This window comes from Salvelinus sp. IW2-2015, linkage group LG3 (assembly GCF_002910315.2).
Source record: "Salvelinus sp. IW2-2015 linkage group LG3, ASM291031v2, whole genome shotgun sequence".
NCBI classification, from domain to species: Eukaryota; Metazoa; Chordata; class Actinopteri; order Salmoniformes; family Salmonidae; genus Salvelinus; species Salvelinus sp. IW2-2015.
The window spans coordinates 24,870,199-24,932,065 of NC_036840.1; the positions used below are offsets into that span (position 1 = coordinate 24,870,199).

The window sequence follows — 61,867 nt, forward strand, 5'->3', positions numbered from 1 at the left end:
TGGCTCTCTCTCTCTCTCTCTCTCTCCTTCTCTCTCTCTCTCTCTCTCTCTCTCTCTCTCTCTCCTCTCCTCTCTCTCCATCTCTCTCTCTCTGTCTCTCTCCTCTCGCTCTCTCTCTCATCTCTTCTCCTCTCTCTCTCTGCAATACCTGTCGTGAGTGCTGTCAGTGTAGAAGTAGATGTATCGTACTCATCCAAGGTTAGGGTAATGTGTTCATATGTCATCTTTGATTAGTATCGTTGTTGGTTGTAATGGTTATTGAATTTCATTTATACCCCGTATGTGCACATACCATTATTCAACTTTCTAAAGTGCACTTTTAGACTCCTTAGTTTGTGTGCTGCATGCGTGGTAGGTGTGTGGGTGCCTACGTGCGTCGGTGTGCTACTTGCAATCCATTTGATGTGTTTTGTGCACGTGTGTTGTATGCCTGCCAGTGCCTGTGTGTGTAGGCAATATATGTCCCCCCCGCATAAACGTTACACCAAGAGAATACTTCCTTTTCATTACAGTCCACAGGTTCTTTTTCAAATTTGGCCCGTGCCAGCCAGACACAGACGGGAGGCAGGACAACAGAAAAGCAATGCTTACATCTTGTTTTCCCTGACAAGGCAGAGAAATGGACCTGTAAGTCACAGCACCAGTCTCCTGTAAGTTCCCCAAAAGCAAACATCCATCTTACTACAGAGAGCTTCTCCTCTCCCGTCTCCGGCCTTGTTCAGTTCAGTGCCAAATCACTTCAAGACAATTTCCCCCTGGTGTGTGTGTTGTGTGTGTGTGTGTGTGTGTGTGTGTGTGTGTGTGTGTGTGTGTTGTGTGTGTGTGTGACTGTTGTGTGTGTGTAGTGTGTGGTGTGTGTGTGTGTGTGTGTGTGTGTGTGTGGTGTGTGTGGTGTGTGTGTAGTGTGTGTGTGTGTGTGTGTACCCGTGGTTTGTGGTGTGATGGTTTAGCCAATCCCATTTCCAGGACCATTCAACGCTTGTGAAGCAATGAGCTGACAATTACAGAACATTGCTTACATAAAACTAACAGGAATGAGTGAACAGTGAAGCTCAACATGTGTGGCTAGCAAAAGGCACTGCTTTCCTGCTAACACTTTTAATAATGTTTTGTAGGGGGTAGACCTGTCTAAAATATTAATCATTTTTTCTCTCTCATAAGATGCCGATAGAGTTTTTTTATGTTTCCAGAGCAGGGATGGGCAGCATCAATTTCTTCACACAAAAAAGGACTCAGTTGGGATCTCAACTTTACTGTTGAGAGTTAGAATAGTAGACTACACAAGGTTGCAATTTAGACATGTGGTTGTGCATCAGCAAGTTTTCTCTTGTTATGCTCAGTCACTGACAGTCCTCATTAGCCCAAAGTCAAGCTAAGATTTTTTAGATTGGTAAGTAGTCTAGCCACTGGTCTAAAGCTGTAGTAAATCATGGTGCAAAATTACCGAACCAGGGTTTTTTGTTCAGTCACTCTCTGTCCCCGCCCTGACCTTAGAGATCCTTTTTTGTCTTCTTTTGGTTTGGGTCAGGGCGTGAGTTGGGGTGGGCATTCTATGTTTTTGTGTCTAATGTTTCTATTTCTGTGTGTTTGGCCGCGTGTGGTTCTCAATCAGAGGCAGCTGTCTATCGTTGTCTCTGATTGAGACACCATACTTAGGTAGCCTTTTCCCACCTGTGGTTTCGTGGGTAGTTGTTTCTGTTTTTTGTGTCTGCAACCAGACAGAACTGTTTCGGTCGTTCTCTTTGTTGTTTTTTTTGTATTTCAGTGGTTCAAGTTTTGATTAATAAATCATGAAACACTTACCACGCTGCGCTTTGGTCACCTTCTTTTCAGACGGCCGTGAAGACACCCACCACCAAAGGACCAAGCAGCGTGGTAGGAGGGAGCAACGCAATTGGTTGAGAAGTTGAATTGGGAGGAAATCTAGACGGCAAGGGACCGGGGCACAATGGGAGTAAATCGTCCGTTCAAAGAGGAGCTGGAAGGCAGCTACAGGTGGAGCGGCAACGCTACGAGGAGTTTGGCTTCGAGGAAGCGTGCACGAGAGGCAGCCCCATCATTTTTTGTGGGGGGTCACACAGGGAGATGGCGGAGTCAGGTCCATAGACCTTGAGCCCAACTCTTGGGTCGCTGTGGGGAGAAGAGTGAACCGGGCAGGCCACCGTGTTAGCTGTGACGCGCAAAGGTGTCGCCCAGTGCGCAACTCATAGCCCGTTGCGCTACATCGGGCAGCTCCTCGCATCGGCCGGGCTAGGTGGGGGCATCAAGCCAGGAAGGAGGTGCCGGCTCCAGCGCAATCTGGCCTCTAGTGCGTCTTCCTCGGCCCGGGTTATCCCTGCGCCAGCCCTACGACGGTGTCCCCGTTCGTCCAGCAACCAGCCCAGTGCGGCCCTGTTTCCAGCTCCCCGCACTTTGCCGGGAATACAAGGGGTTATCCAGCCAGGAAGAGTTTGTGCTAAGCTCTGCGCTCGAGATACCAGTGGCGCCCCACGGCCCAAGGTGTATCCGCTGCCTCCGGCCAAGGAAGAGGCCTCTGCATGTCTCCCCGCCTGGTGAGTCCTGTGCCTGTGCTCAGGCCCTAACCCTCCTGCATGTCTTCCCCAGCCTGGGTGAGTCTGTGGCCTTCTCCAGAGCCAGGCCTCCTGGTGTGTCTTCCCACTCCAGTAAATGGATCGCATGTCAGGAAGCCTCCAGTGGTTGAGCCATGGCCACGAAGCCTCGCCCAAGTGGATGATCCCATGGTAGAAGCCTCCAGTGATGATCCATGGCAAGAAGCCTCCAGTGATGATCCATGGCAAGAATGCCTCCAGTGATGATCCATGGCACGAAGCCTCCAGTGAAATGATCCCATGGCAAAGAAGCCTCCAGTGGTGATCCAGAGCACACGAAGCCTCAGTGGTGATCCATGGCACGAAGCCTCCAGTGATGAATCCATGCAAACGAAGCCTCCAGTGATGATCCATGGCCAGAAAGCCTCCAGTGATGGAATCCTGGCAAGAAGGCCTCCAGTGGGATGATCCATGCAAAGAAGCCTCCAGGGGTGAGACCATGGCCCCGAAGCCCTCCAGAGACGGCCTCCAGACCGGAGCCTCCAGAGTCTGCCTCCAGCCCGGAGGCCTCCAGAGTCTCTGCCCTCCTGTCCGGAGCTGCCAGAGTCCCTCTGTCCGAGCGGCCAGCAGTCTCCCCTCCGCTGTACGGAGCCGCCAGAGTCCTCCCTTCCTGTCCGGAGCCAGCCAGAGTCCTCCCTTCCTGTCCGGAGCCGCCCGAGTCGCCCTCCTGTCCGGGTGCCGCCAGAGTCGCCCCTCCTGTCGGAAGTCTGCCAGAGTCGCCCTCCTGTCCGGAGCTGCCAGAGTCGCCCTCCTGTCCGGAGCTGCCAGAGGTCGCCCTCCGTTCCGGGGCGCTGCGAGGGTTCCCGAGTCCGGTATCGGCGGCGAGGGTCGCCGCTCCCAGAGGTGCCATACCTAAGTGGGCCAAGCTTAAGGTGGAGCGGGTCCATGTCCCGTACGCAGAGCCGCCACCGCAGATAGATGCCCCCAGACCCTCCCCTATAGGTTTTAGGTTTTTGCTGGCCGGAGTCCGAACCTTTGGGGTGTGGGGGGGTGACAGAAACTGTTTGGTCCGTTCTCTTTGTTGTTTTTTTGTAATTTCAGTGTTCCAGTTTTGAGTAATAAAATCATGAAACACATTAACGACGCTGCGCTTGGTTCACCCTTCTTCTTCAGAAAGGCCGTGAAACTCTCACTCCAATATCATTTTAAAACGGCAAACATTTCTCTGCACCCTTTGGCAACGTGTAGAAGCAGGAAATTAACCTGTCAAACCGCTCATTTTTCTCTCCGGTCCCAAGGCAAAATGAGCAGAATTGCGGAAAACTTGCTTTAAAGCTTTTAAACCATTTTCTGTATACCCCATGGCAATATGTGTTTGAATTGCAGGAAATTAAACTCTAAAACTTAAATGTGGGGGGGCAAGGGCCCCAAAAGGCTAAGGGCCAGCTCTGAATGTAATGTGTAGGTAATGGATGTGGGACCAGCCAAGACGCGGTGAGCCAACTGTGTCCCCTCATGATAGTTCAGATTGTTTTGTGGCCCCCACCCATCAAAGTTGCTCCCTGTTTTAGAGGGTAGATGGCATCCCTATAATTGAGAAAGCACCCGCGTAACAATATGATGATCACAAAAAAATTAATTCTTCCAGGGGGGTTTAACATCTCACAGTTGTGCTCCTAGTATCTCAGTATAACCTGCCAACCACCACTGCTTGTTCTACACACTCACTCACTGCTCCACTAATACATCCACACACAAGCCCAATGCACAGTGGAGAAGAGTGGAGTTGTGTGTGTGTGTTCACAGTGGACAGTGGCGACAGGGCCGTCGGTTTGTGTTACTCTTCATGGAGCTGGAAGGAGACAAAAGGCCAGCCAATCCAGCCTCAGCATTAAGAGGCCGGGACACAAACCAGCACATCACGCACATCCTGGCCCAATGAGTGTCAGTGGAAATGCCATGGGGTATTAGTTGTGTGTGTCCATCTGCATAGTTTAATGGACTGGAAGCTTCTTGTTTGGTTTGATTTTGTGGTTTTCGTGGGATAAACAATATTGTTTTACAGTTTAGTCATGATAATTAAATTCCCATAGGTGATTTAGTTGCAGTATAGTTCTGGTACCTACTAGGGTGTTGGTGTGTTGTATGGGACGACATGCAATGTTTTGTACTCAGGGCCGGATTACGCGACAGGCACGCAGGGCACCTGCCCCCTTCAGGTGGCCCCCAACCAAATTTATTGAGGTCCGGGGGCCTGTCCATGCCAAATGAAATGTCCCCCGGCCAAAAAGTGGTCCCCTCTGTGTCACAATGGGTTTCGATAAACTATTAGCATCCGTTGCTATAATCAACAGTGTGATGACCAATGATTCCAATTACAGCCTAAATTACGTTATTTTCAATCATTGGCTATGCAAACAAGGCTGATTTCGTGACCATTTTTGTTTTAGCTAATAAAATAAAGAATTACTTCAACTACTTTTGGTACCTGTTAACATACAACATTAAATCCATGTACTTAAACGTTGCTGAATGGTTTTCAGAAATGGCAAAGAAAACGTGTCATCTGCTTTGACTCAATTAAAGTGGATTTACCTTAACAGATCACAGAAGTACTAATTTCCACTCCATTCATAGCAAATCCGTTGCATTCATACACTGGCTTGCGTCTGGCTTGTCAATGTTATAATTTTAACCCTGACCTTACCCTTGTCCTCAATTATGATTCAATTTAGTACGCCCTTGCGGTGGAATCATATATGTATCTTTTTGTAAGTCCTAGGATACAACAATCGAAAATCATGTGGAAAAATAAATACAATCAAAGGATACCTTACAACTACAATAATGAAGCACCTTGTGAAACAGATGTGAAAACCAACTGGCAATATTCAATATGTTTGAAACGGAGGGAGGGAGGGAGAGAGTAGGCCTATCTCACAGATGAGAGAGGACGGAAAGCCATAAGGCTTGCTTTTAATGAAACAGTAATTAAAAAGTCTTAATTACAAACATTGTATTAACATTCCGTACACTTGCTTCTCTGTCACCCACGGACTTGATAATACGGCTATATGCGGCTGACTGGGTTTGTTGGAGTTCTCCGTTGTGTGCTGTGACCCTCCCTGACATCAAATTGCTAATTGGCATTAATGTAAGCTTTCTGGGCACATCTACACAAAGTGGTAGAGACAGTAAAATAGCACCCCCAGCTGGTCAACACATTATGGAATTGGTCCACTTTTCAATGAGGAAGGATGACATATATCGCATTATGAAGAAAAGCAAACATTCTATTTTCAACATTTCCTGTTGACAAGTGAAAATAGGCTACGGTTTAAAAAAATATTGTAACCCAGGAAGGAAACTCAATGCTTGTGAAACAGAAGCGTTTTGAATTGTAATTATATGATCCATGAAGTGAACACTAATGCACACTCTCTTCATTATGGGTTACGTTTTAGTATATAGTCTGTAGACAATAATGGAGGTTGAGACACACTAAGCCTCCTCTAAAGCCGTGGAACTTATTAGAGTGAAAAGGAAAATGGGAGAGTAGGGCTATAAATAATTGATGTGAATCACATTGCTATAAATCAAGCAGTCTATTGAATTATGTATTTCAATTGTAGGTCTTAAACAGTCAAAGTAAAAAGCTTGTTTCATTTTTTTCCAGCTGTGAATTTGAGGTCAGAGGGTCATGGACAAGAGTGTAAGAGCTTTTAAAAGAATGTGGCCACTCTCTGCCTGGCAAAGTTATCATTCTAATTCATCCACATGCACAACTCTGATTTGCACTGATAAGCCTAACAGCACTTTTCTGTAATCTTCAGTGTTATAAAGTTATGCTATTTGTGATGCACACTGGAGAGTTCATGACATTTTACTAGGTCTACATTGCATTTCCTCTTTTGGCTACAATTGCAAAATATAATGTTTGCTAATATTGATTTATGTGGCTAGCAATTCCTACAAAATGTCCCATATTATTATAAAAGATCACATGCCAGAAGAAATTGTAACATTGTTTTTAAGAGTTTAATTAAAGTTACATTGTATCGCCAACGTGTAGGCGTGTTCACCACCGCTGACTTTTAGCGAACTGATGGAGATAGCGCAGTTCGCAAAAGATTTGTTATTTTTGAACAACTCTTTTTACTGACTCGAGAGTCATGATTCGTTTTTCTGAGTGACTCGTTCATAATAGTTCATTTGACCTGCTGGCCGCAATGAGTCCTACAGCACGATTGATACACGCTTCTCCGGCTCAGCGACTCAGAGACATGCTCCGGCCAACTTTCTGAACTTACAGTTAAAAGTTTGGACACACCTACTCTTTTCAACGGTTTTTCTTTATTTTTACTATTTTTACTAATTTCTATGAAATAACACATATGGAATCAAAAAAGTGTTAAACAAATCAAAATATATTTTATATTTGAGATTCTTCAAAGTAGCCTTGATGATAGCTTTGCACACTCTTGGCATTCTCTCAACCAGCTTCATGAGGTAGTCACCTGGAATGCATTTCAATTAACAGGTGTGCCTCGTTAAACGTTAATTTGTGGAACTGAGCCAATCAGTTGTATTCTGACAAGGTACAGTAGGTGTGGTATACAGAATATAGCCGCATTTGGTAACATATTATGTCAAGAACAACTCAAATAAGCAAAGAGAAACAACAGTCCAGCATTACTTGAAGACATTAATGTCAAGAACTTTGAAAGTTTCTTCAAGTGCAGTCGCAAAAACCATCAAGCGCTATGATGAAACTGGCTCTCATGAGGACCAACACAGGAAAGGAAGACCCAGAGTTACTTCTACTGCAGAGGATAAGTTCATTAGAGTTAATAGCCTCAGATATTGCAACCCAAATAAATGCTTCACAGAGTTCAAGTAACAGACAAATCTCAACATCAACTGTTCAGAGGAGACTGCGTGAATCAGGCCTTCATGGTCGAATTGCTGCGAAGAAAGCACAAATAAACGACACCAATAATAAGAAGAGACTTGCTTGGGCCAAGAAATACAAGCAATGGACATTAGACCGGTGAAAATCTGTCCTTTGGTCTGATGAGTCTTTGTGCGACGCAGAGTAGCTGAACTGATGATCTCCACATGTGTAGGTCCCACCATGACGCATGGAGGAGGTGTGATGTGTGGGGGTGCTTTCCTGGTGACACTGTCGGTGATTGATTTAGAATTCAAGGCACACTTAACCAGCATGGCTACTGCAGCATTCTGCAGCGATATGCCATCCCATCTGGTTTGCGCTTAGTGGGACTATCATTTGTTTTTCAACAGGACAATGACCCAACACACCTCCAGGCTGTGTAGGGGCTATTTGACCTAGAAGAAGAGTGATGGAGTGCTGCATCTGATGGCCTTGCCTCCACAATCACCAGACCTCAACCCAATTGAGATGGGATATGTGGGAACTCAGTGCTCAGCATATGTGGGAACTCCTTCAAGACTGTTGGAAAAGCATTCCAGGTGAAGCTGGTTGAGAGAATGCCAAGAGTATGCAATGCTGTCATCAAGGCAAGGGTGGCTACTTTGAAGAATCTCAAATATAAAATATATTATAAAATATATTTTGATTTCTTTAACACTTTTTTTGTTATTACATGATTCCATATGTGTTATTTCATAGTTTTGATGTCTTCACTATTATTCTACAATGTAGAAAATAGTAAAAATAAAGAAAAACCCTTGAATAAGTAGGTGTCTCAAAACTTTTGACTGGTACTGTATATTCGCGCAGTAAAAAACGATTATGGTGCAGGCAGCATAGAGAAGGAAAATATATGTTCAGAACTGATAATCGATCGCATGCTGCAATAATTAATTAAAATAATAGATGATTGAATGTTATGATGGACACAGCTTTATAGAACCAAAACATACACAGTCTCTTCTCAACAAACTCGAACTCTAGAACCAATCGTTTTGGGGGGCTGCCGTTCGCAAACGATATTGTGCTGATCAACCACATGGCAGTCCAGCAATGCATTCCACCATGAGCCGTTCACAATCTAGTCCCGTTGCGGCCACAACTTGACCTTGTTTCAATATATCAAGAAATAATCTTATGTGTATGCCTAGCAATCAACGAAATACATTGTCTAAAGCACACATTTTACAAGTCTCGGTCCAAATCTCCAATAAGCCTCTTATGGTGAACGAAAGGGCTTAAAGAAACACGACTCTTTGGAGTTTTCAGTTCGCCGGTAGGGGGTCCTGCGTGCTCTGGGCATTACTGACTCAAATGAACGAAATGACTCGAAGGATTCGTTCTTTTGACTGAACAAGTTGAAAAGATCAGAGTCAGTAACTTCATATCAGTGTACAAATCAGTAATTTGAAATGATTTATACTTTACTTTAACTTTTGATACTAATGTATTTTTGGAAAAAAAGAAGTATTTTACTCACATAGTATTTCACCGGGTGATTTGTCTATTTAAGCAATAAGGCCCGAGGGGTGTGGTATATGGCCTATATAACACAAACCCTCGATGTGCCTTATTGCTATTAAAAACTGTTTACCAACGGAATTAGAGCAGTACAAATAAGTGTTTTGTCATACCAGTGGAATACGGTCTGAAAAACTGGCGGTCAGCCAATCAGCATTCAGGGCTCAAACCACCCAGTTTATGATAAGGTATATTTACTTTTACTCAAGTATGGGTACTTTTTCCACCCCTGAAACCAGTGTTACAATTTCAGAAATGTAATTTCTTCTCGCGTGCGACCTTTTATATAATAATGTGGGACATGTTGAGCAGTATGAATGCGCATGAAATCAGCAGCCAAATAAATATCAACATTGGCAAACATTTGCAATCGATGTTTGGCCAACAAATCAGGTGGTGACCCAGTTTTGCATGACCCGGGATTTTGCACATTTTAGACCATTCCATTGGTCCTTAAGTGCATTTCCACCCACCCAGGCCATGCAAAAGGAACTCGCTCATTATGTCCGAAAAGTTTAGCACTTTTTACTGACTCTGATCTTTTCGACTCGTTCAGTCAAAATAACGAATCTTTCGACTCATTTCATAAATTTTAGTCGGTAATGCCCAGAGCATACAAGAGCCAAAACCAGCGAACGATTAACTGAAAACTCAAGAGTAATTTTTCTACAAGCCTCTCATTCAAATGATCTCGTTCACCATAGGGGATTTATTGGAGCTGTCATTTCCGACTAAGACTTTTAGTGTGCTTTAAACAATGTAGCATAGATTTGTTTATTGCTAGGCATACAAATAAGAGTATTTATTGATAATCTACATTTAGGGATGAAAGTAGATTGTCTTCCTACTACTAGACACCCAAACTCGCTCACACTTAATTTGTAAAAAAAAAAATGATAGCCTAGGCATAATCCAAGAAATACACAGGCTTCATTCATTTCAAATATGCTATCTGTGGCCCTAGTAGCCTAGTTCYAGTAAAGATTTGTCATATCACTTTTAACGTACAATACATTTGAACATAGGCGGCGTGTGGGTTTCACGTTTGGGATATAATCTACGTGATTTTCACCGTAAAAATACACCTTTATAATAAAGCATTCCATGCATCCTTTGCAGATTTATGTCAAATAACCTACTATTCCTAATGTGATAATTAAATTGGATAGTCATAATTTGGCCTGATAATATAACTAAATCACTGCTAGCAAAAAGACTGTTCAATGCAGCACGTAGTGGTGTAGAGTAGGCCTAGGCTATAGGCGATATCAAATACATTTCATCTCCTGCTGGCCTTTTATAAACACATTTCATGCAATTCTACTACGTGTAACGGATGTGAAATGGCTAGCTAGTTAGCGGGTACGCGCTAGTAGCGTTTCAATCAGTTACGTCACTTGCTCTGAGACTTAAGTAGGGTTTCCCCTTGCTCATGCAAGGGCCGCGGCTTTTGTGGAGCGATGAGTAACGACGCTTCGTGGGTGTCCACGTTGTTGATGTGTGCAGAGGGTCCCTGGTTCGCACCCGTGTCGGGGCGAAGGGACGGCGACTAAAGTTATACTGTTACATTGATGCTGTTGACCCGGATCACTGGTTGCTTGCGAAAAGGAGGAGGTTGAAAGGGGGGTGAGTTGTAACAGATGTGAATGGCTAGCTTCAGTTAGCGTGGACGCGCTAGTAGCGTTTCCAATCAGTTACGTCACTTGCTCTCGGACTTAAGTAGAGGTTCCCCTTGTCGCTGCAAGGGGCCGCGGCTTTTTGTGGAGCGATGGGTAACGACGCTTCGTGCTGGTCCCTGGTTCGCGCCCGTGTCTGGGGCAGAGGGGAACGCGTACTAAAGTGAGTTAATACCCTGTTACATACGCAGTAATAGTGACCTGAAAAGCTTTTTTCCTGCAGATTTATTCTTTACAATATTGCGAATTGGCCTGGACTGGGCTCTGCTACTGACAGAGGTCTCACCTGCTTTTTAATACTGACCTCGTCGCAACCTCAAACAAATGCTTCCTACTATGTGGATTTGCCTGCTCGCATCGACCCGCTTCCGGACTAACAGTCTTATTGTTAATTCGTAAATCAGAATCATTACCAGTCATTTTCTTTAGTTTTTAAAAGCTAATGAATCCTGTGGCCAAATCATGCTTTCTAGTGTAAGTATTTTGAATGTTTATTTATGTATGTATTAGGCAGGAGTAAACTATTTTAATTTGGCAATTTAATTCTATTTACACATTAGGAAAAGCTTCGCTTCTCCTAGCCCTCATGGGCACGCTGCCTATGCAGTTTAACGTGGCGTAAACACAACCAGTTATGATGATGTTTTCATCTGATTGTCAAACAATTACTTTAAAAAGGCCACCCGCCCACGGTTCCTGCACTCACCAAAAACAAAATGTTGGGATATATGTTTTGATTTTAATACATTGTAAGGCTGCATGATAAGACTAATGATGATGAGACTCGAATGATTTGAAAAAAGTCGCTTGAAAAAACATGAGCTCTGCTTTTGTTTTTTGCGCAGGCTGTACACACTCCAATAGTCTTCGCACTTGATAATGCCTTCGAATTTTCCCGCGGCATCCCGTTTGTGGCCGGTAATGCACCCTAAAAAAAAACATGCATTTTGCGGCCCAGAGTGCTGTGTTGTGCCCTTCTCCCTGATATGCGGCGCAATCCGACGCGTCTCCCACTCGCCTGCTCTCCTGTCACGTGATCCGGTCTTTCTACACAGGCCACAGTTAAGACAGCCACATCAAGGATGCAACTGCACGTGCCTTATCCAATTCCGAGGTGCATATTACTTTTTGTTAGCTAACAAGATGAGTAGCTCTAACAACAGCAAAAAACTAGCCTATGTCAATCTACTATCCCCAATAGTACAAAAAGTGACCTATTAGGTTCTGTGCGAGAAATAAATATTCCAAAGTCTAGGACAGTTGTTGGATGCAAATAGATCTCAATTAACACAACCACTAGCATCAAAACAACATTTTTTTATGCAATGTGGCTGACTTCAACAGATCAGAACATTTAGCTTAAAATGTTGATAAACTATTTGGCTATTCTCACAATAAGTGCAGCAATGCGCACACGGTAATAGGCTAAAACCCGAATGTTCCACATTAACGAAAACACACATTATCAAAAAGTGACTGCAAATGCATTATGCATGTAATGCTTTTAATTATTAAGGTGCATTTCTTATGGGCAGGCATAATGGATTCTTAATCGCCCAGACAACTTAGAAACTCCACTCCACTCTCTTACCATATGCCAATTAAGGCCTCTTACATCCCCTTTGTAATGGATTAATGTGCTTAATTTMAAGAAGTTATTTGGKCACTTTAATTTTGATACAAACCTTATCAAAACATATAGGCCTATGGGCTAGGCTACATGAGGTGTGCAACTATGATTTGAACAAGTCGCAAAAAAAGACATTATTTCTTAAGCTGGGCATCATTCACAAATGATAATATATAATTCACAAGTGATAGGCTAATATTGTCACCCATCAGACTATTCTTGATTTAATCTTGTCTTTACATATACTAKATTTGTTTTGATTCATGCACCTGTATTGAAACACTCTGTTTTCTCTCGCAATTGTTGTTGCGCAACATGAGCTCGTGGGCTCTCATGAAGTGTTTGATTAGATTTTCGAATACATTTGCATTGATGTCAGAGTGATTAGAGAGACAATAGAGTGCTGAGTACCAGGCAGTTAGCAAGTTTGGTAGGCTAATAATGACCAGCAGCAGCATCAGAGCTTGGAGAAGCCTAATTACCTGACTAAACGGTCATGTGGAATTTGACTGCCTTCACGACCCCGTGACCGCTTGTGTGGCGATAACACGGTCACAGCAACAGCCCTAGTGAGGACTCCTAATTTCTTCCCGAGACCAGCCGAGACCAGTGGAGTAAAAAATGAATAATTATCAGCTTCCATTCAGTCKGTGCATGAACCCGATTTGCCAGGCAAATATATACACTCCTTTCTTGAAACATGAATATCTTAACAGCCTTATCTATTATAGACATGTTTGCACAGTGGCAAAGCCCCACCTGTTTTGAGCCCCACCTGTTTAGCTAAAAAATAAATATATATATATGTATATTTTTGCATTAATATATGTCACATATCAGTTTGCAAACAATGTAAACAAACAAAAAAATTGTTAATAAAGCCACACACAAACAGTCTCTTTTTTGCTTTCTTGAGTAAGGCAATTCCAAAATGCAGGTGTTTCAGCCTAGCTCAGTGCTTTCTGTGGTGGTGGGGCAGCCAGTGGAAAATACAGAATGTAGGGCTTGCTAATGTTCTCTAGTCGCGCCGTGATTGGCTCAGTGTTCTGTCACTCATGGGGACACTACGTCACCGATAAATCGACAGGGAGAGCTCAAAAATTCAAGCCCCTTGGGTGCTGACATAGYGTTACATTAGAAGTGCCCATCCAAGAAGGCTCAAGGTCATTGGCCACAGATATAATGACATTAAATCACTTTATATCTACTGTAGCTTTGATTGGACTGATCATGTCACCATAATACTTTCACAATCTTAGCTAGCATGCTAGCAGTCAACATCATGAATCACGTCGATAATCTACTGGCAAAAGCTTTTCAATCCTTGTCATAAGAAGAGAAATTATGATGAAATTATGGATAAAACATATTGTTGTTCATCGGACATAAACATTACACAACAAGTTGGAAATTGCAAATTCAACAATGACTGGTTTGGAAGGAATCAATGGCTAACTGCAAGCTTTGCAAAGCAATCACTATTCAGTGGAGTGGGTGTGTGGTCCAAGTCTGGGTTTAAGGGTCTTAATATATATTTTTTACATTTAAATGTGACCTTTAATTAACTAGGCAAGTCAGTTAAGAACCAATTCTTATTTACAATGACGGCCTACACCAGCCAAACCCGGATGACGCTGGGCCAATTGTGTGCCGCCCTATGGGACTCCCAAACATGGTGGTTGTGATACAGCCTGGATTCGAACCATGGTGTCTGTGGTGACGCCTCTAGCACTGAGATTCAGTGCCTTAGACCGCTGTCAATCCAGCATGACTTCTGCCGCATTCAAAACAACTGGAAACTGTCGCTGTACATTTGCCTCTTGTCCGCTTGTCGTCCCCTTATGCCATAGTTTGTACATCTCAATTGTTAGTAGAAACCACATTTTTTTAAGGAGGTCAGCCATACCAGCTATGTTTTTTCAAAAGGCAGTAAATGAGGCTGAATGAACTGTTTCGCTGCCAGACAAGGCTCCGCTGATAGCCAGGTGTAGCAGTAGTAAGGATGCACTCCATGGTGCTGAAAAGAAGGCTTTGCTGTTATGTAGGCCCTAACAGTTTGTGGGCACCGTTTGTCACCATTACAGTGCAATTAATGAATTGTGTTGTGTAGTGGATTTGTTGCCATGCATCTAACATTTTGGGGGGGGAGTTTGCCCCAKCAACATTTACATGCTAAAATTGCCACTGATCCCTACTGATGCGTATCAAAGTAATGTAGTGGAGGTATACGACTTATCAATTATGTAGTACAATAGAGAAATCCTGCACAAAGTAGACTACACAATCCCAAAGCAGTAGGCTGTCATTGTAAATAAGGATTTGCTCTTATTAACCGACTTGCTTAGTTAAATAAAGGTTCAATTTAAAAATAAAAAAAATCTGCGGGCAGCAAGAGTGTGCAGCTCTCAACTGATTTTGGCATGGAGCAGCTAGGGCAGGAAAGACGTTTCAATTTATGATATCTACCAGGACATGCCAACTAAGGCAACAATGGGTATTCAAACCAGGTATTGAAAAAGTTTAGTCTGAAGTGTTGGTTAGTAGGCTATTTGTGATGTGCCATTGTCATCATNAACTAAGGCAACAATGGGTATTCAAACCAGGTATTGAAAAAGTTTAGTCTGAAGTGTTGGTTAGTAGGCTATTTGTGATGTGCCATTGTCATCATGTGGCTGTTTGCATCAGGGGCGTAGACATGTGTCCACCCAAGGCCTGGGTGGACACAGGCCCACCGACTGTGAAGCCTGGCCCTGACGGCCCACCCAATCAGATTGAAAAAAAGTTGTGATTTTGAGAGTAAAAATCTAAAAAATCTATAGGAAAAATCATAAAAAACCATAGGAAAACATGAGATTTTTTTACACGACTATTACTTCCCATTGGAAAAAACATTTCATGTTTAGCACACAAAGTAACCGGTGACCTAAAGTTTAAAGTGGAACTTACAGCGTTTTAACTACTTTGCAGATATGAAACAAACAGACAATCATAATATCAGTAAAACATATCAAATTCCCAGTTTATGCTACAAAACCTACTTTATATAAAAAAGTATAGGTTCTATTTGACTCAACGTTCAATCAGCGGTGGAAAAAGTACTCAATTTTCATACTTGAGTAAAAGAAAAGATGCCTTAATAGAAAGTTACTCAAGTAAAAGTGAAAGTCACCCAGTAAAATACTACTTGATTAAAAGTCTAAAAGTTTTTGGTATTAAATATACTTAAGTATCAAAGTAAATGGAATTGCTAAAATATACTTAAGTATTAAAAGTAAAAGTAAAAGTATAAATCCTTTCAAATTCCTTATATTAGGCAAACCAGAGAGCACAATTTTTTTATTTTATTATTATGGATGGATAGCAAGGAGCACACTCCAACACTCAGACATAATTTACAAACAAAGCATTTGTGTTTACTCCGTCAGATCAGAGGCAGTAGGGATGATCAGTAATGTTCTCTTGATAAGTGGACAATTTTCCTGTCAAAATTGAACAATTACTTTTGGGTGTCAGTCAATATGTATGGAGTAAAAAGTTAATTATTTTCTTTAGGAATGTAGTGAAGTAAAAGTAAAAGTTGGCAAAAATATAAATAGTAAAATAAAGTACAGATACCCCAAAAAACTACTTAAGTAGTACTTTAAAGTATTTTTACTGAAGGGCTTTCCATGACGTATACAAAGGCATGTTGGCAGAATGAATATAATAGAATTAACCAATACATTTCCTGATAGTACAAAAAATATTGCTATCAGGTTGTAATCACAGCTGGCCTGGTACATTGTTTGCTGCCTCCATTCAGGATGCACTGTTTCAGTTTCAATGACACAATATTTTGGACAAAAACGGACGAATGTAACTAAGGCTGGGAATGTCAATACCATCAAACTAGCAAGGGCAATGATCACAAGTCAGTCATAACGTGGCTAATAGGCTAGCATATGTATGTATATGTAGCAAGCTAAAAACACGGAGCCTAACGTTAGCTAGATAGCTAGCTAGCTGCTAGGAGGATGTCATGCCATGCCATTGGAGGAGTAGGTGAGTGACTAACATTTCCCCTCATCGTTTTTCAGTGCCTATACACAGCTAGAGATGCAGGTGTCATTTGGTTAGCTGGCTAGAACTTGAACAACTTTTCAAGTCAGCGTATCTCTTGCGTTTGCAAATTCAGAACAACTGATGAATTTATGAACGTGCAACACCCTTTAAATATGACCGGTGTCAGTAAAAGTAGACAAAAAAAGTAATAGTTAGTCAAAAACGCTCTAGTTAACATGTAAATAGCCTAACCAGCTCTGCTACGGCGAGCAAAATGGTCAGAGTGAGGTTTTCTCTTATTTGTGTCTGGAAATAGCTAGCTTGCAAGCTAGTCAACTTTAGTCAGTTAGCTTGGGTGCTTGGTTGGGACAAGCATGCATTGGCAGGCAAGCTGCAGAAGGGCGAGGAGGCTACAATTCCCAATCTCTCCCCGTAGATTTTTTTGGTGACGTAGTGTCCCCACAAGTGACAGAACACTAAGCCAATCACGGCGCAACTACAGAGATCATTAGCAAGCTCTACGCTACTGAAGTGCAACCAAATGTTAAAGGTTTTCCCTTTCATCTGTGTAGTGCAGTGGCAACCCGTCATTCAGGGCATTTTGATCCCCACCATGTTTTTGTTGGCTGTTTTGAATGTTATTTTGGCATTAATACATATCAGTTTGCAAACAATGTAAAAAATAAAATCATTCAGTTAATAAAGTCGTATTTTTTGCTTTCTTGAGTAAGGCAGTTCCAAAATGCAGAAAAACCTGCATTTTGGAACTGCCTTACTCAAGAAAGCAAAAAATACGACTTTATTAACTGAATGATTTTATTTTTTACATTGTTTGCAAACTGATATGTATTAATGCCAAAATAACATTCAAAACAGCCAACAAAAACATGGTGGGGATCAAAATGCCCTGAATGACGGGTTGCCACTGCACTACACAGATGAAAGGGAAAACCTTTAACATTTGGTTGCACTTCAGAGTTATGAAATCTATGCCAGACACTGAAACTGAAACACAGCGGGCGCCATTTTGGCTCAGGAAACAACTCTGCAGGAAGATGTGCTCTCACAAACGAGTCCCTAACGCACGCAGTTTCCTTCATCTTTCACCGTCATTCGTCGGCTTGTGATACACAGCAATGGCCACGTCTTTGGTTGTGCAGAGGTTAGCAGGAGTGTCGGGCGCGCTCGCTGTCGCAGCGGGGGCATACGGAGCGCATGGTAAGAATCCACATTTTATCATTGTGCGCTGCATGACAAACAGATTGCATGATTGTGTTGTTAACGTTAAAAGCAGTCTGCTGTTTTGTAAACGCTGCAGGATAGGCTATCGCTGCTTCATGTCACTCATTTGGCCATGGGGATGGGATAGTCCTGTCCAGACAGCATGGTGTAGAAATGCATAATAACAATGTATCTGTGCTTTCCGGCTGTAGTTTACTACTGTAAATGAAACCTAGCCTAATAAAAAATGCGCTCTGAAGGATATGTATGCTGTAGGCTAAACACTTTATGATCAAGTGACACACACACAGGATACAATACACTGTATTTTATGTGGCCCTACCCTTACTGTTCAGCTGCCATGACCCTTTACAATATCTCCTATTTGTTTTATTCAGGTTTCAAAAACAAAGATCCAGAAGATTACTCAAGAGTGGTAAGTGTTATTGTTTTCATATGGTATGACTAGAGTATTGGCCCAAAGTTGGAGAATGGGCTGGGATTTAATTTGTTAATAAGTGCATTATTTATATTATAAATTGCGACCACTACCAATATACTAATACACTGTTTTGATACCATTTAATTAATATATGGGAATGTTATACCACCTCCTTCCTCCTTGTCAARTTCAAAATAAAATAAAATTTTATTAGTCACATGTGCCGTATATAACAGGTGAAATGCTTACTTACGAGCCCCTAACCAACAATGCAGTTAAAAAAATATGAATAAGAAATAAAGAGTAACAAGTAATTAAAGAGCAGCAGTAAAATAACAATAGCGAGACTATATACAGGGGGGAACCGGTACAGAGTCAATGTGCGGGGGCACCGGTTAGTCGAGGTAATTGAGGTAATGTAACGACTGTCTTCGGGTGAAAGAGAGGAGGACCAAGATGCAGCGTGAATATCATCCATATTTAATGGGAAATACTTAAACACCGAACAAAACAACAAAAAGGAACGAAGACGATACAGTCCCGTAACGTGAACACTAAACACTGGTACACTGGAACAGGAACAATCACCCACAAACAAACAGTGAAAACAGGCTACCTTAATATGGTTCCCAATCAGAGACAATGACAAACACCTGCCTCTGATTGAGAACCATATTAGGCCAAACAACAAACCCAACATAGAAACACAAAACATAGAATGKCCACCRAGCTCACYTCCTGACCAACTAAACAAAGACTAAACAAAGGAAATAAGGTCAGGAACGTGACACTATGTTGTTATCTTAGGTATCTCTTTATGTAGTGTTGTGGTGTCTCTCTGGTCGTGATGTGTGTTRTGCCCTATATTTTTATTTCATTTTTTACTTTAATCCCAGCCCCCTGTCCCCGCAGGAGYCCTTTTGGTAGGCTGTCATTGTAAGTAAGAATTTGTTCTTAACTGACTTGCCTAGTTAAACTATCCTCCCCAGCTTTATGAGACGGCCAACAAGTACCACTTCTACCACAGCATAGCTCTGCTGGGTGCCTCTCGCTGTAGGAAACCTGCTGTGGTATGTACTGTATGCTACCCTCCCATCATTATAATAATATAATTCAATAGAACACTATATTTTTGTCATAGAAAACACATCTCTATGGTTTATTCTAATCCTCCGTCTGCATGTATTCTCTGTTTTGTTTTGTATTTGCGATTTGTGGACCAAGGACATGTCTTTTCAGATACTGTATGACACATTTTGAATGCTGTTTGTGCCAAAAACTGTACATATMGGTCTTGATAATAAGCAGAGAAGCACACACTCACTTTCCCTGTCTTCTCTCTGCAGGCCGGCACCCTCCTGGTATTGGGCACAGGGGCGTTCTGTGGGTCCTTGTACCACCAGGCCCTGACGGAGGACCCTGTGCTGAGGAAATTGGCTCCTTACGGGGGCATGTTCCTGATCGCTGGCTGGCTGGCTATAGCTATCTGAACTGACCTTTAACCTCTGGCCCTTGAACCTTTGACCCCTACTGGTGCAGGATGACCTTGGTATGGGACACAAACTGACTGTTAAGTTCAGAGGCCAGAGAAGTGGAAATGTCATGATAGGTGGATGGAGGGAAGGGGCGTTGGTAAAATGTCACTTATCTAAACCCTCCTCTTTTTCTGTGGGTGTTAAGGGAAGATAAGGTTGTGAGGGAACAGTTTTTATTCTTCCGTCATCACAGGCTGCGACGTACCCTGTGACTTAAATTTGTGTGTTTGTGTGTTTGAGTTCGAATTGATCCAAAATACAAATGTATATTTATCCTTTATCACAAATAAACATGTTGAAAAGAGTTGATGACCACCTTTTCATCCCTCCCTTCTGAAGCTTTCTGAAACCTCTCTCCGTTTCAACCATATTGCGCCCTCTCTCTCTCTCTCTCTCTCTCTCTAATTAATTAATGCTTTATTGGCATGAATGGGTGGTTGCCACTGTTACCAAAACAATGTATATGAAGTATTACATAAACGAAGATGTTTGAGCAACAATAATAATATATATTAACAAAAACAATTAATTTAAATCTACAAGGGCTCATGTGTTTGACATTTGCGGGAGCTATTTTGTCTCTTTTAGTATAACAGGCTAGGACATAATCTGCAGCAAGATCTACCGTCTCTACATTTTCTCCTAACAAAATGCAGATTTTCTTCTCAACAGGCAGTTCAAAAATTATTTCTTTAAATTTCAGGAGTTAAATACCTTTTGGGCAGTGGGGTAGGAAATGCTGCTCATTCTCTAGTTCACCGGACCCACAGTGCTTACATAGTCTTGGTCTGTAGTCACTGAGTCTGTACATTGTTAATGTCTTCCTTGGTTTGATTTCTTTGATTTTGACAAGGTGTGGTGCTACTTTGATATCTATTTATCATTTGGTAACATTGAAGTTACCAAATTGCAGTCCTCTCTTCTGAGGGACCTGAGTTCCTATCACGTTGGGCCTAGTATCAAGGTGTGTGGCAATAATAAACGATGTGGTCTGTAAGCAGCCGGCATGTGAAAATGTATTTGTGGGCCTATAGAAAAAAATGGAAAAATATGCACATTCACCATGTCAGGTGCAGGACAGAAGAACGTATCAAAGAGAAAGGGAATGTACACAACTCTGGTATGCTCCCATGGTGATTTAATCAGACGCACAATGAACACAACGTTTCGATCCGAGTTTGATCTTCATCAGGTCATACATACACCACTGTGAAACATACATACTTAAGTAACCTCTAGAGGCATATATATCTGGTCAGTTGAATACATACAGTACATTCGGGAAAGTATTCAGACCCCTTTACRTTTTCCACATTTTGTTACGCTATATTCTAAAATTGATTAAATTGCTCAATCTACACACAATACGCCATAATGACAGAGCAAAAACAGGTTTTTAGAATTTTTTGCAAATGTATAAAATAAAATAAACTGAAATCACATTTTAATTAAGTAATACATTTTTCTTCAATGAAGTAGCTATCAGCAAAGTCAGTGCTAGTAGGGGGGGGGGAAGTTGAGTGAGATGTCTGCCAAGCACGCAGAGAATTCAGTTCATTTTTCGCTGTTAGGGGGTTCTGCGTGCCCTGGGCATTACTGAATCAAATCTAGAATCAAATCTGAATCAAACTAGTCAAAAGATTTGTTCATTTTACTGAACGAGTTGAAAAGATCAGTCAGTAAAAAAAGCAGAACTGCCCATCACTAATATAAAATTCCCAGAACCGGGTATTCAGAACACATGCCCATTGATTTTGGTATAATGTTTGAGCAGAGGATCACAGAACTAGCCATGGCAAAATGCATAAAATTGCAGTAACTTTGCTTTAAAACGGCAAAATTGTCTTTCAGCTCAATGAAAGAATTTSTAGAATTGCAGAAAATGTGCTTTACAACAGCAACATTTTCTTTACACTGCCAATATGCCTTTAGCTACCGTCTAGCTAGCTAATAGACTATGTTAGAGTTTACACTTCCTCTTCCAATGAAGTAAGGGGAGGTCAAAACAATGTCTACCAAATCTCTTCATTTWAAAATGTTGATTACTTCATTCTTCTTGCCATTATCATTCKCCTGATAAGACAAGACATGACTTAGATGTTTTGCTAATATATGGTCGCCGGCTRGCCTGGACAGGGGTCCCTGGGCAATAAAGGTTTGAAAACCCCTGACCCAGAGCTCAAGCTCTCACAGCATCTCCAACGGTCGAGCCTCCGAGCGGGAGGAGAGGAAAAGGTCTGTGCTATCATTGGATSCTTCGGACATCCCTACCCRATTGAAGTTGAAATGTAAAATGGTTAAGGGTTTAGGTTTAGGCTAGGAACTTCCCAAGGATCCCAGATAGCACTGACGACAGAAAAGGCAGAGGTCTTATGCCAGTTGAACCCAGAAGCAAATCCAACACCGTCCTAACGGTGGTCGGGGATGCAACAATGTAACTAAATTAGTCTGTGGAAGAATGAGCTAAAAGTAACCTGGGGGTTACATACACTTCCCACAAAATAGACTTGGTGTTCCGACAAGTCCCAACATCTTTGACCTCAAATGCATGCAATACATTAATACATACACAGCATCGTCAATGTGTCATAGCTTGCTTTGACATCATAAAAATAAATACAAGTCTTTCTCCTCTCTCTCTTGCTCTCTCTCTCGCTTTAGCTGGGGCTATGTTCGTTCCAACCAACAAAGCATTCGGGAAAATATTCAGACCCCTTCCCTTTTTCAACATTTTGTTACGTTACAGCCTTATTCTAAAATGGACTAAATAAAATCATCAATCTACACACAATACCCCATAATGACAAAGTGAAAACAGGTTTTTAGAAAATTTTGCACAATTATTAGAAATAAAAAACAGAAATTCCTTATTTACATAAGCATTCAGACCTTTTGCTGTGAGACCCGAAATTGAGCACAGGTGCATCCTGTTTCCATTGATCATCCTTGAGATATTTCTACAACTTGATTGGAGTCCACCTGTGGTATATTCAATTGATTGGACATGACTTGGAAAGGCACACACCTTTCTATATAAGGTCCCACAGTTGACAGTTTATGTCAGAGCAAAAAACAAGCCATGAGGACGAAGGAATTGTCCATAGAGCGCCAAGTCAGGATTGTGTCGAGGCACAGATCTGGGGAAGGGAATCAAAACATTTTCTGCAGCATTGAAGGTCCCCAAGAACACAGTGGCCAGACYGAAGCCACTCCTCAGTAAAAGGCACATAACAGCCCGCTTAGAGTTTGCCAAAAGGCACCTAAAGGACTCTCAGACCATGAGAAACAAGATTATTTGGTGTGATGAAACCAAGATTGAACTCTTTGGCCTGAATGCCAAGCATCCCTACGGTGAATTATGGTGGTGGCAGCATCCTGCTGTTGGGATGTTTTTCAGCGGCAGGGCGTGGGAGACTAGCCAGGATTGAGGGAAAGATTAAAYGAGCAAAGCATAGAGAGATTCTTGATGAAAACCTGCTCCAGAGTGCTCAGGACCTCAGACTGGGGTGAAGGTTCACCTTCCAACAGGACAACAACTCTAAGCACACAGCCAAGACAACACAGGAGGGGCTTTGAGACAAGTCTCTGAATGTCCATGAATGGCCCAGTCAGAGCCCGATCAAACATCTCTGGAGAGACCTGAAAATAGCTGTGCAGCGACGCTCCCCATCCACCTGACAAAGCTTGAGAGGATCTGCAGAGAAGAATGGAAGAAACTCCCCAAATACAGCTGTGCCAAGCTTGTAGCGTCATACCCAAGAAGACTTAAGGCTGTAATCGCTGACAAAGGTGATTCAACAAAGTTCTGAGTAAAGGGTCTGAATACTTATGTAAATGTAATATWAAAATTTGCCCAAAAAATCTCAACTTGTTTTTGCTTTGTCATTATGGGTTATTTTGTGTAGATTGAGGAGTAAAAKATACAATTGAATCAATCTTAGAATAAGGCTGTAACGTAACAAAATGTGGAAAAATTCAAGAGGTCTGAATATTTTTTCCAAATGCACTCTATATGTATTCAAATTGAAAGTGAAAGTGCTAATGCCTTCCGGTGTCCTGACTGTAGGCTAGGCTTTGTGTGTGTTTGTGTGTCTAGGCCGTCTGCGCAGGGACCTTTGAAATTGCTTACAATCTCCAAGTCAATTTGCAGGGGCGGCTCGAGCCTGTAAGCCAGCCGACTGACTCWGACTGCATTGAAATCAGCAGAAATCTTATTGACTAAATCATGTCCCAATTAACTCTGATCACAACTCAAACGCTCATTAGAAGGCCTATTAATGGGCAATGGGCAAGTCGGGGTCAGGCTATCAGACTGTGATTTGTAATCTCTGGAATGGAAACTTGGCGGCTACATGAGTTGCTGAATTTGGGCTCCTGAGACTATATAAGGAGAGGAGTGAGGAAATATACGTGGTGTTTTGGTGTGGGAGACAGGCTTGAGGCACATAAAAGCACCGTCCTGCTGCAAATTMAAGTGAAATTGAAGTGAAATATGCTGACAGAAGAGAGAATTCTGCAGATTCATGATGTATTCAGTTGTTAGACACCCCACCCAACAGTGCTGGGACTCCCCTGCCCGACACACACACACAACKACACACGCTGGGACTCTCCTCCCAGACAGTCAGTCATTAGTGAAAGCAGCGCAGCATCCCCTCGTTTAGAATCCATAGACCTGATCACAACATTCTGCTCCACCAGGCTGTATTAAAAGTATCTCTCTCTCTTTCTCTCTCTGACTGTCCCTCTCTTTCTCTCTTAGGGGCTATTCTTCACTCTTGTTCTCTCATCTCTTTCTCTATCCCCCATCTTTGTTTTTGCAGGCCAAAAGAATAAATGGATAATGATGATTCACTATGTGAGCTTACAACCCCTCAGCATTGAGGTTGTCTGCCATTCTTTCTGTGTGTCCTTGCTTCGGGTTGTATTATCCTAAGTTGTGTGAGTCCCAGGCGCAGACTGTAAAACAGGTTATCTCAAGAGAGTTTCGCCTCACAAGTCTCTACATCTCTTATTTTGTCATACTGTGTTTTTTTTTTACTGTAGAAATTCCTTTCCTTCCTCCTCTCTCACACCACCAGACTGGGTGGTTAGATAATTACCGCAGTACGAGGCTGTGTCCCAAATTGCACCATATTCCTTACATAGTGCACTACTTTCCACCAGGACCCAAATGGCTCTGGTCAAAAGTAGTGCACTATTTAGGGAATAGAGTGCCATTTGGGATGGAAGCCAAGCTTGTTTTGGGAGCGCTCTGCAGCCAATTGATTTCTTGGTTGTGGTCAGGATGAGCGTGAAGCTTGGCTGGTGAAAGACAATCCCTCACACAAATACAGTKTGTCTGGAGTCTGGATGGTGGTAGGACTGGGAGGAGAGAGGACTAGCTGACTGACTGGGTGGGAGGATGTGCTTCTCACAATATTTTCCTCGGAATAAAAGCATGAAATAAATCTCCACGCCTATGAAACCTGACATGATTACCCAAAGCCTCTCTGTCTCTCTCTCCGTCTCTCTCTAATACATTGAACACACACTCACACACTAGCTCGCTCTCTTATACTATTGAGAGAGCACAGCAGCAACAAATCCTCTCTCTGAAGCATCAATCAGCAGACCAGTAGCCCACACATTGAAGCGGAATTAAATGTAATGTATTTTCAGAGCTCTCACACCGCCTGCTCCCTCCTAACATTCGACCCTTATATGACGGTCAGCACTATCACACTTCAGGTAGATCATCATCCCGTCACTTCAATGGGCAGTGAGCCTCCGCTGTTAACACAGTGCACTAATGTTGCCCAGAGCCCTATGGTAATTCACTTTATAGGGAATAGCATGCCATTTGGGACGCAGCTTACTGCCCTTCCTCTATTTCCCTCCGTTTCACTGCAAATGGGGCTTTGATTCCATACAGAGAAGGCACGATGCATGCATTAGTAAGGCCAAGGTAAGGATATGAAAATTCATATGAAGAGTTACCCAGCAACCACCCAATAATTGCTACCTCTGAGGGAATCATTGAGGTTGGAGAGTAATGTTGACAAAAAAAATAGGCCACATTCACACAGAAATGTGTCATAAATAAACTGTGCTTTAATACCTATACGTGGTGTCTTCTTGCTCTTCTCTCTCTCTCTCTCTCTCTCTCTCTCTCTGTGTGTCTCTGTATCTCTCGATCTCTCTCTCTCTCTGTCTTTCTCTCTCTGTATCTCTCTGTATCTCTCTACCTCCTTCCACCACTTATCTCACTTTGTCTTTGATAAATTTGCTGATGGATAGAAGAATTGAAGAAGTGGTTCAACAGATTCCAACTCCTGGCTGGCTCTCTGTACTAGGTCCTCTCTCTCGGGTCTCCCTATCATTACCTCCACTAGGCCAATTATTTGCACTGTCAGCCTGTCTCTGATATGGCTTCAAAGGGGGAGGTATTTCAAGGTGACACCAGTGAAGAGGGGCTGATNNGGGGGGGGGGGGGGGGGGGGGGGCTGGCAATGGTTTGAAGATCTTTTGATCACTTCGCGAATCGCTCCCCTCCTGAAGAAAAGGGGCAAGGGAGGAAAGGATAGAGGTGTCAGAGGCAGAGCAGCTCGTTCTGCAGTGGAGCCTGTGTTGTCACTTTGTCTACTAAAAGCAGAGGGCTGGCTCAGGCTCCATCTCGCCCCCTTGTTCTGCAGAGGAGTTTAGAAGATGCAAGCAAAAGCTTCATAATCATGATTGACACAATGTTCTGTTGGGAAAAAAATAATTAAATTGTAAGCTAATAGTAGGCCTAATTCAGGGATGGCCAACTGGCAACTTCCTTTTGAAGGACCTAGGATCAGGGTCTCAACTTACTGTTGCGAGTTAGAATACTGGAATAGATGAGGTGCAATTTAGAAATGTGGTTGTGCATCAGCAGTTTTTCTCTTGTTATGTCAGTCACTGATAGTCAATCAATTAGCCTATGTCAGCTAAAAACTTTTAGACTGCTAAATTCGTTTAGTGGCCAGCTATCTAAGTTTGTTATCATGGTCAAATTACTGTCCGGGGGGCCCGCATTGATTTTGTTAGTCAGTTTCACTCAGTTATCATATTAAACACTGCAAACATTTCTCTCCACCCTATGGCAAAATGTGTAAAATTGCAGTAAATTAGCTATTTAACAGCTCATTTTCCTCTCCGTGCCATAGATTTTTTTTTTTTTTAGAATGTCCTGAAATGTGTTCTAAAATTGCTAAATCTTCTCTCCACCCCATGGCAATATGTGTAGAATCGCAGCAAACTTGCTTTAAAACTGCATCATTTTCTCTACACCCCATGGCAAAATGTGTAGAATTGCAGGAAATGAACTCTAAAACATTGTTTATTGAACCTTTATTTTGACAGGGAAGTCATACTGAGACTAGAGTATCTTTTACAGATAAGCCCTGCATAAATACACCAAACACATAAAATATACAACAATACAAAACATATGAAGAAAAACAGACACGTTTATCATCATGGAGGTCTCCGATCATTACTCTGAACTAACCAAGGGGGACCAGAACATCTCATTTCAGAGAGCTCTGTAGGTTGTTCCTCATAAAAGGCACAAAAAAAGAATAGTTTGGTCATTTGTAAATCTAAATTTAATTAATGATGATAGATACATAGGACGTTTCTGCATGAGTGCTTTGTAGAGTTATATACAAAGAGGCCCAAGCCACTTTTTGATACAAAACACATTGGTGGGTTCTATAACCATCACCAGTATTAAACCTAAGGGCAACGTGTAGATGCTGCTACATTCATATAGATTATATCCCCATAATCTAAAATAGACATAAAAGTGGCCTGGACAATTTCCTTCCTATTAAAAGGATTGGACCTTTTTTCAAAATTTTTGCCAAAAATGACATACCCAAATCTAAATGCCTGTAGCTCAGGACCTGAAACAAGGATATGCATATTCTTGATACCATTTGAAAGGAAACAGTTTGAAGTTTGTGTAAATGTGAAATAAATGRAGAAGAATATGACACATTACATCTGGTAAAAGATAATACAAAGAAAAAAACATGCGTTTCCCTTTTTTWAAATATATATTTTTCATCATCTTTGAAATGCAAGAGAAAGGCCATTATATCGCGTAGGAGTCTAAGTGCAATTTAGATTTTGGCCACTAGATGGCAGCAGTGTATGTGCAACGTTTTAGACTGATCCAATGAACCATTGCATTASTGTTCAAAATGTTGTCTCAAGTCTGCCCAAATGTCCCGACTTGGTCAATTTATATATTTTCAATCACATAACCATAGAGAACATAAAAAAATGATATGGTAATAAAAAATMTAAGTTTACACTCCCAGGAATGTCATAAAAGACAGAAAAGACACTAACCTTCACACATCTAGATGGGGGGCAAACACAGCAGGGGATCAAACTGTAGAACCCAGTTCCTACATTGAATATGAAAATTGATTTTATCAAACAAAATTGTGCTCAATTTTATCTCTGGGACCCTCAGGAAGACAAATCAGAGCAAGATTACTGAATGTAAGTACATTATTTACCTTCAGAGGTGAATGTATCAAACCAGTTGCCGTGAGAAAAGTTTTTTGTTATTGTGCACTCTCTTCAAACAATAGCATGGTATTTTTTCATTGTAATAGCTACTGTAAATTGGACAGCGCAGTTAGATTAACAAGAATTTAAGCTTTCTGCCCATATAAGACATGTCTAAGTCCTGGGAAATGTTCTTGTTACTTACAACGTCATGCTAATCACATTAGCTCAACCGTCTCACGGGGGGGACACCGATCCCGTAGAGGTTAACAAAAGTCAGACATGCTTTGTTTATGTAAACACAGACACTGGACAGAGATATGGCTTTTTCTTTACAACTCTGCCTAGAAGGCCAGCATCCTGGAGTCGCCTCTTCACTGTTGACGTTGAGATTGGTGTTTTGTGGTTTCTATTTCATGAAGCTGCCAGTTGAGGACTTGTGAGGTGTCTGTTTCTCAAACTAGACACTCTAATGTACTTGTCCTCTTGCTCAGTTGTGCACTGGGGCCTCCCACTACTCTTTCTAATCTGGTTAGAGACACTTTGTGCTGTCCTGTGAAGGGAGTAGTACACAGCGCTGTATGAGATCTTCAATTTCTTGGCAATTTTCTATGGAATAGCCTTCATTTCTCAGAACAAGAATGGACTGATGAGTTTCAGAAGAAAGTTCTTTGTTTCTGGCCATTTTGAGCCTGTAATCGAACCCACAAATGCTGATGCTCCAGATATTCAACTAGTCGAAAGAAGGCCAGTTTTATTGCTTGTTTAAATCAGAACAACAGTTTTCAGCTGTGCTAACATAATTGCAAAAGGGTTTTCTAATGATCAATTAGCCATTTAAAATGATAAACTTGGATAGGCTAACACAACGTGCCATTGGAACACAGGAGTGATGGTTGCTGATAATGGGCCTCTGTACYCCTATGTATWTATTTCATAAAGAATCTGCCATTTCCAGCTACAATTTACAACATTAACAATGTCTACACTGTATTTKTGATCAATTTGATGTTATTTTAATGGACAAAAAATTTGCTTTTCTTTCAAAACAAGGACATTTCTAAGTGACCCCAAACCTTTGAACGGTAGTGTGCACACACTACCGTTCATATATATATATATATTTTACAGCATTACCAATATTATTTATATAGATTGTAACCTTGTGGCACACCTTTTTGTACCTGAAGGAACTCAGATTTGACCTCATCTACCTCYATGGCCTGAGTTCTGTCATTGAGATAATAATGAAACCATCGGCAAGCATCAGTACCGAACCTTATTGACAACAGCATATTCAGCAGAATGACATGGTTCTACAGTATCAAAAGCTTTTGACAAGTCTACAAACATGGCAGCACAATTCTTTCTATCATCTAACAAGCCGTAGTGGTGCTATGTTTAGGTATGAATCAATCCGGACTGATTAACATTAAGAATACCATTTACAAATACTAAAATAGATAGCTGTTTCTTGACCAATGACTCTAGTATTTTCGCAAGATAAGGAAGCCTCGAAATGGGTCGATAATTATCAAGATCTCTATACTATCCCCACCCATGTGGGGTGGTGGCACAAAAGCTGCTTTCTACACTTCTGGAATATTTCCTGATACTAAAGTTAAATAAAAAAAGTGTGTTACTGAGCCAGTAATGATGGGGGGGGGCTGCATACTTAAGCAAATACGGGTCCAAATTGTCAGCGCCTAATGACTTCTTGGTGCCGATAGCTAATAAGGCAGCAAGAACTTCAGTTTCTATGAGCTGCCGAAAAGAAAAACCCTGACTACTTAAAAAATGTCTTTCCGCATTGCTCGCAATGTGTGTGGGACTTGAATGAGGGTATGAAGACCCGCGAGCAGCTGCGGACCCTCATGATGAGTTCCAACTGCTGTGACCGAMTAGATTAGATTTAATAATCATAGCAACCTATCCAATCTCTGAACAGGGCTGGGCCCCACTGTCCTTATCTCAACTGATGTACTTATAGTAGGCTACAGTGGGTCACAAATTTAATCATAGAGTACAAATCTGCTTTGTAGTTTTTAGGAGAGCTATATTACCGGTACATACACTACTAATCCCAAGATCCTCAGTGGAGGGCGTGATTTCCCGAGGTCTGTGTTGCTAGGGAAGGTGGTGCTGGGGACCTGTTGGAAATGACGGGAGAAGAAATCAGATTTCAATATCAAGACCAAAACAGTACGCCTGGAATATAGCAAAGAAACTTCACCAGATCTGCGTGCTAAGGGTGTGTGCTAGTTCAAATGTATATTCATGCATTCAAACAATGCATCGTTGCGGTGTGTGAAAGAATCGCTGMCCAGCTTGCTAGCTAACTCAGTTGTGTTGGTCCACTTATACCCACCTGTCCGGCTAGCAAGCACGCCAGCTGGCTAACTAACTAACTAGTTAGTTCATCGAAAATCGATTCTAGTYTCTTCTCCAAATAATCAGAGCTAGTTAGCAAGTCTAAATTGTTATGGATATAGCTATGGCTGCRTGTTCTGTTGTAGCAAGCACATTTGCTAACAGTTGGCTAACTGGCTAGACTCAAATTAYCCAGCTAACGTTAATTAGCATGCTAGATAGCTAGCTAATTGATCTAGTTTTGAGGACAGCACCCATGCTGTCACTGACTAAGTAGCTTGCGTTTCCAAAACACCAGGTGGCTTTCAGATTAATGTGAACTTTGATATTCATTTGAGTATATCTGTGTCTGCGTTTACTGTGGATTAACAATTCAAAACATTAACAGGGCTACCTGGGGGATATGCTATTCAATGCGTGTGATTTATAATCCTACAGATSCCTGGTATCACGCCCTATTTGATAGTCAATTCATAGTCCGTGCTAGGACTGAGAGTACAATAACAAAGTTTACATTTCACTTTGATTGCRAATAACACACAAGGTATGCAAACTYGTATGCAATGAGTCTTCTCCCCTTTATAAAAATTATTGACAAGACCTGTATACCCAACCATAGGGTGTGAATAACCATGGAGACCTTGATAAGTGCGGTGGCCCCTCGGTCCCCAGCCCCGGTGAAGAAAGCCTCGGAGGTGGATTTCAGGTCGGGGGTCATGCTGGAGCAGCTGTCGTCTCAGGTGTCTGAGCTGGTCACCCTGGAGCAGGGGGACTTCGGGGACCAACTGGCCCTGGAGGTCCACACGGCCAAAGACTTTATCTTCAACATGCTGGGTAAAGCTCATAGTAACAGAGAATGTGTTGTGACACACTGAGGTTAACATTCTGAAATCATTAGATGGTAAAATATGTATGGTATACATTTYTTTTATATATCGTGTGTTTGGTGAACACTTGTAAGTTATGTGATTGTAGTGTGTAGCAGTGGAGGCTTCTGAGGGGAGGAAGTCTCATAATAATGGCRGGAATGGTATCAAACGCATGATGTTTGATTCCAGCCATTACACTCCATTTCAGCCATTATTATTAACTGTCCTCCCCTCAGCAGCCTCCATTGGTGTATAGCCTATTCATGAGAAGGACAGATAGAAGAAAGGTGTTGGCTGTGTTTATGTTGTGTGTCATACTCCTGATATACAGTACTTTTCAGCCAGGTGAAGTGAGGTTGTTTGTCCAATAGGTGGCACTCTTCCCTCTCTGCTCTGCCACTGCCCGCGCCTAAGCTCTCTCCTTTTCTCTCCTCTCTCCCTGCCTGTCCCAGTGCAACTGGAACCAAGCCTCTTTGGCCTGTATCCCTCCCTGCATGTCCCTCACTTTGCTCTTTCTTTCCTTCTTCTCGCTCCCTCTCTCTTTCTCTCTCTCGCTCGCTCTCTCGTGGCCTGTTTGTGGATCATGTGCAGCTTGAGAGGGAAACACAATGCAAACAATCTAACTGGCTATAAGTCCACTCTCCCCGTCCATCTCTAAATCCACTCTCCCTGTTCATCCCCATGTAACAATCGCTATGAATAGGAGCCACTATTGGCATGGGTGTATTGTTTGCCCAAAAATATCATAGCTGACAGCCAACCCTCCTGTATCTCTCTGTATCTTCTGCTAATCAAGTCAGATATTGGATAAGCTGTATCTCTCTGCTTCTCCTACTTTGGTCTGTGCTTGCTAGTCTAGCATCCTCTTTTCTCCTCTTGCTCTCTTTCTCTCGCTCTTTCTGTCTCTCTCTCTTTGTCTCTTGCTCTCTTTCTCAATCTCTTTCTTGGTCCCCCCCCCGCTCACAAACACTTAACCCAATTTAGTGACTCTCCCTGCCCTCACTGTGTACCCAGCTCTTTTCATACCACATTCTTTCTTAACTCATGTGTCCTCACACCACCACGTTTTTGCTTCGTTTCCTGGCTCCTTTTTCTTCTTCTCCCACTCGCTGTCTCCATTGACAGTCCAACTGACAGCTAAAAGCTTCTCTTAAACACGTCGCAGTGGGGTTTTTTCCTACAGTCTAGCTCCCTGTATAGCAGCCAAAGGATAGGATCTATTTCTCCCATCACCCTACCCCCCTCTCTCTTTTGCGCTCTCTTTCTCTCGCTCTCCCTCTATCTGCTGTTTCATTTCCAACTCTCTGCTGGAGAACAGAGATAATGTGAGTGTAGGATGTATGATTGTGTTAATGCACTGTGTTCATTAGCTACGGTAGTAGCACTGCCACTTTTATTTTTTTAAGGACCTTGAAGAGGATGGAGTCTAGGCAGTGGAAAGGGAATATCTGCCCAGCTACTAGGAATGTTAAAATGGGCKCTTTATATGGAACACTTGGAGTGTGTGTGTGTCTATGCAGCTGTGTGTCTGCATCTCTGTGTGTATATAAGTGTTGTCACGATACCAGAATTTTGACTTCGATACCAGGTTTAGGATACCGAAGCAATACTCAATACCGTAACGATACCGTGACAAAAACGGTGAACAATGTTGATGACTGGTAGAACAGAATATCTTCTATTCTATATGACATTTCTTCCCAAAATAAAACACCATGTTAAATAACAGAAGAACTACCTCCAATTTCCCTTATGCAAAACCATATGTTTTAAAAAGTAATTTGATACATATCAGGGTTGATTTGCTCATCTATGGCCATAATATTGGGTCAAATGACATTAATTAGACCTGCAATTAATGTTTCATTACAGATAAATAATTGCATGTATTAAATMAATAGTTTASTTCCAAAACAACATAAAAAAAACACTGACGCTCATTTCTGAAACTTTTACGTTGCAATAGTCTAGACGCCATAGAAATACAAATGAATTTACACAGCATACTACYAGTCCCAGGGTGCAATGCTCCGCCCAGGGCTGCTGGCTGGCTAGTGGCTACTGCTAGTAATCCTAGACAAATGCTAAGTAGTCAAAATATATTGCTGTCAAGTTATGAGTGCATTGCATAAACCAAAGGTAATCACATTATAATGCCCAAATGAATGTCATGCTGAATATATTTCCATGTCATTGTCACTCAAAAATTATTAAAATTTAGTAGAATAACAATAAAGTTGCAATGCAAATGTCGTATAAAGTAGTTTGCTTTATTTAGTTTCACTTGGAACTGAACCTTCCATTGCACTGCTTTGTGTCATGTTTTGCGTAATTGTTTCAGTGGGTTGGCCCTCATCTGCTCTGTAATCAACGTATTCCCATAGTTTGCTTCTGCAGCCAGTTRTGTCAACAAGCTGCAGGCAAGGAGGTACGATGTTTTGGTTTCAAGAAGCCACGCTGTCGATATTTTCTCTCAAAAGTGTTTTGCGCCGTGTCAGCTGCATGGGGCATCCTGGCTAGCTACTGCCCCCTTGAAGATGCAGACAACTTACTAGGCAGACTTGATCCTCTCAATCCATATATGAGGTGAGACACATTTGACAGAAGTACCGAAAGTTAGAAAAATTCTAGTACCGAACCGTTTATCATGTTCTAGTATTGAAAAGAAAATGCAGCGTTTCTGAAATACTGTGCAACACTAGTGTGTGTGTGTGTGTCTGTGCATATAATGTGTTTGACATCCTTTCCAGTTGGGTCTTTTTATAAAGGTTTCTCTAGCCTAGTTTAAGCAGCAGGTGGCTCCCCACTGGCCATTAAGAGCTGACAGAGATGGAGAGGGAGACGAGAGAGATTGCACCACACAGGGAAGCAGCTGCACAGATGCAAGGAAGGAAGAAAGACTTTATTTACCCAGTAGCTCCTTAGTTAACTGTTTTAGGCTAGCCTATATCATGCCTTTTGGAGAAAAAAAAGGCCTCCAGTAGTCCCACAGGACTATATGGGTTGGTGGGAATGCAGAAATGTAGAATAATGACTAACATACAGTGCATTCGGAATGTATTCTGACCTCTGCCCTTTTTCCACATTTTGTTAGGTTACAGCCTTATTCTAAAATAGATTATGTATTTTGTGTACACAATACCCCATAATGACAAAGCGATAACAGGTTTTTGTATTTTTTTGCAAATGTATATATATATATATATTTTTTTTAAACATACGCCATTTACATAAGTATTCAGACCCTTTGCAATGAGACTCGAAATTGAGCTCAGGTTCATCCTGTTTCCATTGATCATCCTTGAGATGGTTCTACAATTCAATTGATTGGACATGATTTGGAAAGGCACACACCTGTCTATATAAGGTCCCACAGTTGACAGTGCATGTCAGAACAAAAACCAAGCCATGAGTTTGAAGGAATTGTCCGTAGAGCTCCGAGACAGGAATGTGTCAAGGCACAGATCTGGGGAAGGGTACCAAAACAATTCTGCAGCATTGAAGGTCCACAAGAACACAGTGGCCTCCATCATTCTTAAATGGAAGAAGTTTGGAACCACCAAGACTCTTCCTAGAGCTGGCCGCCTGGCCAAACTGAGCAATCGGGGGAGAAGGGCCTTGGTCAGAGAGGTGACCAAGAACCCGATGGTCACTCTGACAGAGCTCTAGAAGGACAACCATCTCTGCAGCACTCCACCAATCAGGCCTTTATGGTATAGTGGACAGACGGACGCCACTCAGTAAAAAGCACATGACAGCCTGCTTGGAGTTTGTTAAAAGGCACCTAAATACTCTCAGACCATGAGAAACAAGATTCTTTGATCTGATGAAACCAAGATTGAACTCTTTGGCCTGAATGCCAAGCGTCACATCTGGAGGAAACCTGGCACCATCCCTAAGGTGAAGCATGGTGGTGGCAGCATCATGCTGTGGGGATGTTTTTCAGCGGCAGGGACTGGGAGGCTAGTCGGGATCGAGGGAAAGATGAACGGAGCAAAGTACAGAGAGATCTTTGGAAAGACCTGAAAATAGCTGTGCAGCGACGCTCCCCATCCAACCTGACAGAGCTTAAGAGGACCTGCAGAGAATGGGAGAAACTCCCCAAATACAGGTGTGCCAAGCTTGTAGCATCATACCCAAGAAGACTTGAGGCTGTAATCGCTGCCAAAGGTGCTTCAACAAAGTTCTGAGTAAAAGGTCTGAGTACTTATGTAAATGTGATATTTTAGTTTATTTTTGGTACATTTGCAAAAATCTAAACCTGTTTTTGCTTTGTCATTATGGGGTATTGTGTGTAGATTGATGACGGGGGGGGGGAAACGATTTAATCCATTTTAGAATAAGGCTGTAAGAAAGTGGAAAGAGTCAAGTGGTCTGAGTACTTTCCGAATGCACTGCAACAAGTGATTGTTCTTATTTACAGTAAGAAGTGAGATATCTTCTTGTAAGGTTGTAGGTTCAAGTCTGTCAGATAAAATGCTACAAGTCTTTGCTGAACCAGTAAACAACAACATGTGCTTTCTGCTCTGGATACGCTGTGAGTAATCCTCCATGTTTCGTTTTTCACTTCCCTTCAAAGACAGAAAAAACGACTTGGAGGAAAAAAAGGAGAAGAATAACACCCACTCCTATCAAACTAAAAACAGAATTCTGTTATCGCCATGGGTTCTCTCCCCATCTTCAGCCCCCACTTCTTAGGCTGGTTTTTACAAACTCACCCTTTTTCATGTGCCTTTGAACACCAGACTACTGGTGACCCCCTTCCCCACAGATCTCATTAAAAAAGTATTTGCTTTATACCGCTTTATAGTCGTTTTAATTCAAACACAAAGAAGGCTGGAGAGGAGAGAGAGGAGAAAAAAGGGGGAGCTCCATTTCAGATTCGGCCGACTCACCGAGGCACAATAACAAAAGAATGAGGCACAAGTCAGGCAGTGTCTCGAACAAGTCCAGGCGTGCGAAGTCAGGAGGTTGCCTAGAGTTGAGAGACGTAAAGCAAAAGCACCCAAACAAACTGTTGTTTTGTCTCTTCCCGCCGTGCTTGTTTATTGTTGTCTGAGTGTCGGCTTGCCCCTCCAACAGTGGGATCACCCCCTGTATGCAACAACCAATCAGAGAAAAGTGTATTCGGAAGGGGACTCTTCTGGACAGATGGGCCCACATGTTGGGGTTCCGTAGGTGGGAAAATATCTCTGTGGAAACCTTCACCGACACTGTCCTATAGGATCAAAATCCTTCTACTTACGCGCCTATTATCTTATTCAAAAGTGACAGATATGCAAAACATTTTTGTTTTCAAGGTCATCGCCTATTTTAAGGACCTATTGAATACTATTTTGTATTTTCTGTACCTCACTTAGCCTTCGCTAAGATCAAGCTAGATTAATTAAAAGTCTATGTGTGTGTATTTTGGCAGTGATGTCAACACGACTGAATCTGAATGTAAATTGACCGTTGTTTGATTGTGTGGCTGGGCTGTAGCAGCTAAGTTGTTCCGCCTGTGTTCAGGTAATGATCGGTTGTGCAATGGTTGTTGACTGCTTTCAACTCTCCCATAGGACTTGTGTCCTCAGTGTGTCACACACACACTTTTTGACTAATGCCGCCTATGGTCCACTTTAGCTCTCTGGCAGCAGCTTTCTCTCTTCCTCTCTCTCTCATATATACAGTGTACAAAACATTAGGAACACCTGCTCTTTCCATGACAGACTGACCAGGTGAATCCAGGTGAAAGCTATGATTGTGTATGTGTGCCATTCAGAGGGTGAATGGYCAAGACAAAGATTWTAAGTGTCTTTTGAAGAGGGTATSCTAGTAGTTGCCAGGCGCACCAGTTTGAGTGTGTCAAGAACTACAACGCTTGTGGGTTTTTCACGCTCAACTGTTTCCTATGTGTATCAAGAACGGTCCACCACCCAAAGGACATCCAGCCAACGACAGGCCAGTAGTCGAAAATGGTTAATTGATTAAAGAGGACAAAGGAGGCACAAATTGTACATGGCAACAGATGGGCTATAGTTCGTCAACTGACAGTCCAGTARGAAAGGTTGCTGGATCGAATCCCAGAGCTGACATGGTCAAAATTGGTCGTTCTGCCCCTGAGCGAGGCAGTTAATCCGCTGTTCCCCGGGCACCGATGATGTTGGTTAAGGCCGCTTAGGTCAGTCAATCCGCAAAATTTCAAGAACTATAAAAGTTTCTTCAAGTGCAGTCGCAAAAACCATCAAGCGCTATGATGAAACTGGCTCTCGTGAGGACCGCCATAGGAAAGGAAGACCCAGAGTTACCTACGTTTGAGTTACCAGCCTCAGAAATCGGCAATTAACTGCACCTCAGATTGCAGCCCAAATAAATGCTTCACAGAGTTCAAGTAACAGACACATCTCAACATCAACTGTTCAGAGGAGACTGCGTGAATCAGGCCTTCACGGTCAAATTGCTGCAAAGAAACCACTACTAAAGGACACCAATAATAAGAAGAGGCTTGCTTGGGCCAAGAAACACGAGCAATGGACATTAGACCGGTGGAAATTTGTCCTTTGTTCTGATGAGTCCAAATGTGAGATTTTTGGTTCCAACCCGCCATGTCTTTGTGAGACGCAGAGTAGGTGAACTGATGATCTCTGCATGTGTGGTTCCCACCGTGAAGCATGGAGGAGGTGGTGTGGGGTTGCTTTCCTGGTGACACTGTGATTTTTTTAGAAATCAAGGCACACTTAACCAGCATGACTACCACAGCATTCTGCAGCGATACGCCATCCCATCTGGTTTGCGCTTAGTCCCACTATCATTTGTTCTTCAACCGGACAATGACRCAACACACCTCCAGGCTCCTAGGGCTATTTGACCAAAAGGAGAGTGATGGAGTGAGATGGTTTGGGATGATTTTGACTGCAGAGTGAAGGAAAAGCAGCCAACAAGTGCTCAGCATATGTGGGAACTCCCTCAGGACTGTTGGAAAAGCATTCCAGGTGAAGCTGGTTGAGAGAATTCCAAAAGTGTGCAAAGCTGTCATCAAGGCAAAGGGTGGCTACTTTGAAAAATCGAAAATATATTTTTATTCATTTTTTTTGGTTACTCCATGATTCCATATGTGTTATTTCATAGTTTGACTTCACTATTATTCTACAATGTAGAACAGAGTAAAAATAAAGAAAACCGTTGAATGAGTAGGTGTGTCAACTTCTGACCGGTACTGTGTATATATACACATACTGATTGTATAAAACATTATAAACAACTTCCTATATTTTTTATAGTAGTCTCCTCCGACGTTCGATAACACACACCGAGTCTCACGGCGACGAACAGCTCTGCGTGTGTTTGCTGTGCCCCCAGAGACTGTATTCCCCCCCCCCCCCTCTCTCTAGTGTAGGAGGAGATGGTTTCTTAACAGGCAGCAGGAACATTACAACTCATTAACTACAGACTGATAATTAACCAGGCGAGTGCTGTTGTATGAACTACTACAGGCAAGAGATCTCTCTCTCTCTCTCTCTCTCTCTCGCTCTCTCTCGCTCTCTCTCGCTCTCTCTCGCGCTCTCTCGCGCTCTCTCGCTCTCTCGCTCTCTCTCTCTCTCTCTCTCTCCTGAATCACTTTTAATGTACATAAAAAGCTATTTGACATTTACTTCATGTGAAAACCCAAACGGATGTATCATAGTCATAACACAATGTGGTTTTAGTTTCTTTAGCGTACATTGATCCCCGAACACAGTCCATCGCTCCATTAAACTCTGTACTACAGCATTTGAACACAAACACCTTTTAATGTTTCAATCACCTTCGTTTTGCGGCCTGGTGTTCGATAGATAGCCCCTGACCCTCTTCAGCTTCAAAAGAAGGTTTCTCGCTTCGACACCCAATTGGATTAGATGGGAACAAAGTCTCTCTCTGTTTAATTTTAAGAATGAGCGAGGCCTATTTTAAGATCTGGAAATGAAAGCTAGGCTAATCTCCGGGCTTGATGTGAACGCATAAACACGGTCGGGAGGGGGGGGACACACTGACTCTTTTGTGTGTGTTAATCCGTCTCTCTTGAGTCTCAGAGTACATTTCTCTGTATTTTAAAAGGAGCAAGGGCTCGTTTTAGAGGCTAATCGTTTACGTTTTAAAAGACTCTGGGTTTGAAGCCGAGCGAGAGTGCTCAATGGCAAGTGAATGAACGGTCTCCGGTGGAAGGATCTGTGTTACGATTTGTTGGATGGTTTGGCCCTACGTCTTAGTTATAGAGAAGGCCTCCTGTCTGACATCCCAACCTTTCCCATTGTGAGTCGACGTGTTTACACAGCTACTCTTACCCTTTCTCTCTCTTACGCTACATCCCTTCTCTCCTCATCTTTTCACTTTTTTTGGCGCCTGTATTTACATTTGAGTCATTTTATCCAGAGCGACTTAGTGTTAGTGCGCTTCATCTTAATATAGCTAGGTTGGACAACCATATCACAGGCACAGAAAGGGGGGGGAAAAAGAAATCATTATTTTTAATATTTTTATCTCTTTGTGTAGTACTGGCACCCACACCACGAGCATTCCTCTCTTTCGTTTGTGTGTGTGTGTGTGTGTGTGTCACGGTTCCCAGAGTGTCTCTATGGAAATGAGATCTGCTATGCTTGACCTCCCAGAGACCTGCTGGTGGATGCATAACACTGGCTGTTTTGAATGGGAAATTGATGAATTAATTATAGTACTCAAACACAGTGAGTTAAGTCCTGGTTTCAAAACGTTCAAGTCCATGCACTTGAGTTTTTCTCAGCCCAGCTTCAAGGCTTTATTGGAGCCTCACCTAAGCTGAGCTGGTGTCCACGACCTTTGTGTCTAGACTTTGCGTCTAGTCACGACCTGGTGTGGGTTTTGTACCCCCCCCCGCTCTCTCCCACGTTCCACCGTGCGCTCTCTCTCACGTTCCTCTGCATGCTATAGTATTTTCTTCTGCTTCTCATTTGACCCAATTGATCAACTCTAGAGATAGACCCAAAACAAATCAGAGGAACTTTCTGCTTGCCGTTTCTGCCCTTTGTCTGTCTGTCTGGAAGATATTTTCTCTCCCTCAGCTCTTCTCGGCTTCTCTCAATGTTTGGGAAGAACTGACAGATTTTGATTTCTATAGCTGATTATTTCTCTGCTTTCCTTTACTGTCAGTATAACACACACTGTAGATAGACACTGTCTTTGAAACGCTCTCTCTCTCTCACACACACACACACACACACATCGACACAGGGCCTGTAATTGGATGAGAGAAATCGCGTTAGGAGCTTTAGGCTCCAGGCTGCAGTCTCAGTGTCTGCAGTTGGCAGTTGCACCACCCTCAACCCCCCCCCCCCACCACCACCACCACCACCACCACCACAGCCTTCATATCGACCTCAGAGCCTCCCTGAAGGGATGGGTATATGGGTGTACTTCAGGTCAAAGTTGACAGCCTGGAAGGCATCACTGAGTCTTAGCCCTGTGTGTGTGTGCGTACATGCACACTTGAGTGTTGTGTGTGTGTGGTGTGTGTGTGCGCACGTTGAAGATGCGTGGGTATCATATGTTGAGAGTGACCTTTTAAGCCTGTCCGGCTCTAATCTTGCTTGACTGGAACACCATAGTTGAGAACACAATAAAGGGATTTGATTGGGTTCAGTATTTTTCATAAACACTTTGGCAAAGAGGAGAGGTTTGGGCTGGGTGGGGAAATTGTTTGCCAGAAGCTAGATTGATAGGATGTTATATACTATTCGAAAGCTGTTAGTTTAGACTTTTCTTTCTTTTTTTCTCTCACGCACTCTCACGCACTCTTTTCTTTCCTCTCCCTCTCTTTCTCATTCCCTCTCAATCTATCCCTTCCTCCTCTCTCACTCTCTCCCTCCGTTTCCCCTCTGTCTGAGTTATTGCAGTTTGCCCAGTCATTTTGGCTGTATTCAGTAAAGACTCCCCCTAGGAGGATAAAGTCAGGGTTGGTTGAGGACGACCAGGTAGCGTGGAGAATAACATAAAACCACGCGCTGCGCTCGCTGAGGGAGCTGTGTAGACCTCATCTATTTTTATGTCAATATCGCCACTGCTATATTTCATGAATGTATGCTTTGCCTTCAGAAGAAACAGAACGGCTCAAGTATTGTATTTGTTTTTAATGTGATATTACACTCATCCTCTGTGTGTGTGTGTGTGTGTGTGTGTGTTCTTCCTCTAGGTCTAGTACAGAAGGTGGACCAGCGTCTCCCGGTGGCCAATGAGTACCTGCTCCTGTCTGGGGGGGCCAGGGAGGGGGTTCTGGACCTCAACCCAGAGGAGCTGGGGGACTACGCCAAGGGGGCCGACTTCGACCTGGACTTCACCCTCCTGGTGCCCGCGCTCAAGCTCCACGACCGCAACCAGGTTGGTGCAGTAGGGACGGGGGATGTGAGACGTATTACTTCAACGTGTCTACGTTATTGATGAGAAGTTGTGATGTGTCTTATGGGATGTTTTTACTGTATACTTTCTGGTATGGTGTTTTGATGCCAAACAAATCTAGTGTTGCCTCAGGAAAACAAGTATAGCTTAATAGAGCGTRATCTCATGTCAACCAGCCCGTCACCCTAGACATGCGGCAGTCGGCCCCCTGCCACTCCTGGCTGTCCCTGCGTCTGTGCGACCCCAACACTCTGGCCAGGTGGAGCATCTGCTGCCAGGAGGAGAACGGATTACCCCCCGATGATGAGGAGGAGGAGGATGAAGAGGAAAGGGGAATGGGTCACCAAGTCTCTGGTGCTGTTCCCCCCTCCCTCCATGTAATGCGTTTTCTAACTTCTCTTATTATTATTATTTTTATTGCTTTTAGTTTTATGAAAGTTAATAAAAATGTGTATTGCTTTTAGCTCAGTCTTTTATTGTGTTTTACTGTAAAGTGTGTGGAKATTATTTTAAAGGGATAGTTCAGTTATTGGCAGGGAAGGGGTTTTATGTACTTCCTTGGAGTCAGATGAACTTGTGGATACCATTTGTATGTCTCTGCGTCCAGTACGAGGTAGTTCTGCGAGCCAATGCTAACTATCTTAGCGCGAAGATTGGAAGTCTTTGCACTAAACMAATGCCATAATTACCCTTTAATTGCACTTGAACTAAAGTTGGGTCATGATTTGATTCCAGTCCCCCCACCAGTCTCTGGATGGGTGCTACTTCTCTCCCGCGCTGGTGGCTGACTGGTTCTGGGGGGTGGTGTGCGAGGCGGTGGACGAGCTGAGACGTTCACCACAGAGAGGCATCCCCATCCCGGAGAGGCTGGAGCGCAACGGTCCCCTGACCACCCTCATTCTTCAGGTGGGGATGAGTTYGTGTACGTCCCAAATGTCACTCTATATAGTGCTAATAGTAGTGTCTATATAGGGAATAGGAGGCCATAGTTGGCGTCRGTATCAATTCCAGAATATGATTAATTGGCAGTAGCAACCATCTCAACTAGTCGATTCTGGAACAACTTGTGTTGAACAAATGTATTTACTTAGTCTTTTGTTTAACCGGATAAGTAATTCAGAACATCTCTTTTTAAATAATTGTGTTTCACAATAACTCGTTCCTACCTCCAGGCGGGGTCCAGCCGAGTGCTCTATGACCTCCTGCCTGTGGTGTCCTTCCGGGGCTGGCCCGCCGTGGCCCAGAGCTGGCTGACGGCCAACCACTTCTGGGACGGGAAGATCACGGAGGAGGAGGCCATCTCTGGGTTCTACCTGCTGCCCTGCCCGGCCCCGCTGGGGGGGAGGCCCGACCGGGAGTGGAGGCTGGCCTTCTCACGCAGCGAGGTGGGTAGTTGGTTAAGTTAGCTCTTCTTTTTGAGTAATTAGCGAGTTCAATAGATTGGGCCTCCTTCCTTACTTGGCCATAACGGTTAGCTAGCTAGATGTGTTCAATTGTGACTCAGGGATATGACATTGTCACAAGCAGCAGGATGAACCGCAGATGAGCGTTAAAGCAAGACGATGCACTCACACAGAGTATATGGCCATGTGCACGGGTACACTTCATGCTGCGGGACCAAAACAGCAGAGAAGGTTAGCCTTCTACTTCATACTCTTAGTTGTTTCGGAAGTCTGCCCGATACTGCTTGGCAATTCCAAAGTAACAAAATGACAGTTTGCTGTTTGTGCTGTCATTCTGTTACCAAACTTTACATCTGCACTGTTTTTCAAGTAAATGTTTTTTGTCAAAATGTTCAGTGGAAATTGAAAAGTTGTCCTTGTGCATAGAGTTGTATGGTTTGACTTTGCAATCATTAGTTTTTGTTTGACATGCATGCATTTTAAAGTCTCAGCATCATTCTGTTACTGTGGAATTGCCCTGCTATTTATTTTGTGCATTGCCAATTCTACCTTGTAAATGTTAGCTGAAGCTAAAGCGCATTACATGATCAGAAGTATGTGGACACCTGGCTGTCAAACATCTCATTCCAAAATCATGGGCATTAATATGGAGTTGGATCCCTCTTTGCTGCTATAACAGCCTCCACTCTGCTGGGAAGGCTTTCAACTAGATGTTGGAACATTTCTGCAGGGGCTTTCTTCCATTCAGACACGAGCATTAGTGAGGTCGGGCAATTAGGCCTGGCTCGCAGTCGGCGTTCCAATTCATCCTCAAAGGTGTGCGATGGGGTTGAGGTCAGGGCTCTGTGCAGGCCAGTCAAGTTCTTTCACACCAACAAACCATTTCTGTATGGACCTCGCTTTGTGCATGGGGGCATTGTCAAGCTGAAACAGGAAAGGGCCTTCCCCAAACTGTAGCACAGAATCATCTAGAATGTCATTGTATGCTGTAGCGTTAAGGTTTCCCTTCACTGGAACTAAGGGTCCTAGCCCGAACCATGAAAAACACCCCAGACCATTATTCCTCCTCCACTAAACTTTACAGTTGGCACATTGCATTCAGGCAGGTAGCGTTCTCCTGGCATCTGCCAAACCCAGATGGTGAAGCGTGATTCATCACTCCAGAGAACGCGTTTCCACTGCTCCAGAGTCCAATGGCGGGTGGCTTTACACCACTCCAGCCGACGCTTGACATTTCGCATGATCTTATGCTTGTGGGCGGCTGCTCGGCCATGGAAACCCATTTCGTGAAGCTCTCGACGAACAGTTCTTGTGCTGAACGGTGCTTCCAGAGGGATTTTGGAACTCGGTAGTGAGTGTTGCAACCGAGGACAGGCATTTTTATTTTATTTTACGCGCTTCACACACTGTCCCGTTCTGTGAGCTTGTGTGGCCTACCACTTTGCAGTTTAGCCGTCGTTGCTCTTAGATGTTTCCACTTCACAATAATAGCACTTATAGTTGACCGGGGAAGCTCTAGCAGGGCAGAAGTTTGACAAACTGACTTGTTGAAAAGGTGTCATCCTACGACGCTGCCATGTTGAAAGTCACTGAGCTCTTCAGTACGGGCATGTTTGTCTATGGAGATTGCATGGCTGTCTGTTCGATATTATACACCTGTCAGCAACGGGTGGGACTGAAATAACTGAATCCATTAATTTGAAGGGGTGTCCACATACTTTTGTGTGTATATATATATAGTGGAAGTACAAGTTCGACTTTAAATATGTACAGGTTGAACTTTGAATATGAAAGTAGAAAGGTTCCTGAACTGTCTTCTAAATACAGTTGAAAATGAATCAACTGTAACATTTAACTTCAGTATAACATCCATCAGGACTGTCTCTGGTGCTGGTGTCTTGCTGGTGACATCCAATTTCCCCTTGTTGGTTTAATAAAGTTTATTTTAATTCAATTCAATCTGAACCACTGGCTGCCATATCATTGTCTGTCTCCAGGTTCAGCTGAAGAAYTGCATCCCGTTCCCCATGGCCCAGGCCTTCCAGGCAGCCAAGGCTGTCCTCTCCCGCCTCCTGGCTCGTCCCCGCACTGGCCTCAGCCCCTACCACCTCCGCACCCTCCTCTTCTGGGCCTGTGACCGCCTGCCCCCCTCCTACCTGTCTTCGCCTGACTCCGACACTCCCGCCCGTCTCCTCCTGGGCCTCCTGGATGACCTGGCCCACTGCATCTTGGGTAAGAACTGTCCCAACTACTTCCTGCCCCAGTGCAACATGCTGGAGCACCTGTCGGACAGCCAAGCCCTGCTGGTGGCCCGGAAGCTGGCTCACGTCCGCTCAGACCCCACCGAGCACCTCCGGGCGGCCCTGGACCAGGCACAGCAGGCAGGCCAGCTCAAGAGGAAGGCGGCGGGCGCCACCAACGGGCATGGCGGGTCACCRGGCCACAGGTATCCGGCCAGCGGCATCATCTCACCCTCGGACGACAAGCTGGCGGCCAGGCTGCAGCAGCTGGTGACAGAAAACCCAGGGAAGTCGATTTCTGTGTTTCTCAACCCTGACGATGTCACGAGGCCACACTTCCGCATCGATGACAAATTCTACTGACCCGAGGGCCTAGTGTAGTGGTAGCCACACACACACTCTCACACACAAGTAAAATAGCGGGCCAAAAGTTGACGAGTCAACCAGGATGGCTCGAGGCGCGAAACACTGCCGGTCGCTGCTCCCTATACTGCCCCCTCTTGGCGGCTAATGATAACGGCGCTAACTAATGAGCGTTAACGACTCTGCTGTAACTATAAGACACTGTACCAAAAAATCCATACTGCACGCTCCCAAGAAGATGCTAGCCCTAGAGAAACCAACACACTTTTATCGATTTAGAGACCCCGTGACAGAAAAAGGCATGTTAAGTTGTTACCACGGAGACCACTGCTCTTTATCAAGCTTGCCCTAACGAGATGTTTTTTTTAGCTGGTGCTACAAAGAAAAGAAAGAATCGCTTTAGAACAAAGAAAGAAGCTGCTGCTTACAAAGGGTACGCCGTTTCATTCTCTTAAGGGTTTATGCTCGTCTCGTCTCTGCACACCGCTGAGAATACTGTATTCCCCCTTTTTCTGCCCAATCAAAGTGGGTGATAGCTGAATAAGAAATGGAGTATCAAGGTACTATGATGTAACTGAATGTAATTTGGTGTGGGGAAATGTCTTTGAACAGAGTGTTTTCTTTCTTCCCTCTTTCTATGTTTCTTTTTATCCCTCGTTCTCTTGACCCTCTYCCCCACTCTCTTTCTTTATCTCGCTCGTTCGCTATCTCTCAGGTATTTTGAATGTTTGTTTTCTATGTGACTCCAGACTCCCTCTGGTAGGGTTATGGTCCCCCATATCTATCTGAATGGTATAACCCAGGGCGGTCCTTCCATTTCAACTCTCACTATGTGGCGGAAGGCACCAAAGAGCCACACTGGAGGGGTGTTTCGAGGAGCCTTTRGGCGAAGCAATGTACCACCCCATAAGAAAGGTATCTGTATTCACTGACCCAGAGTCAGTCCGTACTGTTAACGCTCATATTCCCCACCTTAACAATCCTGACCAACATGCAGATCAGAGATCACCTTATCAATTTGCCTTTTATCCCCTGAAAGCTTGAAGAGGGTTCATCAAATAAGGGTCATATCATAGGGGCTATCAACTTAATTCTTTTTATTACAGTCCCTTTTGAAAGCCTTCCAAAGTATCTTAACGGTGAGATGTGGTCATTTAAACGTTGTATGATATAGACTGACTACCTATAAGGAGACCGGTTGGGGAGGAGAGGTGTGAGGCAGGGTTAGCTGCTAACACGGCTGGCACACTGCTTGATTGTATTCTAATCTCTACGTTACGACATTACAGCATTACAGTACAGCCATGGCATGGCTAGCTACATCATGTAATCCCCCTGAGGCTTGTGTAAGGGCTATTTGCTTTGTTCTACTTTTTTCTTCTTCTTCCGTCTAGTGTGTGTGTGTGTGTGTGTGTGTGTGTTAAGATGGGGAGGTTAAGGTTTTTCTTTGAAACCCCCCAAAAAAGGCTTTTGTATTGTGTTCTCATATGTTTAATTGTGAGAGACTTTTGTGATGGTCCCTCCTGCTTAGTAGGCCTGTTTTAATAAGGTGTGTGTGTGTGAGTATTGGACGACTGATCCAGGTCTTTAAATGTGCTGATGTAATGAGGGGGAGAGATCCAGAGAGATGGAACGGGAACAAACACGCAAATGTGCAAGCTACCCATCTACCCTCATCTCTTTCTGTGTGTGGGGGTCTTGGGGGCCCTATCTTGTCCACCCAGATGTGTGCTTTTAGCAGGGGGATGGATGGGGAGACAGGTCAGCCGCTGGCCCTTTGTAGAGATGAGCCCTAAAGGAAGGGGCCACTGGGAACTGGGACAGCTGCTTGTCTCTCTCTCTCTCTCTCTTCATCCCCCTCTCCGCTCTCCGTACAGCTCCCATCTCTCTATTATAATGTATATGTTTCTCTCTCGCTCCTGCTGGTTGAACAGCATTAATGAATTATCATGGTGAACATAAATGTTCATTCACACAATACACTCATCAGAACACTAGAGGTCAAAGAGAACTGTTATTTAGGATTCTTTAGAATTCTATGTTCTCTAGAACGTGATAGAATCACCGTACTACTGTATTGGTACTACTTGTATACATTGGTATTGCTATTTGAACAGCTTCAGTTAGTGGAGCGATTTAGGAACTACTAGTGAATTGTGTTGTCACTTCTGTTCTGTATAGCCTTGGTACAGGTGAGTGTGAATATGGATGCCGTGACAAACCAAAGCATGTAGTGATGGTTACTATACAGAAGAATGTAGACCCAGACGATAGTTAAGTGTGGGTATGTAAACGTCCAAGTATCAGATGTGTGTGTGTGTGTGTGTGTGGTCCTAGCACTTTCAATGTGGGTGTCTTCGACACACCACAGCCCGGTGTTGTAAGAATGTTTGTGAACGTTGCAAGAAAATGTATCAACATTGTCAGGACGTTTTTGAGGCGTCCTTTAGAGATTTTTCTCCTTCCTGAATGCTCCCCTGCGTTTTAAAACACACCACAGTCCAACGTTGTGGTAAAGTTGTTTGAACGTGGGAAAGTTGTTTTGACAGTTCCTCTAAAGTTTTAAATCCAGTGCTGTTTGAAGTTTGAAATATGCACTGTCAAGAGTATCTCTCACGATATACCTTAATCTGCCTAGTTCGTGGGCATAGAAAGTAGTATGAAGCTTGAATCAATATTTAGCCTCTATCTGTGAAAAATGTAAACACACTTAGATCCTGGTGCAGAATATCAATATATAAAGTTAATGGCAGCAGTTTTATGCAATTCTGTACCCAATCTCACTTGGACTATCTGCTGCAGATTGAGCTGTTGTGCCCTTTCTATCTACAGGGATGATCATGTTTATTGTGAAGTTTTAAAAGTCTATGTAGAAATCAATTAGTTCTGCCCAGGGTTTCTACATCTATAGAACACGAAATGTGTGTTCGATGATATGACATGATCAAACATTCAGACAGCCTTCTCCCATTGCTTCCCTGTTTTGAAATCTGATATCATGTAAACGTCGGCGGCAACGTGAGGTCACTGTACTGCTAAAACTACTAAACGTTATATTATTTGGTGRTTAAACTACTGATAATTGTTTTTGATTGAAAACTAACAATGATTTGTAACACATTTTTCCGCTGCAATCACTCAACCAATCAATTAAAATATAGTTAATCAAAGGTATCCCGACCTAATTACCGTATACAAGTGCTGCAGTATCGTCAACGACTCCACCCCATATCTGGAAATATTTGCAGTTTTAAAACTTCCTCTTCCTCCATAAAGTGCAAATTTAAGTAGATTTTCTCTTATCATGTGACTGTTATGCGGTATTGTTTTATTTGGGGTGTTTTGAATGATGATCTTGAATGGTACTGCCGTAGCATGAAATAAATCTGGACATCTCAACCCTAACATTTTTGACTGTATAACTTCTTTGTGGAATAACGTTAGTCTGGTCCCAGATCTAGTTGTGCTGTAAAGCCAACTCCCAAGGTGAGTCATGGGTAACTACCTCAACATGGCTGCCGGGACAAGGGTGTGTTAACGTAGACAGGCTTATCAACACAAGTGGCTGTATGGAAAGCGAACTGGGCAGATTTGTCGCCGCTCAAGTCTGTTTTGCACGGCTGCATCTCTGAGCATTTAGCTAACCCTTTTCCTAACCGAAACCTCATTTCTCTAACCTGATACGTTAATTATCCTATCCTGCTACTTTAATTATCCTAACCTGCTACTTTAATTATCCACGTTAATTATCCTAACCTGCTACTTTAATTATCCTAACCTGCTACTTTAATTATCCACGTTAATTATCCTAACCTGCTACTTTAATTATCCTAACCTGCTACTTTAATTATCCACGTTAATTATCCTAACCTGCTACTTTAATTATCCACGTTAATTATCCTAACCTGCTACTTTAATTATCCTAACCTGCTACTTTAATTATCCTAACCTGCTACGTAAACAAAGCATCAGTAATACCACACAGGAACTGACCAATGAAAATCTGTTAAGAAACAGAAAACACAACTCAATCAAAACCATCCAACAAATCAAACAGCGCTGATGTTACTTACACCCATCGCTGATGATCCACCCACTTATTTCGCCACGTCCACTTTCAGACACATTTCGCGTCTGCAGTTTCCCGTACTTGCTTAAGGTTGGCATGAACAGATCTGGGACCAGGCTAGAAGGACGTTAACAAGGTCTGTTGGCACAGTTGGTTCAAGCAACATCAGGGTTTGTTGTTTTGATCCCTACATGGGCTACATATCGTTGGTGTGCTGGGGAAATAAATCTGGCATCAATTGAAAGTACTCACCCCCTCCATTTTGAGTGTTTTATGACTCTAGGAGTACTGTAAGTCATTCAAAACGCCTTGTGAACTTCCAGCTGCGGATCTGAAGACAAATTAAAGTCAACATTTTTGCGAACCATGTTTTTTCCCCAGGACTCAACAATTTGCTGTATAATAATGCGTTAATTTGAAGTACCTTTGGATAAAATAATCTGCCCCATTTATCATATTAGGACATTATGTAAAAATCCTATCAGTTTGGAATCGAGTTTCCTTCCTTTCTGTCTGGGTAGCAATACAGTGCAGTTCCAACAGAGGGTGCTAGGAGACAGCACTTCTGCCTAAATATAGCACCATGTACTGTCTGTCCAGCTCTGCTCCTCTCAGATAGTCACACTGGGATAAGAACATCAGGAGAGGTTCCAGAGGAGAAAAAAATGGCATGTGTCTGTGGCCCCTGTACACACTCGCAAACCCACACTAATCTGGACAATTTGCCCTGGTCAAAAATGACTCAGAAACATACACTCGCAGAGTTGCTTATACACACTGACACACACACACACACACACACACACACCCTGACTACCACAGTAGCAATCTGCTGGTCTATTAAGAAGATTACAAGGCCAGGGTCTTTCAGGATTGTGTGACTGGCCTGGCACAGCATTGACCTCACTACCAGTTATATCACCCTAGATCAGCCCTCCAGGCCTGGCTGTTGCCAGATTGGCTGATCCATGGCTGGGGATGAGACAGCAGGGGTCTTCCTGCGTCACTGAAGCACAGAGGAGATGAGGGAAGGATGGAGAGGATGCAGGCAATCCTAGATCCCTTAGGTGTATAGGGGGAGAGAGAGCGCTCTTTTCCGTTCTCCCTCTATCATCTGTRAGTGTGCTGGGCTGCTGCTGTATAAGACACACTAGTGACTGAACGCTCAGGATATTTACATTTACATTTAAGTCATTTAGCAGACGCTCTTATCCAGAGCGACTTACAAATTGGTGCATTCACCTTATGATATCCAGTGGAACAACCACTTTACAATAGTGCATCTAACTCTTTTAAGGGGGGGGGGGGTTAGAAGGATTACTTTATCCTATCCTAGGTATTCCTTAAAGAGGTGGGGTTTCAGGTGTCTCCGGAAGGTGGTGATTGACTCCGCTGACCTGGCGTCGTGAGGGAGTTTGTTCCACCATTGGGGTGATATTCTCTCCAGTCTGGGTATAATTACCTATACATTATCCTCATTATCACAACACAGCTACCAGTATATGTGCAGAGACTGTACTGCAGGGGTTCCCAAACTTTTTTGGCATGTGACCAATTTTGATTTCAAAACTTTTCCTAGACCCCCCCACCATGTTAAAAGAAAATAAAAAAAGTGATGAAATCAGTGGCCAATGTTTTGAGTTGCACCCCCTTTTGCTCTCAACAGCCTCAATTCGTCGGGCAAGGTGTCGAAAGCGTTCCACAGGGATGCTGGCTCATGTTGACTCCAATGCTTCCCACAGTTGTGTCAAGTTGGCTGGATGTCCTTTGGGTGGTGGACCATTCTTGATACACACGGGAAACTTTTGAGTGTGGAAAAACCCAGCAGCGTTGCAGTTCTTGACACAAACCCGGCGCGCCTGGCACCTACTACCATACCCCGCTCAAAGGCACTTACATCTTTCTTTTTGCCCATTTACCCTCTGAATGGCACACACACACAATCCATGTCTGTTGTCTCAAGGCTTAAAAATCCTTCTTTAACCTGTCTCCTCCCCTTCATCTACACTGATTAATGTTGACATCAATAAGGGATCATAGTGTTCACCCGGATTCACCTGGTCAGTCTGTCACGGAAAAAGCACGTGTTCCTAATATTTTGTACAKTCAGTGTACGTGTTCCTAAGAGTATTATCCTTCAGTGATGGGGTCATAATATTTTGTAGTTTAAACCATTCCAAAGATTGAGCCACATTTGAAGGAAGAAAACTGAAACCACTATTTATTACAACCACATCTAGAGGTTACTGACGTAACCCCGGTACTATGAACCAAGCGCGATTTACAGTTTCTCTCGCGACCCCATTTTCAGACCCCTAGTTTGGGAAACGCTGCTGTAATGTGTTTTAACTTGTATCTGTTATATAATTTGATGTAGACTTATATTTTGAGTTGTTTGGTTATTGTGCACAAACTTGCTGTATCTATTTGCATGTTTGTCCTTGAATGGTGTCACCAGTCTAGTCTCCCCTGTCCTGTGTACAGGTAAAGTGGGCCATTGTAACCTCACGGTTAGGATGCTAGTGAATGAGGCCAGGTGGGAACCCTATCTAACTCCAGACAGACATGTAAAGTAGACCTGGACACTATATCACTCAATAAACATTGGTCACAGTCCTAGTGTGAGATGTAACAGTCTCTAGAGGTCAAACCGGATCTGATGGTAAATGGTCTCGAGGTCAAACAGGGACTGATGGTAAATGGTCTCGAGGTCAAACAGGGACTGATGGTAAATGCTCTCGAGGTCAACCCGGATCTGATGGTAAATGCTCTCGAGGTCAAACCGGATCTGATGGTAAATGCTCTCGAGGTCAAACCGGATCTGATGGTAAATGCTCTCGAGGTCAAACATGATCTGATGGTAAATGGTCTCGAGGTCAAACATGATCTGATGGTAAATGCTCTCGAGGTCAAACCGGATCTGATGGTAAATGCTCTCGAGGTCAAACCGGATCTGATGCTAAATGGTCTCGAGGTCAAACCAGATCTGATGGTAAATGGTCTCTGTTCTGCCTAGTGAGCATGTGAAGCTCACCATTACTGTTTCAAACATATACACTATAGGGAATGGACACAGGCCTACTGTACAACACTACCTAAAGCCAGGAGAGAGGATATGGAATGAACACAGGCATAGATATCCCTAATCAGTCTTGATGTAGACTACTACCACCCACTGTTTGTGTGTACTGCACTTTAGTAGCTCTTATTTAGTTAGGAAGGAACAATTTTAAAGAAACAAATTCACTTCAGAATATTTGAAGGCATGACCATATTCCTGCTCGACTCTCCGATTCCCTTACAAAAGTCTGTAATTACTGGGAGATTTAATTCATACGGGGCGAGGAGAGCAGGGATGGAGAGATGGAATCTTTGATCTGCCACTGTATTCAGAGATGCTGTAACAGAAAGGGAGGAAGAGAGAGAAAGAAGAGAAGTTGTTTGTGATCAAACGGGCTTCTACTTACTACTGCTTATCAATCTCTCTGTATCTCTCTCTCTCTCTGGAAACCGGAGGGAGAAGGCAGAAGACAACTTCTCAACCTGCGTCAGCACGCCCGCCCCCCTCCAGAGAATAACACAATTTCGGGATAATTCATCACTGAGGAACGGAGTAATGAGGGAAGGGGATGTTCATTGGTTAGGGAAGCGGACAGAGAAATTGCTTGCAGGTGGTTCCAATGTCAGGTGGGACAGTGCAACAGTGGCTGAGATACTCTATACTGAGCAGCAGCATAGTCAACATTTAAATGTCAAGCCATATAATAAGGTAGAGGTGATACTTAATAGTGAAAGAAGCTGTGAAAAAACCATACCAAACAGTGGAAAAGGTGCTGGTGTCAAGCAGGCACAGAGTCATATTCATTAGACACCAAACAGAAGAAAACAGACAAACAGGGAGGGACTTCCTGAAATAGTCCACAAAGAAATGTTGGTTTTCACTTCCTGTTGCAAAACGTTTTGCTACGGTGTGCACTAAGGAATAGGACCCTGAGGTCACCTCCAGTATTATGAGGTTAGACCAGAGGAAACCGAGGGAGGGAATAAATAAGACTAAAGTTTGGGAAGACACCCAAGCCTAGCCTGGTGCCAGATCTGTTTGTGCTGTATTTCCAACTCCTTCCCAGTCGTTGCCATGGCAAGACAGCCCAAACAGATCTGGGACCAGGCTAACCCAGCTCTGATGTGAGGTGTGCCTATGGAATGTCGCAGTAGTAGCAGCAATCTGCTCTGTCTCGCCCCAGAAACTCTTAATACATAGGATCCTATAATGGAGATTAATGTATACTGGCAAAGGAACAGGTTCTCACTGAACGATGGAGGGAGGGGGAGAGAAAGGAGGGAGGGAGGGAGAGCGAGCGAAAAGGAGGGAGGGGGGTATTTGAAGGAGAAAGGGGGACAAGGAGAAGCATGGATAAAATTAGGGAAAGGAGATGGAGAAATGGAGTGTTCACCCTCAGGTGAAGAAACAGATGTAAATTAACAACAATAAATAAAAACAGAGCGATTATGGAACTGCTGGTGTCCCTGTACGACTCCAGAACTACCCTGCAGTACTGAGTGGTGACAATCTCAACACACACAAAATACACACACAAACACCKTCAAACACCACCAGTAATACATTTAATTCAATCAGATTGAATTAAAAACACAAAATGAAACAATCAGTTGTGCTTTTAAATGAAAAGTATGGAAAATGAAGATGAGTAATGAAATAAACCGATTTCCGATTTTCGCCTATAATGACATACCCAAATCTAACTGCCTGTAGCTCAGGCCCTGAAGCAAGGATATGCATATTCTTGGTACCATTTGAAAGGAAACACTTTGAAGTTTATGGAAATGTGAATGGAATGTAGTAGAATATATCACAATAGATCTGGTAAAAGATGATAATACAAAGAAAAAAAACMTTATTTTGTATTTTTTTGTATCTCTTTGAAATGCAAGAGAAAGGCCCTTAATGTATTATTCCAGCCTAGGTGCAATTTAGATTTTGCCCACTACATGGCATCCGTGTATGTGCAGAGTTTCACACTGATCCAATAAACCATTTCATTTCTGTTCAAAATTTTGTATCAAGACTGCCCAAATGTGCCTAATTTGTTTATTAATAACTTTTCATGTTCAAAATTGTGTACTCTCCTCAAACAATAGCATGCTATTATTTCACTGTAATAGCTACTGTAAATGGGACAGTGCAGTTAGATTAACAAGGATTTACGTTTTCTGCCAATATCAGATATGTCTATGTACTGGGAAATGTTCTTGTTACTTACAACCTCATGCTAATCGCATTAGCTCAACCGACCCATGGAAGGGACACCGATCCTGAAGAAGTTTTAACATGGGGTGGCTGGCCTTTTTTGCATGTTATTTTGGCATTAATACGTGTCACATATCAGTTTGCAAACAATGTAAAAAAATATATATTGAGTTAAAAAAGCTGCATACAAACATGGTCTCTTTTTTTGTTTTCTTGAGTAAGGCAGCTCCAAAATGCAGGTGTTTCAGCCTAGCTCAGTGCTTTTTGTTGTGGTGGGGCAAGCCAGCAGAAAATACGGAGCGTTGCGCCGTGATTGGCTCAGTGTTCTGTCACTCATGGGGACACTACGTCACCGCCAAGTGTAAGGGTAGAGCTTGAAAATTCTAGCCCCTTGGGTGCTGCCATAGTTACATTAGAAGTGCCCATCCAAGAAGGCTCAAGGTCATTGGACACATATAAAATGACGTCAAATCACGTTATATGTACAGTAGCTTTGATTGGACTGATCATGTCAACATCATTTCAAAATCTTAGCTAGCAGTCATCATCATGAATCAAGTCGACAATCTACTGGCAAATCCATTTTAATCCTTGTTATATGAAGAGAAATGATATATAAAATGTATCGGTGCTCATTGGACATAAACATTACACTACAAGTTGGAAATCGCACATTCAGTGGTTTGGAAGGAATCAGCGACCGTGGCTAACTGCAAGCATTGCAAAGAAATCACTAGCCTGCTATTCAATGGAGTGTCTGTGTGGTCCCAAAACTAGGATTAAGGAGCTCTTTTTCAAGTTTAAAAGGATAAACCATAAACCATGCTGTCAATTAAGCATGATTTGTGCAGTGCTCAAAAGAACTGTTAACTCTGAACTACAAAAACTTGACTTCAGTGAGTTCAAGACAACTGGGAAGTCGGGAATAAACAAGCTCCGACTGGGAAAATAAGTGTTGAACGATCATCCAACTCGGAATTGTAAATCCAGCCTCTTTCTAGAGCTACGARGTAAAGATCAATGATGTCATCATGATCCGACCTTGTTTTTTCCGAGTTCCCAATTGTCTTGAAAGCACCATAAATCCAGAGAATGCCAGACTTTGATGACAAAATTTGCCTACGAAGGACTGTCACACAACCTTCCTTTTCAAGTGAGCACAGCACAACAAGGTAAGTCCAAAAATGTATTGTATGTTGCTGCATGATGTAATATGCCAGGGAGATATGTTTACTATAGCTAAGAAAGTAATACTAAGTGTATGCTTTGTTGTAAGACGTTAGTAGCCGATGTGCATCACCCTAATAATTTGGTCTATTTACCCCTCTTAATTTTGCCTACTGTTCTGACTTGGTGGTGCACATGTAGCCTATAAACTGTTTTAAAGAAATGTAATCATTGAATACTGTAAGAGCTTTTATTGTCTGCTTATATGACCCCTGTATTTATCCTATGGTTCGGACTTGGTGTACAGGGAGAACATTAAGAATAGCCCATGTTCTGAATTCTGTCTCTGTACATTTCAAACGTGCTAAACAAATAGTTATATTGACTACGTCTGTCCTAGCTCGCTCATTAATATCTTTATCGAAATTACGGATTACCTCTTATCCGCTTGTCGTCCCCTTATGCCATAGTTTGTACATCTCAATTGTCATTAGAAACCACATTTGTTTAAGCAAGTCAGCCATATCAGCTATGTTTTTTTAAAGGCAGTAAATGAGGCTGAATGAACTGTTTTGCTGCCAGACAAGGCTCCACTGATAGCCAGGTGTAGCAGTGGTAAGATGTTGGGACAGCTTTATGTAGGCCGTGTGTGGGCACCGTTTGTCACCATTATAATGCAATTAATTTAGTGTAGTGTAGTGTTGCCCCACCAAGTCTTACATGCTAGAATCACCACTGCTGGCACTAAGGGGAGGGGTGGCAATATTTGAGGTGTCCTTAAAAAAGTCACAATTTCATGCAGCGCTAATGGGAAGTTTTAAGACCCACAAAAGCAGGTCTTAAAGGTAACAGTTGATGATAATGGCATGATTTTGACAGCGGATGCCAAGCCCAGCCCAGCCATGACYCACAGTGCCCATGGAAGGAGAGATGTGCCTTTTGTGCCGGTGAATCTCGTATTTAGAAACATTAAAAAAACATTTATTTTCCCCCTATTTCGTTTAATTTGATTTTAAAAAACAAGAAATTATGAAAATAATGTCTTGAGACATTGGCCTTTATTTTCAGCTGGCGCTAAGTGGGTGCAAGTGTCAAACACACGTTAGTTTGTAATTTCATCATGTAAAAACTCACGTACAGGCATTTTCCAGCCTTCCCCTTAATCAATGCTGGTTTAGCAGCGTTGCATAGGTGCGTCTTTTTATCCTGGCCATTAGCCAAAAGTAGCTTATAAATTAAGGGTTTTTAAAGGTCCTACTGATCATTTTGTTAGGTTTTTTGCCCTCCTGCTTTTAAAAAATTCACAATTGACATACCTATATTTCGCTTATGCAAGTATATCCATCCCCAGGGAAGGGGGAGGAGAGCGGTAGAGGGAAAGAGAGGGAAATAGAGAGCAAGGAGGAAGGGGGTTGGATTTGGAGGCGAAATGGGGACAAGGATGAAGGATGGATAGATTAGGGAAAGGAGATAGAGAAATTAAAGGAACGTTGACCCTAAGGTGAAGAAACACAGACGTAAATAAACAATGACAGCTGGTGTCCCCATATGACTCAAGTCCTACCCTGCAGCACTGCATGATGCCAATCAACACACACACACCACCAGTAATACATTTAAGTCAATCAAATTGAAATGAAAAACGCACAATGAAACAATCAGTTGTGTTTTAAATGATAAATGAAAACTAGTCTCTCTTGTCCACAGCCATTGTGTAGGTAGGTTTTAATCCTTTTCAGACAGGAAAATTACCTTTCGGCTGATATACTTGTAACAGGGATGGTGAGCGTCAGTTTCAGGAGCGTGCATACCTCAAGTAAGTTGGTGGTCAGGTCATTTTTCACGAGTGATTGCAGCAGCTCACCTGGTGGTTTGTGGAAGGATGCATCAGCATAGATTAGATGCAGCTCCTTTTTCAACCTCTGGTTGTCAAAGAAAGTGCACTTCTGGAACAGCTGTGTGATTACTCTCAGGAAACCCCTCTTCCTTTGAGTAAACAGGAAATGACCCAGGAGCAAGAACAAGGAAGAAGTCGAGGCTCTTCATGTCAGAAAACCTCTGGGTCATGTGTAGGTTAGTTCCATTGAGAATTTCGAAGTGCAGTCATCGGTATCTGTCCTGGGAGCTTGGGTCATTGTCAGAGTTGTCCCAGTGGTTTTATTTTTATTTATTTATTATTTTACCAGGTAAGTTGACTGAGAACACGTTCTCATTTACGTACACAAGAATGTCTTATGTCAAGATATTTGCTTTGCAGGCCCTGAAACAGTTAGTTCTGTGAGCAAAAATGGCCTTGAAAACACSAAGTTAAAAAATTAACATGAACTCCTTCAGTTTCTGTTTCAGAGCACTGCTCTGGGCAATTTAATCTTTATCCCAGCCGAGCTATAAAAAAAACGAACAGGAATCTCTTCCACATAACACCCTAATCTTTGACATAGCGTGCTCTGATTGTCAACTGACATTTGCAGGATATGTCTGTGGTGTCATCCATCTGGACTGCTATGAAAGGTGCTGGACTGATCTAACTATAAATTTAACTTTGTAACACGTCTGCGATGCTCTGAATGATGTCATTCTGTATGGTCTTTGATATACCTGTAAATACAGTGCTTGTCGCAAGGTGTTCAGCCATGGCAGTACCGAACTCTGCAAATGCATTGACAAGTTCCACAGAATGACCTTTAAGTCTTGTTGCTGACTCGTCACGCCTACTGAAGGCTTGCTCCTGCTCTCCCAGGTACATTACTGCGATGACCAGTTGCTTCAGAGTGTCTCTGTTTTTGTTCACCTGTTCGTTGTGCCTCTGGACACTGCGGCCTGGTTGAGAGCCTCGTTCATCCGGACTCGACCAAAGAGCTTTACTTTCAGGCTCGCCATAATGTGTTTTTGAGATTTTCCATGTCGGTCAAGTGACCTGTTCAGGTTTGTAAGATCGGAAAGACGAGTGGTGGTCCAAGGGTTATTGAGCAAACATGTGCTTTTGTCAAATAGAGGGGATGACCGGCAAAACGGCTTCTTTAGCCTAGCACACCCAGCTAGCCAGTCGGTCCTATTGTAATTCTCAGTGTTGAAAGATCAGGTCCCACCCTGTGCTCTTCTCCCCTGCACATGCACAATATCCAATTTTGGGGTCTGTCTCCCATTCTCCTTGATTTTTAGCTGCTGCTCAAATGACAATTTTACAACAATTTTTTTTTACTAGAAACTCTAGATCCCCATCTCCATCCATAGCTAGCTACTTCAGGACACAGACCAGAAGATAACAGTGACGTTTTGCTTTGGTGTGATTTGATTGGACTGAAGCCGAATCCAAACTGGCCTCCCTTGAKATTTTTTTACTTCTGAATCAAGACCATTCAGAGTTGAGCTCGCTCATCTCAGCTCAACGCTGATTGGCTATTATTTTCTAATTTTTTTATCAAGGGAAGCAAAACGCTAGCTGGCTTCCCTTGCTATTAAATTCAATGCTATGGGCGGCAACATGTTATACTCTTTTTGACCAGACAGCTGGGTTATACATAGGCTACTGAGAGAGAGGGGCGCTGTGTCCCTGGCTCTGGTGATTTCTCCATTGAGATATAGATTCATCTCTTATACACATCTAGATGTGTATAAGAGACAGGTTTCCTCCTTTGAGATATAGATTCAGCCTGGCCACTTGCAAACTTAATAAAAATGAAAAAACACAGATTTTTTTATTTCACCTTTATTTAACCAGGTAGGCTAGTTGAGAACAAGTTCTCATTTACAACTGCGACCTGGCCAAGATAAAGCAAAGCAGTGCGACACAAACAACAACACAGAGTTACACATGGAATAAACAAGCGTACAGTGTGCAAATGGTGTGAGGATGTAAAGCAATAAATAGGCCATAGTAGCATGTCATTTCAATTTAGCAAATTAACATTGGAGTGATAGATGTGCAGATGATGATGTGCAAGTAGAAATACTGGTGTGCAAAAGAGCAAAAAGTAAATAAAAACAATATGGGGATGAGGTAGGTAGATTGGATGGGCTATTTACAGATGGGCTATGTACAGCTGCAGCGATCGGTTAGCTGCTCGGATAGCTGATGCTTAAAGTTAGTGAGGGAATATAATTCTCCAGCTTCAGCGATTTTTGCAATTCATTCCAGTCATTGGCAGCAGAGAACTGGAAGGAACGGTGGCCAAAGGAGGTGTTGGCTTTGGGGATGACCAGTGAGATATACCTGCTGGAGCGCATGCTATGGGTGGGTATTGTTATCATGACCAGTGAGCTGAGATAAGGCAGAGCTTTACCTAGCAAAGACTTATAAATGATCTGGAGCCAGTGGGTCTGGCAACGAATATGTAGTGAGTGCCAGCCGATTAGAGCATACAGGTCGCAGTGGTGGGTYGTATATGGGGCTTTGGTGACAAAACGGATGGCACTGTGATAGACTGCATCCAATTTATTGAGTAGAGTGTTGGAGGCTATTTTGTAAATTACATCGCCGAAGTCAAGGATTGGGTAGGATAGTCAGTTTTACGAGGGTATGTTTGGRAGCATGAGTGAAGGAGGCTTTGTTGCRGAAAAAAGCKYATTCTAGATTTAATTTTGGATTGGAGATGTTTAATATGAGTCTGGAAGGAGAGTTTACAGTCTAGCCAGACACCTAGGTARTTGCAYTTGTCCACATATTCTAAGTCAGAACCGTCCAGAGTAGTGATGCTAMTCGGGCAGGCGGGTGRGGGCAGCGAACGGTTGAAAAGCATGCATTTAGTTTTACTAGCGTTTAAGAGCAGTTGGAGGCCACGGAAGGAGTGTTCTATGGCATTGAAGCTCGTTTGMGGGTTTGTTAACACAGTGACCAAAGAAGGGCCATATGTATACAGAATGGTGTRGTCTGCGTAGAGGTGGATCAAAGAATCCCCCGCAGCAAGAGCAACATCATTGATATATACAGAGAAAAGAGTCAGTCCCGAGAATTGAACCRTGTGGCACCCCKAAAGAGACTGCCAGAGGTCTGGACAACAGGCCCTCCGATTTGATACACTGAACTCTATCTGAGAAGTAGTTGGTGAACCAGGCGAGGCAGTCATTTGTGAAACCAAGGCTGTTGAGTCTGCTGATAAGAATACGGTGATTGACAGAGTCGAAAGCCTTGGCCAGGTCGATGAAGACGGCTGCACAGTACAATCTTTTATTGATGGCGGTTATGATAARGTTTAGTACCTTGAGCGTGGCTGAGGGGCACCCGTGACCAGCTCGGAAACCGGATTGCACAGCGGAGAAGGTACGGTGGGATTTGAAATGGTCAGTAATCTGTTTATTTACTTGGCTTTCGAAGGGCAGGATGGATATAGGTCTATAACAGTTTGGGTCTAGAGTGTCACCCCGTTTGAAGAGGGGGATGACCGCGGCAGCTTTCCAATCTTTGGAGATCTCGGACGATACGAAAGAGAGTTGAACAGACTGGTAATAGGGGTTGCAGCAATGGCGGCAGATAATTTTAGAGAGGGTCCAGATTGTCTAGCCCAGCTGATTGGAACGGGTCCAGGTTTTGCAGCTCTTTCAGAACATCTGCTATCTGGATTTGGGTGATGGAGAAGCAGAAGTAAAAAAGCTGGGGAGGCTTGGGCAAGTAGCTGCGGGGGGTGCGGAGCTGTTGGCCG

At 43.0% G+C, this 61,867-nt stretch overlaps 2 protein-coding genes across 3 annotated transcripts; both read left to right on the forward strand.

The window, feature by feature from the left end:
• Positions 1-17,317: 17,317 nt before the first annotated feature.
• On the forward strand, positions 17,318-19,873 carry LOC111953442 (transmembrane protein 256). Of its 2 annotated transcripts, none has more exons than XM_023972717.2 (4): positions 17,318-17,589; positions 17,991-18,028; positions 19,024-19,104; positions 19,381-19,873. In XM_023972717.2, the coding sequence occupies exons 1-4, from the start codon at positions 17,508-17,510 to the stop codon at positions 19,522-19,524; spliced, it is 345 nt and encodes a 114-aa protein (XP_023828485.1). In that variant the 5' UTR covers positions 17,318-17,507; the 3' UTR covers positions 19,525-19,873. The 2 variants fall into 2 exon arrangements, with proteins under 2 accessions (XP_023828485.1, XP_023828474.1); XM_023972706.2 differs by having other exon boundaries at positions 17,418-17,589; positions 19,006-19,104.
• Positions 19,874-30,182: 10,309 nt separating this feature from the next.
• tmem102 (transmembrane protein 102) lies at positions 30,183-49,128 on the forward strand. The gene is made up of 7 exons (XM_023972732.2): positions 30,183-30,346; positions 31,085-31,299; positions 41,515-41,699; positions 41,894-42,094; positions 42,453-42,623; positions 42,890-43,102; positions 45,118-49,128. Exons 2-7 carry the CDS (start codon positions 31,098-31,100, stop codon positions 45,721-45,723), a joined length of 1,578 nt encoding a protein of 525 aa, XP_023828500.1. The 5' UTR covers positions 30,183-30,346; positions 31,085-31,097; the 3' UTR covers positions 45,724-49,128.
• Positions 49,129-61,867: the final 12,739 nt, after the last annotated feature.

What these genes read in the sequence shown, in the direction of transcription:
- LOC111953442 (XM_023972706.2), top strand. Translation starts at nt 17,508, where the DNA reads ATGGCCACGTCTTTGGTTGTGCAGAGGTTAGCAGGAGTGTCGGGCGCG. An exon ending in GGGGGCATACGGAGCGCATG is followed by an intron (nt 17,590 to 17,990) that starts GTAAGAATCCAC and finishes TGTTTTATTCAG; the next exon opens with GTTTCAAAAACAAAGATCCA. An exon ending in CAGAAGATTACTCAAGAGTG is followed by an intron (nt 18,029 to 19,005) that starts GTAAGTGTTATT and finishes TGACTTGCCTAG; the next exon opens with TTAAACTATCCTCCCCAGCT.